This window comes from Pinus tabuliformis, chromosome X (genome assembly GCF_031772625.1).
Source record: "Pinus tabuliformis cultivar Carrire ecotype Pingquan chromosome X, CPIR1, whole genome shotgun sequence".
NCBI classification, from domain to species: domain Eukaryota; kingdom Viridiplantae; phylum Streptophyta; class Pinopsida; order Pinales; family Pinaceae; genus Pinus; species Pinus tabuliformis.
Window position 1 is genome coordinate 289,545,652 of NC_142308.1, and position 72,089 is coordinate 289,617,740.

General features: G+C 39.6%; 1 protein-coding gene and 1 non-coding gene across 3 annotated transcripts; one reads left to right on the top strand and one right to left on the bottom strand.

The window, feature by feature from the left end:
• The first annotated feature begins 24,475 nt into the window (after nt 1-24,475).
• On the top strand, nt 24,476-24,549 carry TRNAN-GUU (transfer RNA asparagine (anticodon GUU)). The gene has a single exon. It is a non-coding gene; the product is annotated as a tRNA-Asn (tRNA).
• A 2,424-nt stretch (nt 24,550-26,973) lies between these two features.
• On the bottom strand, nt 26,974-33,732 carry LOC149139541 (protein ENHANCER OF LHP1 1-like). Of its 2 annotated transcripts, none has more exons than XM_089447291.1 (12): nt 33,364-33,732; nt 32,073-33,121; nt 30,341-30,517; nt 30,135-30,251; nt 29,162-29,266; nt 28,894-29,028; nt 28,739-28,794; nt 28,504-28,609; nt 28,283-28,399; nt 28,044-28,170; nt 27,814-27,944; nt 26,974-27,606 (listed from the first exon to the last, which is right to left on the bottom strand). In XM_089447291.1, the coding sequence occupies exons 1-12, from the start codon at nt 33,641-33,643 to the stop codon at nt 27,112-27,114; spliced, it is 2,895 nt and encodes a 964-aa protein (XP_089303417.1). In that variant the 5' UTR covers nt 33,644-33,732; the 3' UTR covers nt 26,974-27,111. The 2 variants fall into 2 exon arrangements, with proteins under 2 accessions (XP_089303417.1, XP_089303416.1); XM_089447290.1 differs by having other exon boundaries at nt 29,156-29,266.
• Between the last annotated feature and the right edge of the window lie 38,357 nt (nt 33,733-72,089).

A 72,089-nucleotide genomic window follows, 5' to 3' on the forward strand; every position in this document is an offset into this window, starting at 1 on the left:
GAGGTATGATGGTGCCATTGATGTGGACATCTACTACAGGACTCCCAGGATCTAGATACTTTGGGCAGATGACTTGTCCCAACATAAGGTCAGACAGTTGTCCTATGACATTGATGGTTGAAGCATCCCTCTTTCGCCTGCCTGGGTGTCTGAAACACTTTTCCTTAACCAGTTTGTTGTATATTGGTACATCCTTGATGGCTTGGAGAAGTGGTATTTTCACACACAACTGTTTGAGCTCTCCCAGAAGCTCATCCTCCTCTGGGTTGGGTTTGTTGGCATTATGATTCAAGTGTTGTCCTTGATGGCAACTCACTCAGAGGTTGGTACAGTTGCTCAGAGGTTGGTATAGGTGATGGCAACTTAATCAGAAGACAGATCTTAGTACAGCAGGCCAAGAAAGTTCATACACGCAGGTTCATTAAGCCCAAGTCGCGTGTACACGCAGGTTGGCTTCAGTAAAAGAGCGTGTATGTGAAAACGTACCTTTGGTCCATGGCGGTTAGTCCTTGGAAGTTGTGCCTATGGTTTTGGACCATGGCGTCTCGACGGACGTGTTGATCCCTAGTTTTGAAGTTGATGGTATTGTGTTACTATGGTTTTGGACCGTGGTATTGTAAAGGGCCTAAGGCTATATAAGGAGAAGATCATTAGGCAAATGGAAGTAGGCAAGGTGCAAGAGTGTGTGTGAGTGATGAAGATCTGAGGAAGTGTGAGATCCAAGTGCTGGTTATGGGTTGGTGATCTGAACCAAGGTTTCACTCATGTGGAGGATGATGAATGATGGAACGAGATCTCAAGGCTTGGAATGATTATCTTCATATGGTTTGACTGTGGATAGATCAGATCTACTGACGCATGTTTATTATTATGATCTGGGTATGTTTTGATGTCTGATATAGCTGCAGAGTTATAAGTTAGAATTTGCAGATCTGTACGCGGGTTGGCTTTGGTAAAAGAGCGTATACACGCAGGTTGGGTTCATCCAAGTAGCGTATACAATGTGAAGTATGATATTTGAAGATGAAGTTGGATCTGGTTGTTGTTATGTTGTCTGGTTGTTGTTGACAGGGTTACAGTGATTCAGAATTGGGTGTTTCAGTGATTGATGATGCAGGTTGTTCTACAATGGTGATTGTTTCATGGATCCAGTATGAAAATGTATGAAACGTGGTCCCGGGAAGATCGTAGGCCGGCACCTACGTGCCGGTAAACATATCAGCCAGTACAAGAGCCAAGGGGGGTTGTAGCTCCCTTCCAGGAGCAGCTGGATAACGAGTGAAGGTTGTAGCCTTCTGTAGGGTTGGCACCTACGTACTAGTAAATGGATCGGCTAGTACAAGAGCTATGAGGGTTGTAGCCCTCTGCAGGTTGCAGCCTGCGTGCTGGTAAATGACTGCACCAGTGCATTGTAAAAGAAGTTTCTTATTAAAGAAGAAAGAGAGGAATTGCAGCAGGTGGTTTTCACCCACATTGGGTTTCCACCTTATATCATGGTGTTCATGTGTGTGGCTCTTGTGTGATGTTCTGTTCTGTTATTCTGCACCTGTTTACTGTTAATATGCTTAATAATGATCTGATGCATTTACTGAAGATTAAGATAACTGAATTATAAGATCTCTGGATATACGCGAGTTTCATTAGACACAGTAGCGTGTACACGCGGGTTCACTTAATTGAAGTAGCGTATATGTTTCTGAGTATGAAATAGAAAAAGTTTGATTGATCTGATAATACTGATTCACCCCCCCTCTCAGTATTATTTCCAACAGGGTTATGTGGTGGCTGTTAGTCTCTCAGGAAAGGGTGGAATAGCCTTTGGTTCACTTTCCTGTTTGTCTTCCTCGTCCTCTGGGGGAGGAGGTTGGTGATCCGGAAGAGTCTTTCCAGATCGCAGATTGATCTCCTGGATCTCCACAGCATAGGTAGGGCATGATGTTTCCCCAGTATATACCTGCTGGGCCTGTCTGTTGTTGGGGTTCGGGTTCGGTTGAACAGGCATTTGAGGTTGCCTTGGAGGAGCAGGAGGTAATGGTTGAGGTTGAACTGGTGGTGGAGGCAAAATGGCGGGAGTAGTGTTGTATTGGGGCCTCCACCCCGATTGAGGTGCATTCCACTAAGGCTGTGGCTGGGCATGTGAGTGATACGAATGAGTAGTGGGTTGAGTATGGTACTGAGGTGGGTAAGACCATGGAGGAGGCATAGACCAGGAAGGATGAGCAGGGGGACCCCAGAAAGGCATAGGAGTAGCTTGGTTGGGGCTGTAATAAGCTTGGGGTGCCCCTTGCATCCCCTGCTGGTAAGGTCTAGGTCCTTGTGGCCTCCTTTGGTTGAGGAAATAGAGAGGTTCGGTGGGGGCTTCTGTCCCTTGATACATGGCTTTAATCCCAGGTAAGGTTGGACATTGGTTTGTGGGATGGTCCTCCTCACAAACAAAACATACTTCAACCGAATGTAATGGGCATTCGTTCTTAGGGTGTTTCCTTGTACACCTAGGGCAGAAGATAGCCAAGGCCCTCTCAGCTTCTTCCTTCTTCTGCTGGATCCTGAATGTATCAAGTTGCATGGCAATGGTCTGTCTCACCTCACTCTTGAGATCCTCTAATTGATTTGCAAACTCATGTTTGGAGAAAGGAATACCAGCTGAGAGGAGGTTTCCTCTACCTCGTTTCCGGGCTGCCCTAGAGTGGTTTCTAAACACAGTCTTTATGTCCTCATAAGGCATTTGGTAAATATCTCCTCCAGCTAACATGTGAAGGGTATCTAAGAGGTCTTCAGGGACTCCTTGGAGCAGGACCAACTTGAGGGATTCAGGGTCAAGTGTGCACCTGGCCCGTTTATAGCTAAGTTGGAACCTTTCCTCGTAATCCTCTAAGGACTCATCATTTCCCATGGTCATCCGAAAGATTTCTCCCTTGGTTTCCTTGGACCTACAGTAGTCCCGGTACTTGGTATTGAAAGTTTGCTGCATCTGAGCCCAAGTGGTGATATTGTTCCCAGGTGAGCCCATGAACCAGCGTAATGCTGCATCCTTAAGGGTTGAGGGGAAGAGTTTCAGCTTCTGTTCATCTTCAGTATAGTCATAGGTTCGACAAAGGACAGCAAACTCAAACAGGAAGGTATCAGGATCTTCAGTAGTTAGTCCATGGAAGTGAGGTAAGGCGGAGGGGCTAATGTTCTTCATTTTCATGTCTCCATTGGTCTCTCGGATGGGGAAGGCACCTTCTATTCTCTCATCTTCTCCCCTATTGTCAGTCATAGCTTCAGATGGAATGGTCTCTAACTCTTCTTCTACTATAGGATCTTCGTATATCTCAGGAGGTTCAACTATAGGTTCTTCTGGATCACTGTCACCGAAGAAGAGAGAAGGGTGACTCAGTGATGTAGTGGGGGTGTTGGGTAAGAATTTGCCTGTTTTATCTCGATTCCTACGAGGCATGAAATGGAAAGACTTTTGATTGCTTTTTTTTTTCTCTGGTACCTGCAAAAACTGAACAGATTGATCTACAACTAACTATCTTGCTGAAATGAAAATGCAGAATTGAAATGAAAGCAGGAAAGAACTAATCTACTTTGCTCAAATGAAATTGCAGAATTGAAATGCTAATCTACGCTTGCAAAAATGAAATTGCGGAATTGAAATGTTAATCTATGAAAGCAGGAAATGTCTATGCTACTTTTGCAGAATGGAAATGAAATAAACTACTTGGCAGAAGGCGAGAGTAGGAAAATAGAAGAAAAACAACAATTACTAATACTCTGACGCTTCCCCGGCAACGGCGCCAAAAAGATGGTGGGCTCTAGTATTGTAGCAATAATGCTACAACTCCTGGAGCTTCCTTCTCTAATTTTATCAACCCGGTAGTTCGTAACAAACTTGGAAGCGACGGTGCTGTATGCACAAGTACTAGCTCTTGTCGCAGTTGTCACTTGGTCAGCTGGCACAAGTCCGCTAGGGCTCAAGCCAACTTCTATGAGTTCTCAGAAGAAGCTTTTTAACCGATGAACGAAAGCTATCTCAAAGGAAATTAACCTACTGTAGGAAGGAACTGAAAGCCAACAAGAAATGAAAACCCTAGCAAACCCTAATTCTACCAGCTAGTCCTACTGATGCAAAGGTGGGAATGCAAAATACTGAAAGAGGTGCCATTACTTCTAGGAAGGTGAGATGCATGTGTCTAGACTACTTTGATCTAAAGAAAGCATATTTTTGTATTTTTGTTCAAGTTGTTGGAATTATTATGTGTGTGCTTCTAACTGGGTCTTGACTGTGCAGGGATAGATCAAGGAGGGAAATGCTTGGAAAAGGTCAGGAAGGCTCAGAGAGGGTCTAAGGGATCCCTAGCATCCTTTCAGAGAAGTTCATAAAGTTCAGATGCTTGGCAACCGTGTTTACAAGCTTCTACAGGAAGTCTGCAGGGGTTCTACAGGATGTTCAGAATTTCTACAGGAAGTTCACTAATTCCTACAGGATGTTCTGCAATAGGATTTTTGGGTGATGGATGAGTGGAAGAGGCTATATGGATGGACAGGGAGGTAGGAGGGGAGCTTGTGATGGCTTATGGACAGAGAGATGAGATGAAGAGGGGGTGTGCAAAGCTGGTTGGTCTAGAGGAGGTTAGAGGAAATGGAAGGCCGAAAAGGTAGAGTCACGTGGGTGATAGAAGAGTTAGGAGGTAAGTGGTCTAACTGAGGGATGAGTGGATGGCCTAGGCACGGCTTAGAAGGATAGGGGAGTGAGGGAGTAGTACTGCACAGTGTAAATGAAACAAATCATCCGTGTCTTGCACAAAACCGAGATTTCATCAACCTATTCTAACTGTTTTTATAAAACCATAGAACAACAACGTGATTTTGTAAGGAAACTCTTGCATGGCATTGAAGCAACGATTCATTCCACAAGATCTGAACACATGGATGCTGCTACAACTGAGAACATTGCATCAAAGCTTGCATGAACATGTAAAACAGCGTTTTTGGTGGGTGGCACGGTTTGCAATTCCAGTCTCTAAACAGAGGTGGAAGTGAGCGTGCAGTCAACCCTTTTTGGGACTCTGATTAACTCTAATCTCCTTACTCTAATCTAAACTACTGAAAGCAACTTTGTTCATAAAACCAACCTACTTAACCACACCAAGAAATTCAACTCAGCAAACTGTGTTTCCAAATGCATGTAAAGGAAAAGAAATACAATGCTGAAAGAAAAGTAACAATACAAAGAAAGGAGGCCTATTGCTCTCAGGTTGGGCCCAACCCCGAGAGCTATGGCTCCTCTAAGAACTCAGAACTGAACTCAAATCTGCCTGCTTTTCATTAAAAGATAATAGTCATAAGTCAAATAACATGCCAAAAATGGCTTACAAAGAGCAAAACAGAGCTATCAGCTCGTAGTCCAGAATATTCAACAAAGTGTCAAAAGTCCCCATCGAAGGCTACAGCCTCATCATTTATACATTACAAGGGCCAAGCTGGCCTCCTAAATTAGTGGGGTTTGGCTGTCCAAACTAAGAGTAATCTGTTGTTTCCTCACAATCCGTTTGGCTGCCTTCTAGCTCGGTGGTGGTGGCTGTTGGAGCTCGGAGTTGGGGTGGAGATCACGAGGAAGGCCATTAAATGTTGTGGACAAGCTTCCTACAAAACCTCAATCCCATCTTGGCTGTCTCCTAGCCCTCATCTACGTGGTTTTGCTCCATTAAATGTCAAAAAACCTGAAATAAACATGTGTTAGCCACCTAGGAATAGTGACTGCCCTCCTTCGTACAAATGACATGAATATACAAAAAAATGATGCATAAGTTATGAAAAATGAAGGGTTGAGCAAGGGTAAGTAGGCCAAATGAGCCCAAAATGTTACCAAATTTGGGGCTCATCACCAGGTATCTACTGCATATAAGATGGCCATCATTTCCTTCTCATAGGTATATTGTCCCAAATTCTTTCCACTTAGTTGTTGGCTTGTGAATGCCAAGGGTCGACCTTCCTGCATTAAGACTGCCCCAATACCCGTACCTAAAGCATCACATTCAATGACAAAAGATTTGGTGAAGTCGGGTAGTGCTAAGACTGGAGTGGAACACATGGCATTTTTGAGAGCTGTAAATGCCTGTTGTGCTTCATCATTCCAAAAGAATGATTTTTTCTTGAGGAGTTGAGTGAGGGGCTTCGCAATGCGACCATAATTGCGGAAAAATTTGCGATAGTAGCCTGTGAGACCAAAAAATCCTCTCTGGCTCTTCAAGGTCTTAGGTTGAGGCCAATCCTGCATTGCCTGGATCTTTTTGGGGTCCACCTTGACACCTTCACGCCCCATAATGTGGCCCAAATACTCAACTTCTTCCATGCCAAAAGAACACTTGGACATCTTAACAAATAATTTATTCTTCCGAAGCAGTTGCAAGAGCAGATCTACATGTTGAAGATGTGCAGCCCAAGTGCAACTATAGATGAGGATGTCATCGAAGAAAACAAGGACAAATTTCCTGAGATATGGTTTGAGAAGGTGGTTCATAAGGCTCTGAAAAGTAGATGGGGCATTACAAAGACCGAATGGCATGACCAGGAACTCATAATGGCCTTCATGAGTTCTGAAAGCAGTCTTTGGAATGTCGACTTCCTTCATGCGAATTTGGTGGTAGCCTGAGCGAAGATCCAGCTTAGTGAAGAATTGAGCCCCATTGAGTTCATCCAACAAATCATCAACAACCGGGATGGGAAATTTATCTTTGACTGTCAACTTATTGAGGGCCCTGAAGTCTGGACACATACGCCATTCCCCATATTTCTTGAGCACCATGACCACCGGTGATGAATAAGGACTAATGCTGGGACGAATGATGCCTGCTTCCAAAAGTTCCTTGATTATTTTTTCTATTTCATTCTTTTGGGTGAACGGATATCTGTATGGGCGCACATTTGGTGGTTGGGCCCCTGGGACCAAGGTGATGCTATGATCATGTTCCCCTCTCGAGGGTGGAAGCTCATGAGGCTTGTCAAAGACTGGCAGATGGTTATTTAAAATCTGTTGCATCTTAGGATGAATCGGCAGAGAGTTGGGTTCGACGGCCTGGATGGCATTAAATTGAGCTATAACTCCATGATGGCCCTTTTTTAACAATTTTTCCATCCTATGTGAGCTGATGATAGAGGGAGCTCCCGCCTGGAGTCCGCGGAGGGTATGTGTGGAGTTGTTCTGCTTAAAGCTCATATATAACTCCTAGAAATCCATTGTGATTGGCCCAAGTGTGCGAAGCCATTCAGCACCGAGGACAATGTCGCACCCTCCCATGTGTATGGCAAACATGTGGGTCTTCAACTGATAATCCCCCATTTGAAGTTTGACATTTTCACAGCAGCCTTCACATTTCATTGTTCCCCCATCCGCAATTTGGACTTGGAAGTTAGAAACTGCTCATACAAAACAATGCACTGCTTCCGTGGTTTAAAGACGCCGGAACACGTCTCTAGCAAAAAAAAAATTGCTAAGAAATGGAGATCCCACCGGCCCTGGAAAGTGCTCTGATACCACTTGTTATGCTCTTAACCTGCAAGACACTACTAGAATACCGAATATGCGAAGAAATATACCCAGAACATAGAATAGTGAAAAACAACAGCAAGTATTTTATTATTCAGAAAGCAATGTTCACTTGCCTCTTCGAGGGGGCAACCTCCAATAGAGAAGAGCTCGATTACAAAATAAGACACGATGCTCCTCGCAGGGAGTCTCTATCCTTTATATATGACTCATACATGCAATACCATGGTGCAATACCATGGTTCTTATTAATACCATCTATCTAATACCATGGCCCATTTGCAACTAACTGTGGTCCCGTCATTAAATGCAGGTTAACCACTTACAATTATTAATATGGGCTTTATTGACTCTTTACTTAACTATAACTATGACTCGATCCTATTACATAAATAAGGGGGTTAGGGTGGGACCCTAACAGATTACCTCACTAAAATAAAAATAAAAGGGGGCATACCCTGGCTGGACATTGCATCGCACCTCTTTAAGGACACAATAAAAGGAATGCAAACCATGGACGTCCCAACAATCAATGGCCTCTAAACACGAAACAACTGCAGAGGAGGAAAGCAGCGGGTAGCTAGTAAATTAGACATATTTTTGGTCTCGTAAAATCTCTTAGCAAAGGATATTTTTCTAGAATATTCAACCTTTCCTAGTGTTGGAATGGATCACTAGCCCATTCAGCTCAAATCGATGTCAATTTTTCCTCAAATAACAAGCCTTTTCGATTCGAAAGCTTTTGGGTTTTGGATCCCAATTTCATGGGCAAAGCTAAGATTTGGTGGCAAAACATTGAAAATCCAAGCTCATCCCCAATGTACAATTTCCAACAAAAGCTCAAAATTATCAAAGCTCAAATAAAAAAGGTGGAACATGGAGGATTTTAGCAACATTGTGGAGGACAAAACTCAGTTAGAAGTAAAAATGAAAATGATTCAACAACAAATCAGCCTTGAAGGTCGTACTGGCAACTTATCTCAACAAGAAGGAGAAATCCTAACTCAACTAGAAGACAGAAGGAAGAAAGAATATATCCTTTCGAAGCAAAAATCAAGGATCAATTAGCTTGGATAAGGAGAGAAAAATACTAGCTTCTTCCACAAGTCAATGCTAAAACATAGGCACTGCAACTACATCTTCTCGCTAAAGAACTCAGTAGGTCAATGACTAACTAATCACAATGATTTGGAAAAGGAGCTCACACATTTCTTCAACAATCTCTTTTGTGAGACCCTCCCCAATTGCCTTCCAGCCATTAGAAGAATCCCAACTTACATTCCCAAGTTGGTCTCAAAGGAATAGAATGAAGCCTTATTGTGAGAAATCACCTTCACTGAAGTCGAAGAGGCAATCATGATCCTTCTGAAGAAAAAATACCCGATCAATGATGGAATCACCTATAATTTCATCCAAACTTATTGGTCCTTCTTAGTAAATGAAATTCATGAGCTGGTGGAGGAATCCCAAAAATCCCATTCTATCCTCCTTGCCTTGAATGCCACCTTTGTTGCCCTTGTTCCTAAATGTGAATAGGCTTCAAATCCTAGTAGCTCCCACCCCATTTCACTTTGCAACGTGATCTACAAGTTCATATTGAAAATCATTGCTAACCAACTTAAAACCCTTCTCTCCCCCCCCCCCCCCCCCCCCCCGTCTCTACAAAAACAATTGTCTATGTAGAAGGAAGACAGGTCCTGGATGGCATTGTGGTTGCACAAGTTGATACCTTCCATGAAGAAACACAAAAAAAGAGAATGGTTATCAAATTGGACATCTCAAAGGATTTTGACAAATTAAATTGAGCCTATCTCTATCACATTTTAAGGGATTTTGGCTTCTTTGAAGATTGGACCAAGTGGATCTCCTACTCTTCACCTCTCCTTTCTTCTCTATCATCCTTAATGGCTCCCCTTCCACTACCTTTAACTTCTCTAGAGAAATTTAGCAGATAGACCCCCTCTTGCCTTTTCTCTTTATGCTAATAGTTGAAGGGTTGGGTAGATCACTCCAAGCAACAAGGAAGCAGGGTGCACTTAGAGGTATTTGTATAAATGGTGCTATAGACCCCATTGCCCATGTTGAGTCTTGAAAATGTCATTCATTTCCATTACACTTTCACTATTATGTCCATTATATCACCTCCATTTCACTACTATGTCACCAACATTCATCCCACTTTCATTATCATTGGGCCACCTTTATGTTTTTCCAATATTTATTATTTCTAAGCCTTTTAAGTGAATTTGTGGTTAAACATTAGAAAATAATGTGCATATGCTTATACCTAACAAATGGGTTGAGATTGTTGACATGTGTAGGTTGAAAGGAGACTTCTAGAAGATCCTTATGTGGCACCCCAAGGCCAAATTCGAATTTGGTTGGAAAGAATCATGGGATCATGAGGATATGTGTCACATCTCCTAATTGTATTGTAACTCTAAAAAGACATGTGTCTTATCAGTTCCTATTTTGATTAGGACTCTAGAGGTAGAGGGAGAGATTCATGGATTATCATTAATGAGATGGCTCTCATCTTTTTGTATAAATAGGAGATCTCTCTCCTTCATTTGTTAGTCTTTTTAGTCTTTAGTTCCTAGTTCTTAAGTTTGTAGTTCTTCCTTGATGGCTTTTGGAAGCTTTGGAGAACTTTGTTGTACTTTGCACTTTTGAAGAATTTGAATAAAGCTTTGATGTTCTCAACATGGAAGGAGATGTGAAGTAGATGTCATGGAGCATATTAGAATGTAAGGTAGAGTAGATTTCATTTTGTAAATATTGCTTTGTAGAATGTAAGGTAGATTAGATTTTTCATTCATGCAATTTTAATTCATGCAAGTGTGTTCAATTTTGCTTTGATTTCATGACTAGTGGCATGTGTGATCATCTTGTCTATGTTGCTGATCTTTATTTTTCTGCAGTTTGATTTTCATTAGTATCATTTCTTTAACCTGCACTTTACTTTCTGCTCTTAGATATCAAGTTGTTCATCTATTGATGGTTCTTTTTCCATAATCAAATAACTTTATTGGAGCCAAAATATCACTTAGTACAGCTTGGTTTAGTTTGCTTTAAGACTCGCATTACTGACTTGTTCATAACTGTTCTCACATGATAAATCTAGCTGAAAGGCAAAAAGGTTAAGAAAAAGTTAAAGTAGTGTGATTTGTCTCCTTTATGTAGTGTCACTTAGATTTCACATTGCTTAGATTAAGTTGAAGAGTTAAAATAGTGTGAGATAGTTGTTCTCACTTTTAATTGAATTTAATATAGATTTCATTTTCATTTTAAATCAGCAGCAGAGATATTGGGCCGATGTCATTAGTCCTTTATTTGATGTCTTTATTTTCCTTTAAGCATTTGATTTCATAGGTGGTAGAGGGCCCCTGCCTTGTATAGTTGTCATTTTATTTTTGCATTTTATTTCACCATGTATATTAGCTGTACATAAATTGCTTTCAAGTTGATTGTAGATTAGTGATGCACATAGCCTTTTAATGAACTAATGACGTGATAGAATCATCTTGTCCTTTTGTTGAAGCAGCGAGGATACTGGGTCTCATAGTCATTCTCTCATTATTTGATTATTGCATTTTATTTCGATTGAACTAGTTGTATATTTACACTTTTGTTTAAATACTAACTCCATCAATAACATGTTTTAAGTTGCATTAAACACTTTAGAAAAGCAACAAGAACAAAACCCCAAAAACAACATAAACTATAAAACGACGAAGTAAGAGAAAGGTTAACTAAGCACATATAGTGCACCACACTTCATCAGTTTACGATACCCGAATTGATAATTTATGTAGAGCAATTTAAGACGTTAAATTGACTAGACAGCCCACAAGCAATTCGTATATGATACGATGATGGTGGGTCACCCATCTATAAAGAAAGCAAGGGTCCTTAAGAAAATTGTAGATGATTTCATGCATGCCTTTGGAACATCTATCAACCCTTCGAAATCTCAGGTATTCTTCTTCAATACACATGCCAATATCCAAGTTCATTTAGTAAGAATATTAGGTTTTTAATGCTCTTCCTTATCTATCATCTACCTTGGGGCACCTCTGGTTGACAAATCTCTCAAGTACATTCATTGGCAAGACTTATTGGATAAAATCACTAAAAAAAATCGATAAATGGACCTTTAGAGCTTTAAATGTCGTTGGAAGGTTCTTTCTCTTAAAATCGATTATTAAATTCCTACCAATCTCATAATATTGATCCTTGCAGCACCCAAAGGAGTTCTCCATTCAATCTACAAACTATGTCACTCCTTCCTTTGGGAAGTGGCCAAAAGGGAGTGCAAGTGGGCTTTAGTGGCATGGGATAAGTTATGTTTTCCCAAGTCGATAGGATGCATAGGCCTCTAAGATTTGGAAACGCTAAGATAAATCATGGGTGCTAAGCTCTAGTGGAGATGGATGCAAGGCAACAATGATCCCTAGAAAGTCATATGGAATGGGGAGTATTGTCCATGACAAAATCTAAATTCCAAAATAAAATTGCAACAAATAATCTTGGGTTCCTCCATTTGGAATCTCGTTGATCAAGATAAATCTCTCATCCAACAACATTTCTTTTGGGAGGTTAAAAATGGCGAAACAACTAGGTTCTAGGAAGACTCTTAGCAACAATTATCAAAACTCATCACTCATGACAAATATAAGAAATTGGAGGCTCTGTTAAAGGATAAAGGCTACACATGTTGATTTTTGGTAGCATCGGATGTGCTCTAGCCACGAAATTTGGTGGAGAGGATGGGGCACATGAGATCTCCAATACCCAGAAAGGGTTTGGGCACATCTAAACAGTTTAGGAGATATTAAAATAATTAATATTTTTAATGGAGTCCCTAAGTCTAAACTTAGGGAAATTAAAATATTCATGTGGATTAATATAAAACTATGTTAGAATGGTCCAAAAGACATGGATCAAGCCAGATCTAATCTTAGTCCTTGATTAGGGACTTAATCTTGACCGTTGATATGTCAACGAGAAAAGTAAGAGGAGGCTTGAGGGCCACTTGGAGAATACACAAGATGATCAATCATTTTATTCTCTAGAGTGGGGTTTGCTAAGTGTTGAAAAGTGTGCAACAAGAAATGCTTGTTGAGAGTGCAACAAGATGATGGAGCTTAGTGAAAAGAGTCTCCTTCACTAAGTGGGCCCGCAGGCTATTTTTGGCGCAAGTCTATTTTTAGACTATGTCTATTTTTAGACATATGGATCATGTCTATGGATGATTGATCAAGTTGGGAAAAATAGATGGACTTCTATTTTTGATGAAAGTGTGAGTGATCACAGTGTGAGTGATCACAGTGTGAGTGATCAAAGTCAAAAATAGAAAAGTCAAATATTATTATCTCACAATAATATTTGGACTATAAACTTAATCTTATTCTCTTGGAGCACTTCAGTTTGAGCTACGGAAGTGGCACATGCAGCTGTCAGAAGGAAATTCGTTTTTCTTATGAGTCAGTTGAGTTGTTGCATGCATGACTTCAGTTAGAACTCAAGTGAGTTGAGTTTAGTGGACTGGAGGTACAGTTGATGGAGTTGTGTTCAGTTTAGCTTTGTTAAACTGGTTGTATTTAGTCTAACTGATCAATAGACTAAAGATGAGTTGGGTGAATTAGTTATTAATTAATTCACAAGTTATTAACTCATAATGCAACTATAGAATACATCAGTTAACTCAGTTGCATGTCAGTGCATGTTCAGTTCAGCAGGGACAGGTGTTAGAGGATCAGATTGCTATCAGTTGTGACTATAGCTGTGCATGATGATTTGCACAATCAAAGGATTGAGTATGCCAATGAGTTTGCTCACGTATCTTCATGATATTATAGCTGTTGCTCACGTCCAACAGAGTGTGGGTGACTATTTTGCAGTGTAAAATCGAGTTTGGGAAGCAATTCTCATCAGTTCTCGAGCAGGTTTGAGCAGTGGAGGCAGGCAAGCAGCGGGAGAGATTTGGAGATCAAATCTGAGCTGTATTGTGTGTAACAGGTGGAGATACTTGTGAGAAGTATTATGCTTTGTATTGTTACATGATTCAATCAATATAATATACAGATAGTGTGGGGTTTTTAGCGAGATGCTTTCCCCGGGATACATACTGTGTTTATGAGTTTGATTGATGCTTCTATGTGTGCCTGTGGATGTTTCTGCTTCTGTAATTTGATGATCAACGTAGAGGAGATTATGTATTATACATGTTCCGCTTAAATTGTATGATCAGGATAATCTCTGTTGAATATGTGTCATATTATTCAAAATTTCTACACTAAGAGAGATAGAAACAGTGATCAGAATTGCAGTTGAGGGGCAGTGAGTACAGAGATACAGAGATAGTGTTGGGAGATCAGCACAGGAGCCAGAGAGAGTGACGCAGTAGCAGCCAGGGCTCACGCAAAGCCACGCAGAGGCAACCAAGAGCTGCGCAGTGCTTTAGAGAGGCCAGCGTTGCTGACGCAGAGGGCCAGAAGGCTGACGTAGGGCCTCCTGAGGCTGACGCAGACCCATTCAGGGTGATGCAATGCTAGCGCTAGGGAAAGAGAGGTTGACACAGTCTAGAAAGGCTGACGCTAGGGTTTCTGGGGTAGATTAGAGCTGAGGAGCTGCTAGAGGGTTTATCCAGGGTTTCAGCTAGGGAATGAGAGGTACTACTACCAAGGGAATTCTCTGTTGGATAAGATGGATTTGGCACCCAGATTGTACTTTGAAATTTCTTAATAAGAAAACCCTCAGATAGCTGCACCGGTTTTCTCGCATTGGGTTTTTCCGGGGACATTGGTCCAAAAATAATAGTGTCATTTTGTGTGCTTGTTTCAGTTTCCTGCATTTGATGATCTGTAATATGTTGAGCATGCACTAGTGTTTATTTTTAGTATTTACATTGTAAATAACTTGTTAAGTAACGAAACAAGTAGGTAGGAATAAATCAGTAAAGTGCATGGAGGATTTCTAACTGGTAGACTTAGAAACTTCAACAACACACAGGTAGGATAATATTGGAGATAGCAAGAAGATGGATCTATTTGGAAAGCTTGGAAAGAAAAGGAGTATTGGGACCTTGAAATTTCTCAAAATGAAAGGGTGTTCCTTGAGAATATAATAGACCAATGGAAAATACCCATCATAACTGGTGAAGACAAACTCTGGTGGGGTTATAAACCATCCGGGAACTTCACTGTGAAGGAATCTTATCACCTAGCATCAAATTTCCATCTTCTACCCAAAGATAGAATCTTCTTTTGCATATGGAACTCTAAGCTCTAGCCAAAAGTGGCTTACTTTTTTTGGCTAGGATCGCATCCTTCATACTGTCCTCTCTGAAAGAACAACCAAGAGACAACATAAACCTACTCAATTCTTGCCCCTATGATGAAACTCTATGGATCAAAATCTCTCTAACTTTCGAGCAATCCCATAGGCATAACTTAGATGTTTTAGAGACAATTATCTCATGGAGATCCTGAACATTTAAAAATCCTGCCATTAACAAAACTTGGTCTTTGGCTCCAATATTTACCCTCTGGGCCACTTGGAAGGAGCACAATAATAGAATCTTCAAAGGACTTGCAACAGAAGCAAAATCACTTTGGCTTTCCATCCTGCATAACATCAGAGAAACCACACTCCTTGACACCTAGTCGACAGATGATTGGAAAGCCTCTTCTTTTGAAACTAACATCCTAAGGAATCTCCCTCTTGTCCCCCCATCTTCCCCATATTCCCCCTCTTCCCCCTCCGACTTTTCTCCCCATCCCTCTTCTCCCTCATCATGGTATCACCCCCCCCCCAGGCAGGTTTCTTGAAATTCAATTTTGACATGGCTTCAAAGGGAAATCCTGGAGCTTTAGGATTTGGTGGCATCTTTTGCAACCACACTAGGCTCTCCCTTTATGTCCTAGATGATTCAATGTGTGTTAATAGCAACAATGCAATAGAGTTCCATGCTCTGCAAGAAGGACTTCACACGGTTAATCACAGATGTTACCATAAGCTCATGGTGAAAGGTGACTCACACCTCGACATCGTGCTCTTAAAAAAATTGTTGAGTGGAACTCACATAGAAAAATTCTCTTTAAGTTGGCGTTTGGAAAACATCATCACTCACATTCCCACTCTTCTTTCCTTCTTCCTATTCATTATTCCCCTAGATATCAAGTGCTCTAACAGTAAGGTCGCTAATTGTTTAGCTAATTTTTTTTGCTCATAACACTCCATGAACCTCTCCTCTCATTGGGATCAAATCTTCCCTCCCCCTTCCTCCTGGATTGCCAACAACTTCTTCATAAAGACATGGATCGAGGGGATTCTAGCTATGAAACTAATCTCACACTCACCCCTTCCTGGAGTGTTATTACAAGGTGTCAAAACGTAATATAGGTCAGGGTGGGGGGCATGTCATTGTCGCCAACCCAAGCCATAGCAAGGGGAGGTGTAGAAGCCCTGCTTCGCACCTACGCAAAACTTATAACCAAGATTATGCCTCACCGCCCAGCTCAAGTGAGAGAATATTAATCGGATGGGCACCATATCATGCAATCAATAATGATCCAAACTGTGATGGGAATCAAGAAATGCAAGATTAAGCAGGGTGTGAAAATTCTATTATAGTCATTGGTGATTATTCTTCCATATTTTTCAGATTATTTGTATTTTGTAAATTACTTATGACAAATACTGAATAAAAGCACAACTGCAATTTCACCAAAAATTAATCACATGAACTAAGAAAATAACACACACTTAAATATTGGACGTCCATATTTTTGGACAAAATTGTCCCTGGAAAAACCTTAGTGCGGGGGAAAACCAATTCTGCAAATGCGGGTTTATATTATTTCTTAAGCAAATTGTGAATTGCAATAATTGGTTGCTTAGTGACTAGCAAAGCTCCAGCAAATTTATTTTCTTTGTTTCCACTAACCAAATCAAACTAGGAAATCAAGAATCTCCCTTTGCAAACCAACTCATCCTCTCTTAGGTAATTCGCAATTCCTCCTGCAACATGCACTGGAAAAGTGGAAATTCAAACTAGCCTTCCCAACAACTCATAGTGTCTCTGGAAAATTATTTTGTGAGTAATACTACCCCCAGAAACTCAATTGACCAACTCCCACTACCTCCAAAATATCTTTTTGGAAGCTGGAAACCAAAAACGAGTCTTCAACAACTCGCACTGGATAAACTGGCTACTCGTATTGCTTGTCTCGACCTTCCTCTTGCAGAATAATTCAACCTCTTCCTTGCTCTTGAAAAATTTTCTCTATAAATTCTCACCCCAATTTCTCATACTGAAAACCCCATTGTTGGTGTCTCCCATGCTCACTGCGCCCTTGCTATCATTGCAAATCTGAACTTTTGAACTATTAGAATGATCTCAAAAAGGTACCATCAATATCCTCTTATAATCTCTTGTTGACAAATCAGCGGTCGTGATCTACCTCCAATTGATGGCTAAGATCAATTTGACTTCTTCCAATCACTTTTCTAGAAGTCACTAGAGAAAAATCAGTTTGTCTCAATAATCTTGATTAATTAGCCCATTTCATTAATTTAGACTTAAGAAAATAATTAAAATTGGTTAATTAAATCTAATTAAGACATTTCACTCGGAGAATTTTTCTAAGTATTGGAGATAATTAATCCACTTGTTCTCCTAGTCTCATAGACACCATCTGAGACTAGAACACCTGTCTGAGCTACAAAAACTAGCACTCTCTCTTAGTGAGGATGATGCTCTCCATAAATCCCAACTTATCCCTTAAGAAAACAAAATTTTCTTTACCCAAGGCCTTCATCAGAATATTTGCAACCTGTTGATCTTTGGAAACATATTGTAGTCGAACTGATCTGTGTTGTACATTATCCTTGATGAAGTGGTATCTAATGTCGATGTGCTTTGACCTATCATGAAAAACTAGATTCTCAGAGAGTTTGATGCAACTTTGATTATCATAGTAGATATTGGTTTACTCCAACCATTGACCAAATACTGCCACTAGCAGCTTCTAAAGCCATATGGCCTCACATGTAGCCATGCTCGTTGCCATGTATTTTGCTTCTATGGAACTCAGTGCCACATACTTTTGCTTCCTATTGTACCAAGATACAACCCCTAATCCAATACTAAAGTAACACTCTAAGGTGCTTTTCTAGTATACTACACTACCTGCCTAGATTGCATTTGTATACCCCAACAACCTGACACCATCACCTTGAGTAAATCACAGCCCATACTCGATTGTACCTCGTAGATATCACAACACATGCTTCGCTACTATCCAATGTGCCCTCTTCAGTCCAACCATGAACTAATTGAGAGTGTTTATAACAAAGCAAATGTGTGGCTTGCATTGACCAGATACATAAGAGAGTCAATAAGTTGTCTATACAAGGTGGGGTTCATTGCTTCCTTCTCTGATGCATCTATCTTCCTCCAATTGGTAATCATAGGAGTAGACATGGGTCTACAGTCCAACATCCTGAATTTCTTCAAGATCTCCATAGCATATCTCCCTTGACCAAGGAAGATCTCCCCATCTGTCTTTCATACCTCCAAACCTAGAAAATAATGCATCAGCCCCAAATCCTTCATCTTGAACTCTGCTGCCAAGTCCCTCTTGCAATCCTCTATGAGCCCTAGTGACCTTGTCAAAAATAGATCATCCACATATAATATGAGAATGAAAGGTAACCACCTACCATTAAATAGTAGAGATTTGAGTATGCCTCACTCTTCACAAAGCCCATTTGCTACAAATAATTGTCAACCCAACCATACCATGCTTTGGGAGCTTACTTGAGTCTATATAGCACTCTCTTTAACCTACATACATGAGTGTCCCTCCCATGTGTCTCAAATCCCTCTGGTTGTTTGATGTACACCTCCTCTTCTATCACTTCATTCAAAAAAGTCATCTTAACATCCATTTGGTGAATCTTCCATCCCGTATGTGCTGCTAGAGAGATCACGGCCCTAATGGAAATGTATCTGGCCACTAGAGCGAATGTCTCCTCATAGTGTATGCCCTCCTTCTGAGCAAATCCCTTGGCCACAAACCTAGCCTTGTACTTCTCCACACTACCATCTGTAGTGTGTTTGATCTTGTAGATCCAATGGGAACCAACCACTACCTTATTTAACAATCTAGGTACAACCTCCCACACATTATTCAACATCATAGAGTTGTACTCCTCCACCATTGCATCCTGGAACACCTAATGTTGTGAAGCCTCCTAATAACTGGAAGGCTCGTTATCAATGAGTTCGTTCATCAACGCCTTATACCCTAAATATGTTTTTGACAGTCTTTTGTCCCTAGTGCTCAATCTAGGATCTCCCACAAACTCTGACGCATCTCTCAACGTTTGAAGCACCTTTATGTTCCTTCTCCCATTAGTGGTGCGTGGAGGTTCATGCTCTTCATCTAGCTGTCATTACTCCACCTATTGTGAACTCTCCTCTATATCTGTACCTACACCTGTAATAGTCATTGTACTCGTACTAGTTCCTTGAGCCTGAGATCCATGTTCATCCTTTGGAGATTTTGTTAGCTCACTCTAATCAACTACTAGCAACTCATGAGATCTCCTAAAGGCTTTCTTCTCCTGGAAGTTTACATCTTGTCTCACGATAATCTTCTTGTTGCTTGGAATATAAATCCTATATGCCTTGGATGTTTTATTGTAGCCAACGAAATATCCCTTCTCTATAGTCGAATCTAACTTGGTTTGTTTTTCATCTAGAACTTGACAATAAGTTATATTGCCAAAAATTTTGAAATGTCTAGCTTCTAACTTCTTTCCTGTAAACACCTCCTTAGGTGTCATCTTCCCCAATGCCTTATGTGGGACCCTGTTTTACATATATATTGTTGTATTATATGCCTTTGCCTAGAGATATCTAAGCATGTCTTGGTCATATAGCATCACCCTCACTATTCCAATTAATGTTATATTCTTCCTCTCAATTAGCCCCTTTTGTTGTGAGTTGTATGGAGTTGTCCACTCTCTCTTGATTCCCTCCTTCACACAAAACTCCTTAAATACTTTCTCAACATATTCACCTCCATTATCCGTTCAAAGAACCCTTATCTTCTTTCCTGTTGAGTACTCCACAAGAGCCTCAAAATCTTGGAAGCGATTGAAGACTTCATCCCTTGTCTTCTAGGTCCTCCTGGAGAAGTCATCGATGAAGGTCACGAAATACTCATAACCCCTGAGAGATTTCATAGACAATGGGCCACATATATCAAAATGTATCAACTCCAGCACACCCTTGGATCTACTATCACTCCTTGGAATGTTGCTTTCGCAAACTTCCCAAGCACGCACCATCTACACACATCATCGTGTTCCGTGCTTATTTATGGAACTCCTATCACGGTCTCCTTGAGCAATTTGAGTGCTCCATGATGGATATGTCCCATCCTCCTATGCCATAATTCTGATCATGTCTTTGCTATTATTGTTTCTTACTAGTGTCTTTGGAGTGTCCAATTGCAACCGATATAACTTGTTGCTCCTCACCCCAATATGTTTCACTAACTTCCAATCGTGATGCTTTATATACACCTTTGTCCCTTGAAAGTATACATCATATCCCTTATTCTCAAGAGTTGAAACTAAAATCAAGTTCATTCCTAAACTTGGCATGTGCAACACTCCAGTAACATGAGTACTCTTGCTTGACTCCCTCTGAAAGGTAATTGTCCCTCTCCCAATTGGAGTGCACTTGGACTTATTTCCCATCTGAATCTAGAAGCCTATCTCCTCTTCCTTGTAACACAAAAAGTATTCTCTAACCCTCATCATGTGACATAACACCCCACTATCAATATACCAGAACCCTGTGGAGGTAGAGCTAGAGAGGCAAGCTATGAGAGCGAACTCATCCTCTAGTCTCGAAGATAACTCGTCAATATCCATTGAAGTTGTTGTCTACTATTTCTTCTCTTGTCGACCTTCTTCCTGTTCGGACATTGACTGAAATAGTCGCCTTGTTGACTGCAACCAAAACATTTGATTTTACTCAAGTTCTTTTTCCTCTTCTCTCCCTTGGACCTTTTGTTAGAGCCCTTCTTTCCCTTTCCTGTTAGGGCCACGTTCTCGTCATCCTCACGTTTTTGGGTTTTACTGCTACTATTGCCACTAACAAGACTCAATCTAAGCTCCTCCTAAGTGAAATCACTCCACAAACTATCCTAACTCGATAGTGTATCTCATCCATTGATCACTTGAACAAACACATCCCATTGCTTTGAGAACTCATTCAAGGTTGTTCCCACGATTTCATCATTAGTTAATTGATCTCCAATAGCTTCTAAATCATCCTTGACAAGTTGAGGTAACTAACAACATTTCCACCTTTATTCATTTGGTTATTTCTCAACTTCTCTATGAGAATCAACTTCTTGTTTACGGTAGCATCCTAAAACAACTTCATAATGGCATCCCAAATCTTCTTCGCTATATCCAAATCTGTGATATGTGGAATGATGTGATCCTTAACCCCGTCAAGGATTATTCTCCTTTCCTTGGCATCTTCCTTCTTATATGCAATGAGTTGTGTTGGATCTATTGATGCGGCTACAACACTGGTCACATTATTTGAGATCATTCTCTCCCAGCAACAACAAAATTTTGGCTTTTCAGACACCAAGGTTAAAAGCTCCATCCAATATGTCATGATCTCTCAATCTAGCTAAATCCATTGTTGAAAACCCTCAGAAAATAGACCAATCCAAATAAATTTGAAGAAGCTAAATTGGGTTTTATAAACCCTCGATTTCTCTTTTTGTGCCCTGTGTTAAGCCCCTTCTGCGCTTAGATATGCGCTTGACTGACTCGCTCTATTACCATGTGAAAAATCCATTGCAATTACTATTAATTGTTTTTCCATCTTTTTCAGATTATTTGTCTTCTGTAAATTACTTACGGCAAAAATTGAATAAAAGCACAATTGCGATTTCATCAAAAAATCAATCTCGGGAACTGAGAAAATAACACACATAAAAATTGGACAGTGATATTTTTGGACAAAATAGTCCTTGGAAAAACCCTAGTGTGGGGAAAACCAGTTCTGAAGATAAGGGTTTATATTATCTCTTTGACAAGTTGAGAATTACATAAATTCCTTGCATGACACTCGCAAAGCTCCGTCAAATTTATTTTCTTCACTTCCACTAACGAAATCGAACTGGAAAATCAAGAATCTCCCTCTGCAAACTAACTTGGCCTCTCCTAGGCAATTTGTACTTCCTCCTGCAAAACGCACTGGAAATTTGAACTGGCCTTCCCGACAACTCACACTGCCTCTGGAAAATCAATTTCATGAGTAATACTTCCTCCAACAACTCAATTGACCAACTCACACTGCCTCTAGATTATCTTTATGACAACTGACAACCAAAAATAAGTCTCCGACAACTCGCACTAGATAAATTGGCTACTTGCACTGCGTGTCTCAGCCTTCCTCTTGCAAAATGATTCAGCCTCTTCCTTACTCTCGAAAAACTAGAATCACTATGAAGAATTTCTCCAAAAATTCTCTCCTCAATTTCTCATGTTGAAAACCCTGCTACTTGTGTCTTCCACACTATCATTATGCCCTTGCTATCACTACAAATTTGAACATCTAAACTGTTTGAATGATCTCCAAAGGCCCCATCAATCTCCTCTTATAATCTCTCATTGAAAATCAATGGTCGTGATCTAACCCCAATCAATCACTAAGATCAATTTGACTTCTTACAGTCACTTTTCTAGAAGTCACCACCACAAAATCAATTTGTCTCAATTAATCTTGATTAATTAACCCACTTCCCTAAATTAGACTTAAGAAAATTAAAATTGGTTAACTAAATCTAATTAATCCATTTCACTTGGAAACTTTTTTAGGTTATTGGAGATAATTAATCCACCTGTGCTCCTAGCCTCATAGACACCATTTGAGACTAGAACACATATCTGAGCTACAAAAACTCATAGGGCAATTCACCTAAGCTTTCAAGCCATTTGCGTTATCGAAGAAAAGGAAACCTACTAATTTGGTCTTATTGTTGCTTTTTTATTGTTTCCAGCGAAAGGTCAAGGGCTCCCTGACATGGCCTCCCCCTTGAATCATCCTCTAGAATTTCTCTACCACGCCTGATCTCAACACACAACCTTGGGTTGATCGCAGGAAAGGATCACACTAATTGAAGCTCATCGACCATGCCAAAACCAAGTGAAAGGAAGCTCTAGGGGTGCAGCGCAGTGGGTTGCCTCTCACCTTCATATTTCTTAAATAGTTGTAAGGTTCACGGTAGCTCAATCCGACTCTGTGCTCAACTCTCAATTCAATTTCTCACTGCATGTTGTTGAGAGCATTGGTTTGGATCGGAACTAGGCCTCTGTCTACCTCATAAAACACTCTCCCTCACCCTAGCACCCTAGATATATCTCTGGTGGCCACATCTTTACTCATAGCCTCTGGTCCACTTATAGTACACAATCCTCGTTCATCTCCAATGAGTGTGTCCCTACCTTGTTGTGGGGTTGTTCTCAGCCACTCAGTGCATATCTTACCTCTACACCTACATTGTCTGACTGTTTTAGCTTTTAACAACACTACTCACTTAGTCTAACCTACGTCCCTTTGTTGCATATTGTTTCTATGCTTCTGAACACAATGTCACTGTAGCGAGCAAGGCGTCGACGTCGCTCCTCCTCTCGAGGGGAAGGTAACTCACATGGTAATCAACCAACTCATAACACTACCCAACAATATCGTGACTCCACTTGAATCTTAATCCAATTGGAAATTCACCAAGCCTCTTCAGAAGCCCAAGCAAAAAAGGAGGAACACTCTAATTCAAAAGTTTTGGAATCTGCATCTAATTGGCTTCTTAATCCAAGGCATACCCGTGTGAAGCAGAACCTTTACATATGCACAATAGAGCTCTACTGGCATATGAAGACCTTAATTGTTAAAGCTCTTTTAGAAAGGAATGAAGCCAAGCAAGATCTATCTCACTAGATGGACCACTTATAAGAGGAGCACAAAGCCATGTTTCTAGAACACCGAGACATGGCACTCAAACTCGCCATAATTGAAGTGTTGCTGATGGGAAAGCGACAAGCATCTCCTTGCACTCCTATTGCACCCATAGATGTCTCAACCTCGGACTGATATTTTGCATAATTTTAATTTTTTATCAAAATCGTTTAGCTCTATGTATTTGTATGTTATATGTTATGTTGTATGTCTCTTTGTTTAAACAAGAGTGTAAAGAATGACATAAAATTGTAAAATATTAGACAGAAACTTTATTCTTTCACCATTGATGTAATTTCCTCAGTAACGAAACACAGCAAAAGAATTGATATTACTATACATGATGTAATTTCTTAATTTAATAATAAAATATAAAACTTCAAAAAAACCACAACATATTATCATATAAAACTTTAACACTGGAAATTTCAGTTTATCCTAAATACTGTCTTTAAAATAAAATGAAATACCAAAAAAAATTAATTTAATTTATCTTAATTACGGTTCATTCTTACCATGATAGAAGTGCAAGGTAGTTTTTCCAAATTATATATTTCGGCAAAAAAGGGCAATTGAACGGTGGATAATCATCCTTTACCATTAATAAAATGACACTATTTTATTTGGCATTATTGAATTCTTAAATTAAAGAAGTCAATGGGTTGAATGGAGTTTGGAGAAAAAAACAATCACAGCAAAGTTTTCATCGACTTACTGACCTTTTCGATTTACTGACCTTTTTGAGAGATCCAAGATTTAGGTTTAATTTAACTTGGAATTGTAGAAAATCCTTTAGTATATTTATTTGCGGAAGTTCGAAATTTACCCAAAATGGAGGTATGAATGAAATTTGATAACGTGCAGTTCAACTGTCAGCAGCTGGAGTAGCTCAGTTGGTTAGAGCGTGTGGCTGTTAACCACAAGGTCGGAGGTTCGACCCCTCCCTCTAGCGCTTTTGAGTTTTGCAAGAGTTCGATTCCTATTTCAAAACCGGTTTTCTCGCAAAGATAATTGTTCTCATGTAATGAAACTTTGTACTAGAGCGTTTAAACCCAATCGGTCTCAGTTTAAGGGAACCTTATATTGGGGTATTAACAAAGCACTGGTTCTAAACTTTTCGTGAGGATACCCATAAACATTCGATGTTAGCCGTTCATCAAATTTCCATTTATGAATACCAGTAGGGATTTGAATGGTTGGTCCTGAAAGAGTCGTAACATTTATTGCCAGGGTTCACTTCCCCAAAAAAGTGTGACAGTTCAGCCCGCTGAAAAAACAGGATAGCAAGACGTTCATCAAATTTGCAATAAACAAGACTTTTTTTGAATTAATAAAGATGTTATTAATACCAGTAGGGATTTTAATGGTTGGTCCTGAAAGAGTCATAACATTTGTTACCAGGGTTCACTTCCCACAAAAAGTGTGACAGTTTAGCCCGCTGAAAAACCAGGATAGCAATAAGGCAACGTGAACTTCCACCTTGGTGTTAAATTTCTTGGGCTTGTTGGGCCGAACATTTCTTACCAGGGTTCTTTTCCCCAAAAAGGTGTGACAATTTAGTCCGCTGAAAAAGAAGGATAGCATTAAGGCAACGTGAACTTCCACCTTGGTGTTAGTTATTTATTGGGTTTGTTGGGCCGATCGAAGCTGGAATTAACAGAAATATCATTCTTGGGGCATGTCATTTCAGGGATTTTTAGGAAGAGCCCAACCAACGTGCGCTGAGAATTAACCCTGGGCTAATTGAAGTAAACTTTCACCAGCATATGGCAAAATCACAATATAATAAACAAAAATATTACTGTAATGATAATTGTCCCTCTTAAGATGATAAGAGGGTCGGCTTTGATTCCTAATATTATTACAGTGATGATTACTGTTAATCTAAATGTTGAGAAGACAGTGAGTTTGTGCTTTATGTGTGCACAGGGAGTGCAACACAAACCTTGAAACAATATATATTGAATATCATTATAATAATTCTTCAGGTTCTGTCGCATTGTTCTAAGTGGAAATCACCAAAAAACGAACAAATTAAATTAATGCCATTGAAATTCAAGAGCCCAAAGATTTTCAGGTTCTGTAAACATCCTACCTCTGGTCAAGTCTTGGTGCTATGAACATCACAACTTCGTATTGACCCTTTTAACTGGCAAACAGTTTCAAGCCCTTCCTGTTAGATCCTTACTCCTTCCATTGTTAAATGAGAGATGCGGTCAGATGCATTGAAGCTAATTAGCTTAACACGTTAGAAAGGGTTTACTCGGTCAAATCTCCATATAAAATTGACGACTCTTGGATGGTAATTCACCAAAGTATCCAAGTGAAAGAAAGGCTTGCAAAGTCTATTTTCATGAATTCCGTGGTCCACACTGTCAAGCTAAAGAATCAGTCAAAGACCTGCTTGGAATTGCAGGAAGGCAAAGAGTGTTTGGAATTGGTTGTATTTCTGGACTTTGGATTATATTTCCTGGTTTGATTCACTAGAAAATGGCCATGTGAGACGACCATATTTTGTAATCAAAAGTCACCCCGTTGGAATTTGGCAATGCATCATGTGGCGACTTTATTTGCCTCCTGGAAAACCAGATGTATTTGTCCCTTTTAATTTTCATGCCTTCTAAGAGAATTGGACTTTTTAGATTTATTGATTAAAGGCTTATTTATTACAAAGAGTGCAAGAGTCAATTGGGATTATCTCAGTGGTTGGGAAAAAGATTATTATTCTCCCTGCTCAGATTTGAATCCCTCTTAGTGACATGATAAGCTTTGATGTCATTGTGATGGCTTGAGTATAATTGTGGGCTCAACCTCACTATTGAATCCTTCTTAGTGACATGATAAGCTTTGATGTCATTGTGATGGCTTGAGTATAATTGTGGACTCAACCTCACTATTGCCTTTGGAGTGAGAGGGAGAGCTGGCCTAGTACCAGCGACCTCACTCCTGCCTTAGGGCTGAGAGGAAAGCCAATTTCTTTCGTTCGCAAAAAAACTAAAAAATTATAAAGAGCGAAAGAGGTCTCGTAATGTTAGCCATTTTATTGTTTTGCCCCACTAATGGGTTGGAAAAACTCTCTTGCAACATGCACTTCTATGTGTAATAAAATAAAATTAAAATACAAACATTCCGCCGAGATTGTTGGTGTTGATCACTAGTTGACGAAAAGATTGAAAATAAATATATGATAGCTATTACAAAATCCTTTGAATTTTCAGTGATTGATGATATTTGAATATTACATTTTGCTGAGTTTGTTGCTGTTGATCTTTAGTTGAAAGAAAAATGAAAATCAATATTTGAGAGATTCTACTACAAAATCCTATGAATTTTCAGTAATAGATGGATACTTGAATGTTACAAAAGGCCAACTGAATCCGTTGTAATTGAATAAATGAGGCACTTAGTCATCATTATCAGACATCCATGTCACCTACATGGCATAGAGCATTTACTTGTCAGGGTTTTCAGCCTGACTGTATCTTATGTTTCCACTATTGAGCACATGCTTTTATCATGAAATCTTACTTTGTTTTGCTGGTTTTTGTGGCAAGGAACCTGACCTTGCCCTTTCTTTTCGCTTCCCTTCATTTTCTGTGGCAGTCTTCATTTGTTTGATGGAACTCAGTAAAGATGCATTGCGCTGTACAGCTTGGTTTGCAGAAGTATTGGATGCCTTAGCAAAGGGGTTACTTGGCTTCTGAATAGAGTCATTGTGGCTTGCAGGCTGGACCTCTGCATCACCACTCTTTATATTTCCATTTTGTGCATCACAGCCCTTTGCTATAGCTTCTGAGGTATCTACTTCAATTTTTGTATCAGGCTTTGAAAACACTGGAGTGGAATGCTTTGGTTCGACTTGACGATTTGGAAGAGCGGGGCTATCACCAAGGTTTTCCTTGTATGAAACTTGTTTGACACTAATGGAAATTGGAGTGTCCATGTCTTGTGCCTCCGAAGTTAATCTCCTACAAGAGATCGTCTCCATATTTTCTTGAAGTATCTTCTCCTGCAAAAATCAGGTAAGTATTAACATAATGAGAACAGCTTAGACAGAATGCCCAACTGTAACTGGATCATGATCCAAAGGTGTTAAAAAACATTATACAATATTTTTTTTCCCTTTTGGGCTGGGGAAGCTTAGTGCTCAAACATAACTCCATGCTTGTTAGACTTTCATATTCTTACTGTAACTTAGAGATCAATTCCAACTCACCTCCAGTATAGTATTAAACCGTTCTGCAAGCATTGGGAGCTTCATAGCACTGACAAGTTTTATGGCACCCTGTAAAGACTTTTCCAATGATAATAGTCTTGCCAGCTCTGTTGCTCTAACCAATTTATCTCCTGAATAACAGAAGTTACATTTTTCTAGTCAGGCCAAAACATGCGCCAAAAGTCTATCATACCATCTTCAGTACTCTATGGTATCAAATGGCAACTCACCCTTGCAACAATTTGCTATAAGACGTAAAAGGCATCGATCAAGTGCAGCTTCCATTTTAAAAATGCTATCCTCTTCCATGTTACTTTCACGACCACATGCCACTGCATCTTCAGCTTTCTTTTGCATCTGCAGAGTTCATTTATATTGTGTTATACTAAACCACATTATTATTTTCAATCAAGATTTTTTGTTTTAACTCTAAACATTATGTATATAGCATTTCAGATATGCAACTTACCTGTGAAAGAAGTAAGCTGCCTCTAAGGTATTCATTTTCTAGGTCATCTGCTCCAAGATCAGAACATGCTAGAGGTAGTGACAAGTTCAGGACACTCAAGACTGGCTTTGGGGCTACCTGAGATGCAACCACATAATATCAATAGAGAAATTAACAGTGTCAAAGTTTACATGCATTTTCAAAGCAGCTCAAAGTTTTGAAAAGATGGGTTGCTTTTTTACCTGTGGATAGGTATCGGGCAATTTGCACACAACACAAAAAACCTGTGTACTGTTTAGCCCCACCATCCAGATACTTTCAGTCTCTGACTTTCTCTCTCTTGCAGCACTGGTTACAACATAAAAAAATTTCAAAAGCATAGCATGAATGTCAATTGTATTCTGGAAATTAAAAAAAATGTCTAACAGATCAAGCTCTCTCTCAATCTCCCATATTACACCGAAAATAATTTTGTACCTGAAAATTGGCACCCAGCAGCCATTGTAGTCATTGGTGAACACTCTTAAACTTCCCTGCATGTCCTGCCCAGTTAGGCTCCAAAAGTGGGACTTATGAAATTTGACTTACAGAACATGATGCCCCTAAGATCAGGGTATTTAGTAGTTCAATACCTCAGAATCATATGAACTCAATAAGCCTTCTTCACTGAATCCAAGCCATGTGAGATGAGAACGAGGGCTTAAAGGAAGCCGACCAGAGAGAGGGCAAGTTTTTTGAGAAATGTCATACACAGTGAAGCTGAGCACCTGCATACAAAGCCAGAGTGCTCAAGAATTTAAGATGCAAAATGGTGTTGAACATGAATTTATACATAGATGCTATTAAGTAAAAACACACACCAAACAAATTAATTTTACAATTTCTAGATAATACCTCTACCTGATCTCCAGATAAAAGAGGATTTGAAGCATGTGATACAACAACAAGGAGGTTCTCATGTCCTGCTGCAGTGACTACTGGCCCATCCATAGAAAGAACAAATTTCTGTGATAGGACACAATATATAAATTATATAGACAATAGCCTACCAATTATCAAAGTAATAAGCATCTCAGTTACAAGAAAAAAAGCACAACAAAATCTAGGTCAAACTGAGTTGTAGTGTGATCCTGCTTGAGGAACGACGATATAATCTGTCATTTAGAACATGTGTTGTAATCAACCAAAGGTTTGAATTTGGTTCAATTGATGTCTTATCTCAATCCAAATTCAATGGCAGGATTTGTCTTGTATAGGCAACACTTAATTAGAAAATCTGGATGTGATCCAGCCACAGAAACCTAGGATTCAAGCACCTTGAGGAGTTTGAGCATACCCTCCTTTTGACCATCAACCATGCCTTGTTGCTCAACTGCACATGCATTGATCATCAACCTACATCTCTTAGTGTAAGCCATGCTCCTGGAGTTCTTGAACCAGGGCTTGTTGGACTGATGATCATCATTTAGATCAAATATAATTATTAGCAGATGATTAGGGAGATGATATCACTTCAATGGAGCAATGGCGTCGAGGATAAGATTAATTTCTGGCAGTTAACGCCCTATTGTTGCAATTCAAGCTGGCTAGGAAAGAAGAAAGCCTTTGTCACAGGATGATAAATCCTTTTGTTGTTTAACAGATTTGTAAAGCAAGAATGAAAAAAAAAATGTATGTTCACACCAATGATTAAATGGGATTATCTGGACTAGACAGTGGGTACTAGGATTATCTGTTCGATAGAGATCTAAGGTACAGATTTGTGAATGTCTCTTCTCAATAATACAAACGTAATCTCAAATAACAAAATAGAAGTGAACATCTGCATCATATCCCTATATAACACAACAATTTAATCAATATCTGCCCAAACCTGCAAGCCGCCCTCTGAAAAAACCCGAAGGAAATTAAGACTTGTCACTGCTGCAACCCAACCTGAACCAAGAGCAACAGCTTTCACCTCCTCTCCCATTGGAAATCGCATGGACCACTGGATTAACAAAGAAAACATATTAAGTGACTTACTGGTGACAAGCTACCTAGCCACTTTCATGACTGTAGTAAAGAGAAGCCACACACCTCACTATTGTTCGCCCAACTACTGAAAGGTCGATACATGAGTGTACTAGGATTCTTCTCGCCCTTCTGTGGACTCCCAAAAACGCTCCCACTTTCACTGAGGGAGGCCATGGTGAAACCAAAATAGTCAGTCATGGAGGGCACACGACAACCTCTCCCAATATCATGGAAGTCAACCTGCATTAAAAACGTTGAGTGAGCAAACATCTACTATACTCTAAAATATCAACACCGCTATGGGGCACAAATATCTAAATAAATAAATATTACAAGCATTTGTGCAATGTGGACTCAGCTTTCTTAGACATAGAACTATGCTATGAAACAAAGAATATCTGATATATGGCTTACCTCTATTAGGCTTTTGCCCCACTTTGGTCACTAAGTAAACAATGAGTCCCTATTGCATAACCATATAATTGCAACTATGCTATGAGAAATCTCTTCTGTTTTTCCCAGCTATCATGATGATAGGTGTTTTAGGTGCAAATAAGAGATCTGGTCAATATCATCATCATGCATGGTGGCTCTCTGTTGTCCCTCTCCTTCCAAATGTGAATGTGTTCATCGGTGTGTGGCAGACCAGCAACAGCAACATAGAAGCCTATTCCTTTGAATTATTTGTTTTATATATTTTCATCAAGGATTCTACATCACTTTGACATACCCTAGTTCTCATAGGCAAGTTTTCAGAGTAGATTGTCATGAGATTTCAGTACAAGCTGCCCAAGACCCCAATTTTATAAATCAATCTAAATCTTCAGTTAGCCCACCCTATCGAAAGATTTTTATCATGGAATCAGTCACTCACATAGACAATAATAGAGAGTGATTTTGCAAGAAGATACCCCATGCATGCAACTGGTACACTTCTCACTCCTGAGAAAATCATAGAGTGATAGAGGGACTGATTTTGCAAGATGGGACACTTCTCACTCCTGAGAAAATCAGAGTGATAGAGGGACTGAATTTGCAAGATGGTACATTTCTCACTCCTGAGAAAATCATTTGCAATGATGTCACTAGAACAAGTACATATATACAAATAGTAGATCAGGCATGAGAAAGCATGGGATAACCTAACAATTTGCACAAGTAGAAGACAAGCAAATACTTCCCAGATCAATGGATAACCTGTTTTTTTTTCTTTCGATAATCACCCACTCTATCTAGCTAGGAATTAAGAGCAGAGCTTTCAACCCAACTTCAATCTGGCAAGGTAAGAAGCTTCATTTTTGAAAGAAGCTTCTTACCCTGCCAGATTGAAGTTGGGTTGAAAGCCCTGCTCCCAATTCCTAGCTAGGGTAAGAGATTCATTTACCGGAAATGAACCGCGCAAAGGAAAGGCACTTACATTCATTATGGTGATGAAAGGTCTCACCCTAGCTAGAAGTGTTGGTCCTTCACCTAACTTCATTAAAATGATCACTCTTGATTTCAGGTTACCTAACTCCAGACCATGAACTAGATCTATGTATTTTATATTGAAAACTATTTTTTTCTTACTTCGTTAGAGAACACGCTTTGAAAATTGTACTCGACGTAAGAAGGACCAGGTAGAAAACATGCTCCAACTATTGGAGAATATAACGTGGTTTGGTATAATCCTAGCGCATATCTTTCTTTTTTTTAAACTGATTTTGTTGCAAAATGCTCCATTTTTTCCACATGTTACTTTGTTCTTAAATCTCCTTATACAAGTGACTAGAAATTGGAGAAACTGTGACTTTACCTCAATATGAGAAAAGCCATCAGTATCAAAGGTGATAACACTTCCAAGCATGTTATAAGCAAGAAAATTCCGCTTTCCAGATTGCCGCTGCGTTGCACCAGGCTGAAACGCCTCTTGCATTGCTGATTTTAATTTGAAGGACTCGTGACCACTCTTCAAAGCCTTAGCGTTGCTCTCTTCTTTGCCTTTTTCAACTTTAACAGAAGGCTTCTTCTGTAAGATCTTCCTTGGAATCTTACCCATTTCATCATCGTCATCGTCGTCATTTATTATCTCATTCAGGCTTCCAGATACACTATCTTCCAATTCCTCTTCATATCTAGCCATCAAGGGCTCTTCATCTTCCATGTTATCGTAGCGCTCTGCACCGTCTGCAGGGGACTTCATATGAGATGCAATAGGTGATTCCCATACCCCAAATCTGCCCAATACATCAATCACCGCCAAGGCATTGTCACTGGGCTTCCAGGCAACTGAACAAATTGGGTTGTCAAAACGTTGCTTATCAATATCCTGCCTCCTATCGGCATCCCAAACCATGACCTGCCGATCAGTCCCAGCTGTGGCAATATACTTCCCATTAGGCGACCAGGCCAGAGAACAAATAGTATCTGAATGCCCACCTTTAAGGCTGAAAAGCTTCTCTGCAGTATCCCTGTCATACATTGAAACCTCACTCTTCCTGCCTGGGACAGCCAGCATCTCACCATCAGGACGCCAGCTGATTTGATTTAAACTCGTCGGATTGGAGGTCGTATTGGGTGCAATCTTTTTCAATGTATGTACAGGTTTCCCAGTTGAAAGCTCCCAATATATGACAGTGCCATCACTGTCTGAAGATGCCAAGAACTCGTTTTTCGGATCGAAAGAAATACTAGTAACGGGGCCATTGTGGCCCTTCAGCACCCTTGCAATGGAATTATCTATGGTGCTAATTAGCTTAATGCCTTCATCGTCACCTGCAGCAGCTAGTAACTCACCAGACTTGTTGAAGGCCAGAGATCGTATTGGCAGAGTAAACCGTGTTACATTGCTCTGAAACTCACCCCCTGAAACAGAGAGAAGCTAATTTAGAATCAAAATGCAAGCCATAGAAAACACACAAATATAAAAAAACTTTTTCCTAAATGGCCAGTCTGCAAACACAACATATTTATAATTTTCTTAGGGCTACGCATAACTGAATTGCTCAATCCTAGAAACAAAGCCTTAAAAAGACAAAATATCAGTCAATTTTTCGTTACTTCCCTATCTTGATTCAAAAAGGTCTTATAGGCCAGGTAGATCTAACCTGGATAAGAGTAGAGCTTAACAGAGTGATCGACGGATCCAGAGGCAAGACTTCTCACATTGGAATTTATGGCGAGGGCAGTGACTGCATTCTTGTGATGGCGAAGAGTGATGGGTTTAGAGGATGAGGATGAAGGATAAGAATGGATGAGAATGGTATTATCGGCTCCTGCAGTGATGAGATGCTTGGCATGCCAATCCCATAGAACGCAAGCTACTGATGTTTCGCCATCATGATTTTGATGGGCAGCTTGCATCTGGATTGTTTTGCCCTTCATCATTGATCTTGCTCTCCTGCTGCTGCTGCTTCTTTTCTTCGATCAGTGACAGTTGCTTTGTATCATCTTTCAGGGTTTTGAACTTTCGACCTGGCTGGTATTGTATTGTATTTGGCTAAGAAATGGCGGGAGCCACTTTTTGGGCGGGGAATTTTGGATTTTGCCTCGCGGGAGTGGGTGATATTAATTTTGAATAAAAGGTCAAGGACATTTAAAAACTGCACGGGATGAAGAATGCATAGCTTAATTAAGTATCCAACCGATAAAATTAAGATTATCTATCACCGTGGAGAACCCTGGTTTATAAGATAAACTAAATTTCGCGGGATTTATACGAAGCATTATGTTATAAGCTGATTGAGTTTGACAATATAATATTAAATTAATAATTACAATTATATAAAGACGTTTGCCAACTATGCAGTAAGTTGGTAAGAGGATAAATTTATTAACATTATATATATATACATATATGTATATATATATGGGATGTGTTCTGTGTTCTGATTATAATTAATCAGATTAATAAAATTTAGATTAAGGGTGGTAGATGCGGGGTCTTAATGAATAAGTTGAGAAAGTGTACCCATGGAGCATGGACATTGCCTCAAATAATTAAGCAAAATGGCATTCTTTATGTTAAAAAATAAAGTTATTTAAAAGTTTTTCAATTTATAAATTAATAATCATCGGGAACTTTAACAATGTTATTCACATTTGAATCTTAGCACCAATACAATAGATCTAAGGCTACTCCTTATGCATAAAAGGATAAGTCTCTGTTTAAATTAATTTTCAGAGCTCAAAGCCTTTCATGTCTTTCAAGAGATAAAGATCTCGGCATATGCTTTGGCTAACCAAGCAACAAGGAGGCCACCCAAAACCCTATGGATAAATGGAACTACTCTCCCCATTTGATCCCATGGAGGCCCCCCAAAATCCTATGGATAAACAGAAACACATTAATCTATCTAATACCATGGAAAAAGGTTGGAGAACACATGATGATCAGTAGTCATGTAGGAAATCATATTCAAAGTCAAGTGGATCGAGGTTTATGTCACATGAGTGACCACACATCCTCCCAATTGCAAAAAGCTAACAATTATGCCACCACCCTCATTTTGTGTGAGCAATATGGGATAGTACACTCTAAGCATCAACACAATAGGGTAATTAATGTGTTCATGGGAATTGTGAAGTTGTAGGCTCTACGAGATCTTGAATTGACAGTGTGCAATCATGAATGGTGTTAGGATGACTTGATTCATTTGTGTAAGATCAGAGCCTTCGTTCACTAATTCGCATGGTTCGATAGATAAATTAATATGGTCCTTGCCTGGGAATCTAAGCCTTGCCCTCGTCTTAATTTATTTTTGGATATTGTTTTCTGGTGATGCGACTTGGGTTCATAGTAGAATTTGGTTACTACAACTCCAATCCTTTGGTCGAAGTTGGTAGAGGACTGCGATCAAAGGAATGTCTATGTGGATTGTGGAAAAAGATGGTGGCTCATGAGGGGACGGGAAAGGACAAGTAGCAAAGCAGAATGAAAAGTTTTAGGAGCTTTCAAGAAATAGTGTATGGCACTTAGCTTGCGTACGAACCAACTGACCACAACTCTTTCAACCACCATGGAGATCATGGAAGAGCATAGGACACTAATCCAAAGACAAAGTGATGAGATAAAAAAACCAACTGAAAACAACTCTTTCAACCACCATGGAGATCATGGCAGAGCATAGGACACTAATCCGTAGATAAAGTAATGAGATAAAAAGCCCGCAAAGACAGTTGGAAGAATTGCAACTAAAAGAAGCTTGGCCCTCCATGTCAACAACACCTCTGACATCATATGTTAACTTGGCATATTGATAACTTGTGGCTTAACTCGACCTGAATATCCTAGCCCTGGTAATTTTGGAGATAAGGGAAGTTATGGCTAGTAGCGATGTAGGTTATATTTGATATGATGGTGAAATTTTGTAAAATTGGAGAAGCCTTTTATAGGATATATACATATAGACTCCATGGATTTTTGGTTTTCTCAATTGGTTGAGGAAAAATGCCAATAGCAAGCCACTTGTAGGGAAGCATATGAAAAATTTGGCCATGCAAGCACTACTTTGTACTCTTTCTATGTGTTTACACAACGTTTGCTAATATAATTCATTAATCATTATTAAAGAAATAAATATATGGATCGTGGATTATTGGTTTTAACGATATTGTTAATTGATAATTTTAAGATGACTTGTTTCAATTTTACTTAGATACCTTTAAATAACTTAATTTTGTGTTTAAAAAGCATTAAGAAAAGTGTTCCAAGATTACCATAATTTTGATGACTAGTGGAATGTTAGGAAGGTCATTATTGTGACTAATATTTTGAAGTTGCGATTTAAAGTGAATATATTTAAGGCACTTTAAAAGAAAGTGTTTTTTGCCTTCAACCCTTAGTATCGCAAAGATGACACATCCTCATGGAGTTTTAGGAATCTGTTTCTAATACTTCATTTTTAATAAATTATAAAGATGTGAATGTTATAAATATTTTGAAATGGTTCAATCTATCTAGTATCACAAAGATGACACATTCTCAAGGAATTTTAGGAATTTGTTTTTATTACTTCATTTTTAATCAATTATAAAGATGTGAATGTTATAAATGTTTTGAAATGGTGTAGTCTATCTATTAGACATTTTGGATTTTTTTCGTTGGAATCTAGTTATACAATTTTTTGTGAGATTGTGATTTTTCATTATTTAAATTGCGTTTTTGAATGCATAAAGGGATTAGTGTCTTAAAAACCCCTGGGGCACTCGGATTTGAACAAATTTTTGTCGGCTTTCGAGCAACCAAAAAATCTGCACCAAAAATGCCCAAAATGTCTAATAGTTAGACTATACTTTTGAAATCAAGGCTTAATAAATGCAATTATTCTCCACTTTCTTAGTATCATGATACTATGTATTTTTTCCATCATGTTTTAAGTTTTGTCAATAATCTAATACTACAAATATTTATAGAGCTCATTTTTTTCGTTGAACTAGTTCCAATAAAAATATATTTTTTTATATTTTATGTTGAGGTTAATAATCTCTTTATAAAACTTTAATATATTTTATTTCTTGTTTTGTAATTATATCACAATTTCTCTTTGAATTTAATTGTAACGATGTTTTTAATGATATCGATAGTTTGTGGGATCAATAGCAATAATGTTTGTAGAGATTTTTGCATTTGAATATTCCTTCTTCGTGGCGATCAGAGAGGCTTCTCTAAAATTATTGGGGAAGGGGATCCATAGCCCCTCTGCACACGATTGCAGGCAACTAGCATTTGAAGGGAGGCTTGGAACAAATTCAAAATATTTTCCCTCTCCTTCCATTCATTATCCCTTCACATCTTTGTCATTATGGTAATAAACTAGTTGGTTGATTAACCAACAAAGGCCTCAATCATACTAGCAATCCCCTAGATGTTGATTGGATTTCATTTTATTCTCATCCCCTCGAAGATCAGTGTCTAAATTTATCCCTTGATGATTGCCCCTCCCTAGATGGAGTGTCATCCACAAGCCACCCATGTGAAACCGATAGAGATAACATGCCATCTCACTTTGCAACTCCTGAGGATAACACACTTGGCTGCCTCCTATCTAATCTACTGTGTGCAAGGTTTTAATGGCACGAAGGGGGGGCTTTGGGAAAGGATGGATGTTGAAGTAATGTTTCCCTTCAAATCGTTTGTTGATTGTAGAGTGCCCTTGTACCATGCCTCCAACATGATAGGATGTTCGATGGATAGCCTCAAGGATCATATCACTAAGCTAAACAAAAGATTAGCTATCTTGGCAAAAAAATGGTTGGTTAATACTTTTTTGAGGCAAAGAATGAGAATAAAGATTTGGATTCTTAGGTTCATGTCTATTTCTTATTTTGGTTTTAATAAAACATTGCCTCATACTTGGGCTAGTTGTAGTTAATGATTTTTATATTAATTTACTTGATACAACAAGAATTTCCTTGCTCTTACATAACTTTGTTTAGAAAAGCACTAACAAATGAACAAAATCTCTATTATTGTGTTACTAGTCGGATTTTCCAAGTGAGTGGTCAATAGTTTTTGCCATATTATTTTTTGATATGATTTAAAAAAAAAAAAAATTGCCAAGGTTACAATAATAATAATGATATCAATATTTTCTAAAATCTGTCCTCCTTTAGTTTCTAATAATTCAATTGATAATGAGCCTTTTTATGCCTTGCTCTATTAAATCTAAGTTACTTAAAGAAACTTACTATTCTTCGTGTAACCTCCTTATTAGGACAACCCTCAGGAAATCCTTAATTGAGAAAAAATACATTCACAAAACCTCAATCGACATAGAACACTTAATTATAGCTTCATCAAATTTGATTAATTCATATAAATAATTTAAATGAAAAAAAATGTAAAGGGGAAAGGAGAAAATATTTTATAATCATATAATATATTTCAAAACTTTTCAAAAGAAGTCAAATCTTGTTGGTACAACTAACTTGTGAGGGATTGAGAAGACACCAAAAAATCTAGGCATGCTAAATGTTGGTGTGGTCCAAGCCAAGTGTAATCCCTAGGTGATTTTGACACCGTAAATGCCCCTAAGTAACACTTTATTAAACCATAGGATAATCATGAAAGCCATAGACAAATGAGCCAATATATACACTCAAATAAACATACAAAAAAAACAAATTACACACAAAGCAACAAACAATTGCCAGTTAGTCATCACAATGTATACATGACAAGCAACATTAAATCCTCGACCTAAACCAATGCCATACCATCAATATAATCTAGATTGACAATTGAAATCATACGTCATCACCTTATGAAAATATAACCAGATCATCAATGTCTGATGTCAATGTCTGATGTCCTCAAAAGTCAAGGTAAGACCTAAAGTGTGTATCTCACAGTCAAGGTAAAATAGGAAACTACATACACACCGCTTTAAATTAAGCTTCATCCCAAAGTTTCAAAACAAGAAGGAAATTGATGACATCTCGCATTATATTCTCCCTGGAAATGGCACCAAGAGTATATTCTTCTTCTTTAATCATAAATCATCTAACTAGATGATAATGAGTTATAAGTTACAATTAATTAATATAATTTACTTGTAATTTTTTTCCCTTATGATATCCACAATTACTCAATTATTACCAATAAAAGGATCTAATATCATTTAGCTAAATAAATGTATGAAAATCATTAGGAAATCGCCCTCACCCTTCTAGCAATATATATATATATGATCCAACGTCTTTAGAGTATAGCTTAGCTAAATGTTGTCATATATTCAGATTTCATAGCATAATGCTTCTATGGCCTCTACACAACATCTAGAGTACTTGATGTACTGACTTCAAGTTCTATAGCCTTCTCTTTTAAGGCATTGTTGTTATCAAAGAGAATGTAATATTCCCTAATGACAATTCTCATAGTCATGTCTTCTTGACAAAAAAATTGATTTATTATTGATAGGAAAGAACAATATTTGTCAATTTAGGAATCGTTAAAAATATGAACTAAGTTACAAGGTAATGATCATACTAAATTTCCAATTTGGTATATAAACTTTTCCTGATAACAGTAGACTAGTTGTCCTCTGTGGAATAAAATTTAAACATGAATTAAATGTGTTATACAGTCTTAAAATTCAAGGATAACAATATTCACTTAAGACCTACGAATAGTTCATTAATTTAGTAGAGGTAAGGAAGGTGGATTAATAATTCAAGTACCATTAACAACATATACTTTATAAATTCTAATGTAAGACCTAAACAAAATATACCCTAACAATAATAAGTGTCCATATTACTACCTTGATGACTTGCTCCCCTCAGAATAATGTAAATATTATTATATTTTAAAGCAAGGAATCCCCGTGATTATGACAATGAAACCCCCAATTTCCAAGGATGAAGTTTTTCTTCAAATTATAATTTTTTTGATTCACTAATACCAATATGTAATTAAATTTTGAAAGCTAGCCTTAACATTTAATATTTCCTCTTATGGTCTAGCATAATGTTGTTGGTTCTGTTTGACCTTGATTCACCATTTAACAAGAACTTTTCTTTTTTTGTTAATAGGAAAGAGTATTTGTATTGTATAATTTTGCGCCTCATTCGCAACAAATACATCAGGGCTTACAAGGCTAATTCATCAAAAATTTCCAATTGTTTTCTCATTTTCAATAGGAATACATGATTTTCCTGAGGAGAATATATATGAGCAACAAAAAGAGGGGTTTTGTAGGTGAATACCTTACAAAACTACTCCAATAAAACACAAAATTTACAACACATAACGCTACTAATTGATTATGAAATATTTCATGACAACTTTTTTGCATGCATGTGTTTCCTCGAGGTTACCACAAAGTCACTTGGGCCCCCCAATTTTCTACTTTTATATTTTCTCGTAATTACTAATTTAACTAAAAATAATAATAGACTTCATCCGCCATTAGGGAATTATAACAATCATGATTTGGTCATTAATATTTAACTCGCCTATCTTCAATTTACACCTGTCATTAGCATACTTGTTTGCTTCTCAGTTAAAGTCTATTAGGACATGGAAATATGCTTTGGATGGGATATCTTCCGCAATTTTTTTGATTTTTTTCATGATTTTTCCCATGGATTTCTCTTTTGCGAGGTATCCTTTGACCAAATGATGCAGGGTTAAGAGAAAATGTCTCATAACCATCAATGTGTCCACCTAATGTGCTTTGGATAACAAAAACCCTTGGTAGAGACCATATATCTCTTCTTGATTATTTATCACATGACCAAAACCCCATGGTTACCTGAACACTTTGTCCTCCTCAGAGCCTCATAGTACCCTTCCCCCTCCTACCACCCTTACCATTTAACAAGAACTTATGGAGCCACATTTCCCTAAATTTATCATATTGCTTTAATTATTTTATCTACTAAAGACCTCCTTATTTTTATTTTAAGTATTCCTCCCACATCTTAACTTTTAAGTATTCCTCGCATATCTTAACTCATTTAATGTTTTTCACCAATAAAGAAAGTTTGACATATGCCATATATTTAATGTTCATAAAGAGTTCCTTTACATTTAGATATGTAAAAAAATTGTGTATAGATCATGGTGAATTCTATGAGCTTACGTTTAAAAATTGTAATTTCTACTACATTATACTTGACAGTGTTATAAGTAGGCATGAGTCATCAAGAAAGAGAGAGTTTTAATTCCATAATTGAGTGGATGAGTATTAAAAAATGATTAATATAAATGTTCAATCATACTATATATAAAAATGATATTTTCTTATATCCATTATTAGGATGAAATTTAAATATTTTATCATTTATTAATAATAGAATAATATGTAAAATCTAAATATTTTATCATTTATTAATGATAGAATAATACCAATACCATAGACTTGCTCTCAATAATATCAATACCATAGAATTTTGCAAACCCTCAATAATAACAATACCATAGAAATGTTGCAACCTATGTAAAGTGATACATTATGAAATATAGCCACAACTAATTTTATATTTTCTATTCTTATAACATACCATTTTATTATTTATTATTTTTATTTTTTGTGGTTCGCGGACTTTGGAGATCAGTGAATGCTACGTCTATGAAATATTTGTACAAGGAAAATCCACCAAAGGGATCACTTCATGTTGGCTCAACCACAAAACTTGACCCCAATGGCATCAAGAGAATTGAACACATGATCGTTCTATAGCAAATGTGCTTTAACGATGGTGACCCGACCAATTGAACTAACCCTCAAAAGCTAACATACCAATTATTATGATTATGATAACATTTATTATTTATTTATATAGGCAAGTTATAATTCCTTAAAACATAAAATGTAAAACTAGTTTTATAAAAAATATACTAATTTATAGAACCATTTATGAAGTTCTTCCAATTATATTTAACTTTAATATTAAATTAGCCCTTTTTAATTGTATCCAAAACATATGAAAACATTATATATATATATATATATATATATATATATATATATATATATATATATATATATATATATTGTAAGCTTGGTAGGTCCCTTTTTTCATTAATATATAAAAAGAAAGTTACATCCACATATATATTGTTAGGTGGCCTCAACTTGCCTAGAGGGAAACCAAGTCTGTCGGCCACCTAACAACGTGATATGCCATCCAGTAACAAAAAATACCAAGTCTTTCTAACCAAGCTAAATAATTCAGATTGTCTTTGCATTGCCTGAATTCTATATACCTAAAAACATAACTATCAGCATATTGAAAACTAAATGCTTCCCGCATATAGAAAAGAAAAGAAAACTGAGAGACCAACTATCAAACTACTCTGCACCATCAGCAGACGCAGAATCCACCAGAGCCAAGTCCTTAGCATTGGATTCTGGGAGATATGTCTGTGGGAGAATACAAGGAAGATGTTCTTCAATACGTTGAAGTCGGCCATCCTACTTTTGCATCTGAAACTAGAGCTTCTGAAATTCCTGTTTGTAGTCAGGAAAATCCTGTACTGCTGCTGCCATACCCACAAAAATATGTTCCAAATATTTTTCCAAGATACTCTTCATAGACCAATACAAGAATAGAGTTTGTTTAAATTGAGTGATGCAGCCTCAGGTGTTCCCTGGGTCTGACACCATAGCACTCAAGTCTTCCACATCGATTTTTATCGTATCGGCTTGCCTGTTCAAATATGCTTCCCATTCTTCCATTAACTGCCAAATTTCTTCCAACGTGCCTTCATGATAGGTTGTAGCCGCATCATTTATGATGCTAAAAACTGGCTTTCAACCCCGCATTCTACCCCTAGAGGACCTGGGATTTCCTACCGCTGAGGCCCCCCTGGTTCTTCTACCGCAACCCCTCAAGGATGGGCTTCTTGCCTTTGTTGTCACCGACCGAACCATTACCTTACGCCTACACTTTTTGTGGAGGTTGTGACTAATCTAGTTACTTGCATAGGTGGTAGCCCGAGCCCAGAAGCTCCCAGATTCTAGAAGACACTACCGCCCTGCACACATGCCATAGAAGAAACATGAACCAATAATTTCCAGTATAGAACCTGAGGGATTTCCCCCCTCCTCTTCCATTGCAAACATACCTTACTAACCGACCCAAACAAAGATGCGACCCCCATTTCCAAGAGCCAACTAACATAATAATCGATAATTGGTATGGACAAAACACAAAATCTTAATCCACAGAAACAAACCATGTTCCCAAACCAAAGGTGAGGCACAAACATATGCTAGAGACAATGCCCATAAGGGCAGAGACCATAGAGCCTGTAGAGATAGAACCCATAGAGATTAACTCTGCTCCAATACATCCAGAGGAAAAACCCCAACCTTCCCCAAGGAAATTCAAAAATACATAACCCATAAACAAAGTTGAGACCTACCATTTCCAAAGCCCTTTCGATGTTGGGTCGAGACAACAAGTGATCCCAGAGACGGACCCTAGAGAGAAGCTCCCAATATAACCCCATCCTGGACAGAAAAATCCCAAAAACAACAAAAACAAAAACAATATCAGGCGATTGGACTTGCTTCAGATGCCATACAAATGCATGAAAATGCATGGATCCCCTCTTCCTTTGAAACCTTGCCGGTTCAAAACCATACAATCCCAATTCCATCAAACAGTTCAACCGATGCATGGAGGAGAGAAAAAGATGGTAGACCACATACCCGTTAACCAGTGGGGAGAACCCAATATTGCCACCTCGCCTACTCCTGCGTCGATCCATAGAGCCCAACACCACCACCCTTCAACAATCCTTTACCATACACTACATGAGTACTGACTTCCCTCGTAGAGCAACTTACTAATTTCCAAAACGCAATGGCGTTGTCACCTTCAGCAGGAACCTTAATCCTCACATGCATGTAACCACCACACCATATGCCTCAAGCATTTGGAGGGTGGTGGGTTTGTACCTCGAGGAGACCCCATTAATTCACCATGATGGCAATGCCCTCCAACTCACACCCTAATCGGGGGTGGAAACTGTTGGACACCTAATCCTCAATGGATTAGTGTGGAAGCTGAATGGACAAAAGAAGTCCAAGAGACCTTGGGATGTGAAACCCAACGGTCATATAATGTACTATAAATGTATATCATTTTTCAATAAAAATTGTACTTGCATGTTTTATCTTTCATATCTCTCTTGCTGTCCATGTGTGTTTAACATGGTATCAGAGCGGGCGATTGCTGGTCCTGCTCCAATTTGAGCCACTTGTTTTGTGGTCTCTATATATATGTCAGTTCTGCCTTTTTCCTAATCAAAATTGAGCAGAATTGTCACCTTGTAAAGCGTTTTACTGTGTGCAGACCTGCCAGTTCTGCCCATTACCTGTGACGCTCCATTAATTTTGTCTGCCATACTTGCACTCTGTCTGCCACACCTGCGCTGCCCTGACATATTCTATTTATAATTCCTGCGCCCTGTTCAGTTGAATACGCTCAGACTTCAAAACCGTTTCATATTCTCTGCAAACTGGGCTCTGTCCATAATTAACACATCTGTCCTGAAATAGTTTGCCACTGCCTTTGTCCTGAGCGCTGCTCTGCCTCTGTCCATTGCCTGACCAGATATAGCGCTGCTCTGCCTCTGTCCATGGCCTGACATGCCCAGATATGCGTTGGTGCCTCTATGCAGACCTGTCCAAGCACATTTTGCTCTCTGCGCTTCTATGAATATCAGTTTCACTCTCTGTCTCTCTTACATCCATCGTAACAGTATTTTCAAGTGCGTTTTGCTGTCCAATCCCTTTATTCCTGCTTCCTTCAAACGATCCCAGGTGCCTACAACGGTAAGAGGGCTGTGAGCTTGAACAGGATAGTGATCGAATTCCGCCTGATCGAATTTCTTATCTGTATACTGCATGAAATCGCAGAGTCGCCTTCTTCATCGAGTGTCATTTCCTTGTGCTGCAAAGAATAGGCTTCGGCTCCTCTTTAATTAATACAATCCTCACTCGCCAAAGAAGCCTTGATATCCGCCTCTGCAGCCTGGCTGGTGCACGATCCAATGAATCAATTCTTTCGTCGAGAATGAGAATAAGAAGCTCACGCTGGCCATTCTCTTCTGGTTGTATAGTATCAAGGCAAATCGCACAGATGCAAGAGTCATCCGCATTTTGAAAAGCTGCAACATTGGGAGTATCAGACTGTTTTCCCTCATCCTGCACCGTTTTTCCTGCAGCCGCGTTGGATGAGCAAGCATAAGAGTTATCCAGGGAGGTGATAAAGCACTTATCCATGTCCAGAACGCCTTCCATTAATGCGATTCTAGAAAGATTTGTTCTGGAAAAGGACGACCTCGCACGGCCTGGTGAAAGAAATCCGATCTTTTGATGATGTATTTGACCTGGAACGGATATCAAGAGCTCCTCCCCCAGAAAAGAGAAGCCTCGGCTCGTCCAGGTAACCCAATGAGATAGGGTGAAATGACGCGGCTCTCATGGCAGTCCAGATTTATGCAGATCCGCCTTCAAATCTCAATTCCATCACTCTTACGATAGGTCAATCAAGTCAGGCTGAAAATGAAACCCTATGCCTTATTTCAGAAACCCACAACGACAGGATTGAACTAAAACAAGAAGGTAGCAGTCGAGATTCTATCTGTGAATAAGTTGTTGAAATGAAAAGGCCGCGATTGGATCAGCTGCTTGTAGCGGTCCAACGTAGATGGTGAAGTTAACACATGAATTGTGCATTATGTAAGTGAGCTGAACTCATTCTTCACTAGCGTGCTGGTTCTACCTTCAGAAGTGCTCGAACTGTTTGTACTTCAACTGTAGATTGTGGAAGAAATTCATTTTTTCTTGCAAAGGAGTGTTGTTTATGCATGGAGGAAATCAACCAGAGATGTGGCTTCATCCGTAATCTGCTCAACAACGAATAATACCATTTTTATGGGTATTCTCGGCTATATATTTATATAGAGGTCAGTTCGTTCTGTGCATCCAAAGTTTTCTCTGTTTGAGAAATCCACCCACAAGGCTCTCTTTTTCTCAAGAAATCCACCCATTCATGCAAAGAACTATAGAATATGTTTTGTGTTAAAGTTCTGCGGAGAGACTCTTCCAACAATTGTGTGGCTGTGGGGTCGACGTATGCCAGTGTCATCTACAGCAACCAAGGGCAAAGTTTTGTGTGAACTTGTCTATGAATTGATGTAATTTATTAATTTGATGCAAGGAGTGTTGTTGACTGTTTGCATTAAACAGAGATTCGATTTAGAGATTTGATATGACAATATTGACACATTATTCTTTGTAAATGCCTATGATAAAGCAACTATTGAGTTGGTACTGTTGACATTGTTGATTTATAGACATGTATTGATGAAGTGGAGTATGATTTCACATTCTAAGGTTTCAGAGATAAGTCTTGCATTACCAAGTATTATTGACTGAATATGCTGATGGATAGACTCTGATGATGATGTTGAATTGACGGGCTAAGTGTTATGTCAGAGAGCTTGACAAGCCTTGATACACTGCTATATTTTTACCACTGTTGGTTTGATCATTGCTATGGCAATGTTGCAATGGACAGAACATGGTTGAGATTGCTCTACTAAGACTGTCGACAAATTTCATTTGCAAAGAAAGTCAAAGATTGACTCTTTTTTTTTCACAGTGTGAGTAGTTTGAATAATTTGAGAAGTACATTAAAGCAGTGAGTCATTTGCTACATTGAAATTGGTACTGTGTTGTCTGCTACAGTGACTTTGAGATATTGGCATCCTACTATTCATCTAATAGTTGCAAGTATTTATAGACCAATTTGTAGCTGAAGATAACATCAGTTCTCTGATTATATTGGTCTGAAATGGATAGAATAGATGATGTATTGAAACTACTGAATAATTTAATACTTTCCACTGTTGATGAGATGGTTAAGATCAACAAAACCTCTCTTTCCAATATTAAAATTTGTCTCCAAAATGCACATGAGAATATTGAGTTTTTGCAGCTTGAGACAAAGTTGCAGCAAGAAGAACTACAGCAATGGAGTCATCATTCTGAACCTGTTTCTGTTCAGAAGATTGAAACAGACTCCCATAAACAGCGAGACAATAATGTTACAGTGCATTTAGATAAAGCAGCAGTTGTACACGCAGATGCAGAAACTCAGTCTGCACTTCCCAAGCCCATCATCAGACCTTGGGAACAGCTTGTCCACAACAAGCACAAAACTGGTCTTGGATATGACAAGGACTTGTCCTTTCATATTCCAGACTACTCAAAGCCCATTCAGTTTCAGAGTGTTGGATTCATTCATGATAGTTCACCTGCTCCTCATGACAGTTCACCTCCAGCTGTTCCAGATTCTACTCCTCTTCCACAACAACAACAACAACCACAGATTGTAAAATGCCAACACTGTGACCGAGTTGGCCATCTGAAAGATCACTGTTTTGATCTTCATCCATGTAAGCACTGTCATAAAACCAGTCATTCTTCACACAGATGCTTCAGAAACAAACGTCCTGCAAGAACAAAGATTCATCTTGGATGGATCACTTCTTGGCAATGGGCATCAACAGCCAAGAAGATATTCCAATCACATGTCAGAACTTGTTCTAGAGTATTGAACAGTCTTGTAGTTGAGTTTTCTCCATCATCTCACCTTGTATCTGACAGGGGGGGAAATGATGGTCATCTACAAGCTTCAAAGTCACATCAAGCGAGCCTGAGCCACAACCTGCCACACCAGTTTCAGAGTTGTAGCCAGAGATAAAGATGCCCTTGAACATGCCTTCAGTTGGCAATCTGGGACACTTCCTCTAGCAGAAGACTTCAGCTTCTTGCCAGTTTTGGAAGAATTCCAGGAACAAAATTGAGAACACTTCCTCTAGCAGAAGACTCCAGCTTCTTGGCAATTTTGGAAGAGTTCCAGGAATTGCATTAAGCATTCCAGAGTTGTTGGTCATCCTTAAACCATCACAGGTTGAGACTTCCCTTTTCAGGTTGAAGTTTTACCTTTTATGCGGGGTGAGACCTCCCTTTTATGGTTGGAGGTTTCCCTCTTTAAAACAATAGGATCACTTCCTCTAGCAGAAAACTTCAGTTTCTTGCCAGTTTTGGAAGAGTTCCGGGAACTGCACTAAGCGTTCCAGTGTTGGTGGTCATCCTTAAACCACCGCCCTTTATACCAACATTTCATAGAGCACATTCAGCCTAGTGCTGCCATGCATTTTTTGCACATTTTGTATTACAATTCTCTTCTTGGACTCATAAATAACCCTTCGGATTAAGGGGGGGAATGTTGGACACCTAATCCTCAATGGATTAGTGTGGAAGCTGAATGGACAAAAGAAGTCCAAGAGACCTTGGGATGTGAAACCCAACGGTCACATAATGTACTATAAATGTATATCATTTGTCAATAAAAATTGTACTTGCATGTTTTATCTTTCATATCTCTCTTGTTGTCCATGTGTGTTTAACAGAAACATTATATATATATATATATATATATATATATATATATATATATATATATCCCGTGATAATACATATATGGTTAATTGAAAATTTGACATGATTAAAGTTTACGTTATAAATCATTGTTATAATAAATTTTCAAAATTTGAACCAAAATTGTAATAGTACACACTTAGTATTTATATTGTTAAAAAATTCTAATTCAATAATTTAGAATAGAAAGGTATCCTTAACAAACTAGTTTAACCGCTTTAGAAAGATGGTAAAATAAAAATGACCATGAATAGAATAATGGACAAGAACACAAACTACCCTTCTTTATGGTTGAGCAATCATATTAGTTCCAATAAAAATTTGGTTGAAAAATAATTTCAAATGCTGACATAAATATTCTTGATTAAGTTTTAATTAATATAGTAAAAGCATGTGTCCCTAGACGGGGTGGTGTGCGTGGAACAAAGCGGGGGTGGGGGTGTGATGTCACTGCCCCACCTAGTGAATGGGCTAGGGGAGTGGCATCTCACCCCTGGTGAGGCTTAAGTGCACATGAACTAGCAGCCAACATCCAGGAGGTAGTACAAAGGAAACATTGTTGGGAGGAGACAAGCATGCTAGCCAAGGAGTTTAAGTGTGCGATGAAGTTATGGAAAGCACTTTAAGCATGCTGTGTGTACAGGGAATGTTGTACAGGTTTAATTTGAGGGAATTGAGGGATAGACTCCAATGATAGGAGGTCAATTTGGTAAGGAAAACATGTGCGTGTGGTGGTTGGAGGTTGGAGGAGTGAGTAGTTCGATTACCAAAGACACTGCAACAACCCAACTATGAGTGTGTTTGATGGAAAAGAGGTAGAAACTACAAGCCTTAAGGGGCATCAACAATAGGAGTGAGACAAGCCTATGTCAATTAATAGCCATTATCGAAGCATAAGCCAGTCTGACTCTCTGGTGGATTCTGAAATTGTTTAAGACAAAAGGAAGGTCCTTTAGCTTTCCTTTGCCAAATTGGGCAACTTTCGGGTTTTTAAAGGTTGTCACTAAGTGTGACAATCTCTGACGACATCTTTATCAGCCTCCGCTAGTTCCTTACCCTCCTCACTAGATTTTACATTGGATTTGGCCTTATTTTGTGATGCATTTGGCATGGTGTCATCCTCTATTTCTATTTTTTGTTAATCATGGTAGTAGTTGTTTCCTTTTGAATATTGGGGAATTTTTTATGTTCGTAGTGCTTTTATCTAGGGTATTATATTGGCTGTGGATTATGTTTTTCAATGGTTTGGCCTGACATTGTGATATAGGTTAGATTCATGAAGGTTTAATTAGTTACTTGAAAGGGCTATTGTAGCCTCAGCCTTAGTGTTCCTACACATATCATGTTTCTGTGGTGAAGTGGTGTTTCTAAGGTGGCTTTCTGGTGGGTTGAATACACCTGAGGTTGATTGTATTTTGTAGTAGTGGAAGGGTGTAGGTTGCATTGGCTTTGAGGTCGTAACATTTCATGAGGGTTGATTGTATGGTTTGGCGGACTAGCAAGGGTTGTTGTGGATATTCATTTGGAGTTGGGTAAGACTAGTATGCAGGTGTAAGGGGATTGTGGGGAGGAAGCTGAATTCGGGTGGCCATATCCCCTATATCTAATAGATACCATTATCTTATGGGGTTGCAGGCATTGGGGTCTAGTTCTTCGTAGTGAAGGGTGTGGTCAATAACTGACCTTCGATCTTCACTAGGAGGAAGTGTGATTCATCGCTAGACTAGTTGTAGGTTAAACAACCATGCCATGTTAAAGGGAATGTGTCATACATGGGGCCACTTATTATCAAGAGGAGACCAACGAGGTAACTCTTGGTTACCTCACCATATAGTAGGGTTTGCTTCACTCTATCAAGAACTTACATCAGATCATATACAAACAAAAAAAACCTAGGTGGAACGAGAGGCATCACCCCACAAAACCTCCCTCTCTGATACTGAGGTGTTAATGGAATGGACAAAATGGATTCCAAACTTGAGGCATACAAGAGGTAGATCTAACCAGTACATGTAGATAGTGGATTCGTACCAACAAATGATCTTTTTTCTTGGAAGAATGTTTCAGGACCTCCATGAATCTTGGCTAGTCATTATCCATTCATTAAAAAAAGTTACCATTCAAACGGGAACTGTAACCTCAAAATAAGAACTCTAGCCAAAAAAAATGAAAAAACAGTCCGAAAACAAAAAGTGTGTATGTTAGAACAAATTTTTTTTTTTCGAGGTAAATTTTCAACATTTTTTAAAAATGGCAGTGAAGACCAATTTTTTTTGCGCAAAAAACCTTGAAAACAGAAAGTGTTGATGCTGGAACAATGAATTTTTTTGGGGTAATTTTTCAACTTTTTTTAGCAATGACATTAAAGATAAAATATCAAGACTCCGAAAAACCTTAAAATTCCAACAATTTTCAAGCATGGCATTAAAGATAAAAATCATGTCTCTGAATAACTTTAAAATTCCAACAATTTTCAACCATGGCGTTAAATATAAAATACTTATAACTATTTTCAACGAGAGCATTAAAGATACAATATCATGACTCAAAAACTTTAAAATTTTGACAACTTTTCAACCATGGAATCAAAACCAAATATCATGACTACAGAAAACATTTAGTTTTCAACATATTTCAACCATGGCATTATGGAAAAAGTATATGACTAAAAAAAACTTTAAAAATGAACACATATAGAAAAGAGTCATTATACTAAGAGTAATTTCTTTTTTAACTGCTAAAATTATAGTTATTTTAAAATCTTAGCCTAAGATAACTTGACATTAAAAATCAACCATCAAATTAACATGCAGTGTAGGCAAACTTAAGCCATTGCAATGAAAACTTAAAAATTAACCTTGAAATTGACATATTGTGCCCCGGATGTGGGTGTCATTAAGTTAGTTAATGGCGAGCCACATGCCCAGCATGGGCTGCCACGTGAGGATTAGGGGCCTTCAATGCCTCTCGCCGCCGAGACTGCAGGCCGAGTGAAGCATAAGGGCAGTCTTAATGAGGGCGCTGGTGGCGATGGCAAACCTGCAGAGCGCATTCAATGCGGGCAAGTTCCGATGGAATGATAATGGGTTTAAGAATGATGGAATGTTGGGGAGCGGAGTTCAGTGTGACGAGAAGGATACTCAGAACTCTGAGCGTAGATGCTGTGATTTGGTTGCTGAGAGCTCGGACGCGGTCCGCTCCATGCTTGTTTTTACTGGTCTTTGTCTATGCTCAATTGAGCTCAGCTTCGACCCAATTTGGGGACAGCAAGTTTCAGGAAGGGAACGCAACAACAGCAGGCCCTCCTCTGCTCTGGAACAGGATAAGGAATTTGAGGATTCCATGGTGCGGCTGCGAGAAAGGATGCCTTGCAGAAGAGGCTCAGGGCATGGAGAATCCTCTCGTCCCCCTGCAGCGGATGTCCACCATCACTGCTGCTGCTGCTATTGTTACAGAAGGGCAGGAGCCACCCCAATTCCAACTAGTCAGTTTCTGGAAGCTGGTAGCTCTAATGATGGAGCACCCATGCTCCCAGCGTTTAGCTCAGTCATTTTTACACTGGGTAGCTCCAGGGACAATGCTGGAATCAATGCACACATCTCAGTGCTTTTCACCAAAATTCCTGAGGAGAATGAGGAAGGACCGCCACTGGTACCTGCTGAGGATCGTTCAGAGAGCAACAAGGGGAAGCGCCCAATGGGGGAGCCATCGAATGCACAGGATAATTCAGAGAGGGAGCCTCAGCAAGCCCCCTTCCGAGCTCGAGAACAAGAGTTGCCAGCCCCCGCGCAGGATCCCATGGCTGTGTGGGATGGCATCCCAGAGGGACAAGGATGGTGTAGAATTCTGGAAGAAAAACCAGAGGACTAACGCACAGCGGCACACCCTCGCATTGGCTTCCTTCGCTCAGGTCGGGTACGGGGTCTTGGTTGATATCAGGTTTTCGCCTTATGTTTTGGTTTGTTTCCTTCCTGTTCTGAGTCATGGTATGGGTTTGGCGTCTTATGTCTGGTATACGTCTTATGTCTATGCTTGTTTCTTGTCTGTTCTGTGTTATGTTCTCGGCGTCTACAGTCTTTCTGGGTTGTGTGTTTTGTGGGATGCCCCTGCGTGGGCCGTTTTGATGCAACATTGAAATATCACCGAGTCATGAATATTGATCTAGTCTGGATATATCGCCCTGCGAGGCAGAAGTCTGAGAATGATAGAGTCACCCAAGAAGCCACAGTTGGCCCTGGGCAGACAGTCTTTTTTGGATGTAAAGTTCACCTGTATATAATAATATAAATTAGTTAGTGTTGTTGAGAAAAAAAAAGAAATTGACATATTGTGGGGGCGGACTTGATCCATTATAACGAAAAAATTAAAATTAACTATCAAATTAACACATAATGGGGTTGGGTTGCTAGTTGAGAATCGACACGGACCACAAGAAAAATAAAATAAAACGAAATAATAAATATGAAAAATACAAAACAGAACAAAAACTAAAACTAAAACAAATAATAACAAGTAAGTAAAAAAATATGTTAAAACATAAAATTAAAATTATGTTTTCTTTTGTTTTTCATATATATATATATTACATTTTTTTTTTTTAATTTTTAATTTTAATTTTATGTTTTAATATATCTTTTTTTATTTACTTGTTATTATTTTTTTTAGTTTTAATTTTTGTTTTGTTTTATATTTTACATCTTTATTATTTTGTTTTATTTTATTTTTTCTTGCAGTTTGTGTTGATTCCCAACTAGCAACCCTATATCTATATATATATATATATATATATATATATATATATATTCGAAAAAAATAAAAATAAAAAATCAATCCCCCTTCGTCGGCCCTTCGAACCTCAGCTAGCGAAGGGCCAATTCCGGGAATTAGCCCTTCGCTAGTCGAGGGCCAAATGATTGTCGCAAGGACGCTGATTTGTCGGCCCTGTGGTGACCATTCGGCCCCTAGCTTGCGGAGGGCCGAATTGGCCCTCCGCTAGCCAGCGTGGCTTCGTCTACCCTGTGTCACTCATTCGACCCACCGCTATTCGGGGACCAAAAGACAGTAGTGATTTTTTTGTTTGTTTGTTGTAAGTCAGCAAAGATTCATTATATTATTAAGAAAGAGTTGCTTACATTTAGGTGGCCTTCGACTCTCCCCACCTCATTGCGACCAGATTTCTTTGCAATGAGAGTCATAAAAAAGCATAAGAGGTATGGCCAGTCATTACATGTATTCCATGGACAAATTGGCCATATGTTCCAAATAACATACAAAATAAAACACAACCTGTGAATTTCATCTTAAGGAGGGGATTTCGAGCTTGATTACCCAGATCAGCTAGAGGGCCACAATATTCATGCATATGATAATCAATATGGGTCAAGCATGCTTCAATTTCTTTCATTCTTTCATTGTTGCGGCATTGATTGTGCCTCATGGAAGCCAACTATTCTAGGATCTCATTATGACCATATTGCACATCATCGATGTATGCCACGATCACATTCATATCCTCATACCTATGCTCACAAAGTATGTCTAGGTTGGACTCGATGTCTTGAAGTTATTTTGTAATTGTGTCTAGAGAAGGTGGTTGTTCCACATGGCCCGGTGAATGCGTTGGGGCATGGGTAACCTCCCCTCCCACGTCAACACCTCCTGCCTCTTCCTTGTTGAGGACTTCCCCCCTGTCAGCCCGTGCACTAGGTTGTCCACGACGTCTGCCACCACAACAGGGATGCTCTCGTTGACATATCATTGCAGTTGACCACACCAAGTGCTTTCCCTACCCAGATCACACCCCATTAGCTATACCTTGCCTGTCGACCACCTGAAGTTGCGACCGACAAGACCAACCACACCTCAACCTCCACACCACAGCAACATTGTGGCTACTAACCACCTCAACAATACCTCTGCTAGATCCAGGAAATAACTCACAAAGACTCCCCGATTCCAAGCAAAGAACTTGTTGTAGCTCGTCTTTCACTATGTACAAAATGCAAAAGAAAAAAAACCATATATCTCAAAAACACCAAAAATCCCATAAAAGAAAAATTAAAATTATTTGGATGGTGGCTTATTTTCAATAAATGGGATTAATGTCGCGTTGAAGCTTCTGTAGGATTAAATAAACTTTTATGTTGCTAGTGGGACTCGACGAAGAAAAGCAAGTGTTAATTATTGGGCAAGTTTAAAGCGCGATATCATCAATTCCACGGGCTTCCCCCACTGAAGAAACCTGACAACACAAACAATGCAGAGGTTATCGATGTTGGTTCCCCCATAAACGGTTTGGCGGTAAAAAAAATTTTATGTGATCAACGATCATGATCATCTACGTCACCACTAGCCAATGGGACTGCTTACCATCATGGGCGCTCCAGTGGGTGGTAAGTGGATTTCACTGGATTCTACAGAAAGCGAGCATGTTTTAACAAGTGAGCGGGATTAATACCATGTCACCTGACACCCCACGTCATCATCCCTATGTCACAAATATGATACCATGTCGTACATTTGTCCCTTCCACATTAAATTTCATTTTTTTTCCCTTAGATGTTTTCCTCGTTTACCCATAAAATCCCATTTTTACATTCATAATCTATTTATTTGTTGTTGGTGTTGGAGCGTACCAAAGTACACTTGCATCAGCCGGCTTGTCAATTTCAAAGTCCAACGTTAGCTAAAGTTTACCATGTATTTATCCACAGTGTACACTTGTTCAATTATTCAAAAATGTCAAAGAAAGTCTCTATGACGGGTTTTGCAACCCACATTCCTCTTATGGACACTGAAAGCAACATTCATGACCCTATCTACACACTAAACTTGATGGAACTGCATCAGAACATCCTCGTTGGTCAAATAGAGTCCCCTGTATATTCTAGAGTTGTAAAGTCAAGATTATTCTTTGTAATTGTCCCTTAGACCTTTTTCTTCCCATAATTTATCACTTGGATGACTTCTTCTCTTTATCCCCAGAAATGTTTTGTGATGAATTCACCAAGGGAGAATATTTTCCAAGTTTATGCCTTGTTGATTCACGAGGCCCTTGATTTTCCACACTTTGAGAATTATACTTATTTTTCTAAAGAAACCCTGGTATCTGGTTTCCAAAACTTGTCCAGAAGAGATTATGCCAAATTGTATTTCCATCTTATGCCAGTTGGACACATTTTATCTCTAGAACAAATTGTGTTTCCCCTAGATAGTTTTGTTGAAGATGTTCAACCAATTTTGCAATTAATCACCAAGGTTTTGGTGAAATAAAATACTTCTACTATTGATTGTGCAATTATAGGAATGTTTAGTTTGGTCATGCAACCTGAAGTGACTCTTGATATACCAAATTTTTGGGAGGGTTTAGTGAATTCTCAATTGTCAAACCTGAATCTTACTGGTTGCTTCAGATTCCCATCTTTGTTGGTTTACTTATTCCTCTATGTTCATGTAGAAAGATTCATGCATTTGGGCTTGAACATAATGGATTCTCATAAAAGAAAACAATCAATGGTGAATTGGACCAAAATTGTACGAAGTCACCCTAACTATGAGGGTTTCCCATATTTCATTGCCTCTTTTATGTCAGTTGTCTATTCTATCATAAACAACTTTGTTCCACCATGTCTCTTGTCAAAATCCCAATCCTTTTTATAGCTCAGCAAAGATGTCAAAGTAGGAGACTGGTTTCAGTTTGAAGATTATGTTGAAATTAGATTGTATGGAGCAGAGGTTGCCCCTTATAGACTCCCATATTTTGTACCAATGAGACTATTTGCATTGGAATTCATTAGACAAAGTTTAAATGTAGATAAAACTATTTTTGTACCAACAAAGAAGGGGTATTTATTCAAGTTGCCCAAAATTGTTGGGCCTTTTATTGTAAACAATAGATAGGCTATGGAGGAAGTAGATAAAATGCTTCAAGACATGTACTTTCAGCAAGGAGACAAATGGTCCTATGATCCTCATCAAATTATTTCAAGAAGAAGGGTGGAGAATTCCTATGCTCCATACATTCATGAATCAAGGCCTGAGATAGAAAAATTGGCTAATGGTGGTCAATTTGAAGCACAAAATGGGATGGAGGTTGAAACTCCCCACCCTGCAGAGAAAGGATTTAAGAGAGGAATTGAAGAGGTCATTGATCTAGATGAAGAAACCAGCCACAGTTCCAAGAAATAAAAACTACATGGCAAGGGAAAGGAATTTGAGCTCGTGGTAGAAAATTCATCTTCTTCAATTGGTTTTCAATTACAATTAGGAGAAGTGAGATGCACACCTTCTTCTCCTATTCTTGAAGGAGCTGAACAAACCTCTATTACTGCCTTGAAGGAGTCATATGAATAGGTTGAAGAGAAGAATAAAAAGATTAGGGAGAATGTGGCTTCTCAGCTTGAAGCCCAATCAGTATCATAGTATCATACCAAATTACTGTCAGCCATGGATTTAGAAATAAATCAACTCAAACTTTCTTTTTCTCATCCTTCTGCTTTGATAGTTTCTTCTGTAGCAGGATTCAAAACTATAAACTTAACTGTGGATGCAAAGGATATTCCATTGCCTGACAAAATCAATCTGCATAGGAAAACTGGGGAACTTATTTACAGTGATTTAAGCAAGGCATCATTGGCAACAAATAAAGAAGAAGCTTTATTGGGGAAGGTAATAAATCAATTAAAATTAGAAAAATCCAATTCTAGAGCTTTACATACCCAGAATGAGGAACTCAAGAAGTTAATTGTTAAGCTTGGGGTAAACTCGAAAGATAAATATGATGTTCAAAAGCTTTTACAGGGGGGGAATCAAAGATTCAAGCATTGAGGAAGAAGTTGAAGTTGCCTGTAGTTGAGCATAAGGCTCCAGAAGTGGCTCAAGTTGAAAATGATCCAAGTGGATATTGGTGGCCACCCGCTAATTCCACTTGGATCCCCTCTAGTGCTTCTTTCAGTTTTTTTTTCAGTTTCCTTAATTATGGCACAATTTACTATTTTTAGCAGTTTTTCGGGTCCTAAACTTCCGGAGCCGTTTTGAGGCCCTAAACGATGTTTTTTGGGAAATCTACCGCTAGCGATTTTTCTATCAAAAAAATTGCCTTTTATGTTGTTGTCCTCGGAGAAATATTTCCAACCGGCTATCATGCGCTTCAAACGGAGATAATATGACCAATTCACGACCCCGGGAAGTTGATGTACCAACTTACCAAAAAATGCACAATTTGGCGTTTCATCTTCTAGGGTTAGGTTTTGGAATGTGAAGGGTTTTCCATTGTTTCTCAACAATAAATAGGCCTTCGAGCCTCATTGTAACACAGTTCAGAGGCATGTAGCCACATATCTCTTCTCAGAGATAAGCTACCATCGCACTAGCTGGTTTATTTTCCATTTATGGTTGTAAGCATATTTCAGTATTTTCCATTAATGAAATGAAGTATTATTTCCGCTGCATCTTTGTGTATATGGTTATCTCTGTAATTTGTTGCGTTCCTGTTTAAGTCCGGATCTGTGGTATCAGAGTGGTCTGCTTTTTCTCTATTTTTCTTTGCATGTCCCCAACGAGGTTGGGATATAAGGAGTTAGGGCTTGAACTGGTCGAACCTTTGTAAGACTAGCCTCGTAAATCCCGACGGCCTCCCATGGCGGATAAGAAGAAAGACGAGGGAGCAGGAGATCCTATCAAAATATTGATCGAAGAAGCCCTCGAGTGACAACGGAACGCGATGATGGACAACTTTGCCCAAATCCTTCAGCGGCTACCCAAAAATGACGCATCGGCTTCCAGCAGCTACTCTGGAAATGCCACGCCCTTTAAGGTACAAGTTAATTTTGAAATCCCCATATTCGAGGGTCAGATAGACGCAGATGCCATAGATAAATGGTTAAATCTGCCAGAGGGTTATTTTTCTGTTCATGAATTTTCGAGTCGGGAAAAGATTGTTCTCGCTCTTCTCAAAGCAGCCCCACACGTTAAGGACTGGTGGGAAACCTACTGCGAGTAGAAGGATGAAAGTACAGGCTCACTATTTTCAGCCGCACCCACCTGGAATTCATTCCGGGATGCCATTAAGGAGCAATACTACCATGTTGGAAGCTATGAGGATGAATACATAAAGTGGACCACGCTGCGGCAGGGAAGGGATCAAGATGTGCTGGAGTTCACCAATATTTTCCATACCCTTCGCACGAAGTTGGGTATCAAGGATTCAGAGCAGTATTTGATACTCAAATACCACGGCTACCTGCACAAGTACATCCAGGAAGAAATAGAATTCCTGAACATCTCCTCGCTCGACATAGCATACCAATATGCCGTCAAGATCGAGCAGAAATTTAAACAAAAGAAGCGAGACTTTGGATCTGCGAATCCAAAGCAAGGGAAAGGTGCCCCTAAACCACAGAACAAAGGACAAAGCCAAGGCGGGGCAGCCCAAGACAACCCGCAAAAGCTACAAGCAAAGAATAGTGCCGCAAAGCCAAAAAAGGACACGAGAAAATGGTGTGAGTTCCATAAGAGCTCCACTCACAACACAAGTGAGTGTTGGGCCAAGCAGTCACTGGTGGCTGAGCTAAAGGTTTCAGAATCAGATGCATGTTCCAACTCTGAGTCAGAACCTGACAAGGGGAATGACAAAGGGAAGCAGATCATTGATGCGGATCCCAACGCCACTATTGCTACTGCCAAGATCCAGAAAAATGAACCCGAAGATCCAGAGGAGGAGGAGCGTCTCTTCCACTCCCAGATGTGGGTAAAGGGCTCCCCGCTACAGTTCATTGTCGATAGTGGGAGCCAAAAGAACCTCATTTCGGTAGAGGTTGTGAAGCGGTTGGGCTTACCGACCACAACACATCCACAACCGTACACCATCGGGTGGCTGCACCAAGGACGGGATCTTCGCGTGAGCCAACAGTGTCGCCTTCCATACAACATCAAGCCCTTCATAGATGAGGTATTGTGTGACATTGATCCCCTTGAAGTTTGTGATGTATTATTAGGACAACCATACTTGTGGAAGCGACATGTTGTGTATGAATCAAGGCCCCGCGCTGTTATTATTACATTGGAAAATCAGTTGTATAGGATACCAGAGGTAGCACCGCCTACTGCCATCTCTTTGATTACTGCAAAACAATGCAGTAAGCTCATTTCCAAAACTGGAAAATTTGTTTTCTTGATGATATGCCCTCAAGGAAAGAAGAAGATGGTGGCCACAACCTCTAGACAGGGCCCCTCTGCATGACAACTACAGATGGACAAGGTCATGGAGGAGTATGCGGACATCTTCACCTCCCCCGTAGGGATTCCTCTGCACTGTCAGGTCAAGCACTCCATCGATCTGACCCCAGGTGCGCCGCTATCCAATGGACCAATTTATCAGCGCTCCGTTCGAGAGAACGATGAAATCAAGAAGCAGATTCAGGAGCTGCTGTAGAAAGGCCACATCCGTCCGAGTTCATCACCTTGCGGGAGCCCAATTGCGTTGGTACAGAAGAAGGATGGGACTTGGAGACTCTGTATTGATTATCAGGCGCTGAAAAAGATCACTGTCCGTAATAGGTACCCGATCCCGCGGATTGATGACCTCCTGGACCAACTAAAGGGGGCAAAATATTTCAGCAAGATCGATCTGAAGTCAGGATATCACCAGGTACCAATCAAACGCTTTGATGTGTGGAAGACTGCCTTCAAAGCCAAGGAGGGCCTTTTCGAATGGTTGGTTATGCCTTTCGGGTTGACGAATGCTCCTGCAACCTTCATGAGGCTAATGGATGACATATTGCGGCCATTCGCCAACTCATTTGTAGTGGTATACTTGGATGACATTCTAATCTTCAGCCAGAGTTGGGAAGAGCACCTCCACCACATCCAGCAGGTTCTCCAAACACTGCGGCAACACAAGCTATGTGCCAATTTGGAGAAATGCACTTTTGGCATGACCCAGGTTCAGTATCTAGGATACATTATTGATGAACAGGGGGTGCATGTGGATCCAACCAAGATCCAAGTCATTCAGGATTGGCCATCTCCAAGCACTTTGACAAAGCTCCGCAGGTTTCTAGGTCTTGCCAACTTCTACCGCAGGTTCGTGTTGGGGTTTTCTCATATCACTTGGCCTTTGAGTCAAGTCACCAAGGGAGGAGCGGAAGCAAAATTCTTTTGGTCTGAATCTCAACAGAAGGCATTCATAGAGTTGAAAGATCACTTTACACGACACCAGTGCTCGCGTTACCAGATTTACAACAACCATTTGAGGTCGAGACAGATGCCTCTGACTATGCTATTGGGGTAGTCCTTACTCAACACGGGCATCCAGTGGCATATCACAGTGAAACACTTTCAGACATAGTCCGGAAGTATCCCACTTATGATAAAGAGATGTATTCCATTGTGCAGGCCTGCCGACAATGGAAGCATTACATTTTGGGGAAGGAAATAGTCATCCACACAGACCACCGACCCCTGCAGTTCATACAGACCCAAGGGAAATTGTAGAATGATCGCCATCAGAAGTGGTCCACATACCTGCAACAGTTCCATTTGAATATCAAGTATAAGAAGGGTAGCACTAATAATGTTACAGATTGCCTCAGTTGACCACCGATCATGGCGTTAACCACCATGCTCAACTCTTGTGGCCACGAGACTTTTGATTGGCCACTGGTCTACAAAAGTGACCCAGAATTCGGCCACACATACTAGACCCTCTTGGAGGGTCAACATGTTCGAGATTTTCACCTTCAGGACGGCCTGTTATGCCACCTGGGTCACCTTTGTGTTCCTTCAAGCGAGCGTGCCAAGATGATTTGGGAAGCACACTACAGTCGGGCTGTTGGGCATTTTGGGGTCGAAAAAACGGTGGCAGTACTGCAGAAGTATTTCTATTGGCCGAATCTTCGACAGGATGTCGAGAAGTACATCAGATCATGCACTGCCTGCGCCATTGCCAAACCGACCATCAAGAAGCAAGGCCTCTATACCCCGCTGCCTACCCCTAGTCGGCCTTGGGAATCCATCTCCATGGATTACATGTCAGGCCTTCCTTCCACTAAGCAAGGAAATGACTGTGTTTTTGTGTTCGTCGACAGGTTCTCAAAGATGGCCATTATGGCGGCCTACAAGAAGAATATCACAGCAGAAGCCACTACTAAAATCTTCTTTGAATGAGTGTGGGTACACTTTGGGATCCCACAGTCTATCATCTCAGATCGGGACAATAGGTTCCTCAGTACATTTTGGTCTAGTCTCTGGTCGATGCTGAACACCAAACTCACTAAGTCCACAACCTTCCATCCTCAAACTAATGGCCAGACAGAGGTTGTCAACAGGATGATCGTACACATTTTGCGCATGTACAACTCAAAGCATCCACGCACATGGGACGAGAGCCTCCCCTATGTTCAACACAGCTACAACCGGGCTCTCCACAGCTCGACTGACCACAACCCCTTTCAAGTGGGCTTGGGATTCCAGCCATTATGTCCCATCGATGTGGCCATGCCATTTGTAGCTACTCACGTAGATTCTGCTCATGTCCAGTCCGAAACAGATAAGGAAAACAACTTCATTGAGCACATCCAACATATTTTCCAGCAGGTCCATGACATTCTGGAGAAATCAAATGCTAAGTACAAGCAACGACATGATCAACATCGGGTGCCACACAAGTTTCAAGTGGGTGACAAAGTCTGGTTGCATTTGCAAAAGGAACGCCTTACCGGAGCCTATCGAAAACTCAGACCACTCCGATATGGTCCTTACACCATTACCAAGGTCGTGGGAGACAATGCATTTGAGCTCAACATTCCTCCATTCCTTGGCCTGCACCCGGTGTTCAATGTCGACCGCCTTCGGCCATACTTTCCACCATTACTGGACACGTCCGACATTGTAGAACAACTCACACCCACAGAGTTAAATCCAGCTTGCATGTAACAAGCTGCAACTGATCGGATCATGGACACACAGATCAAGCACACTCGCCAGCAGAATATCCAACTGTATCGAGTTGTCAAAGCAGGACAACTCCTTCACCAGGGCAAGTGGCTCACAAGGGACCAAGTGCAGCAGAAGTTCCCTCATCTCATGGAGGAACTCAACACAATGGGGACCTTTGCTTCCTAAGGGGGGAGGAATGATCCAGGTAGATATTGGTGGCCACTCGCTAATTCCACTTGGATCCCCTCTAGTGCTTCTTTTAGGTTTATTTATTTATTTATTTATTTTTAGCACAGTTTACTATTTTTAGCGGTTTTTCGGGTCCTAAACTTCCAGAGCCGTTTTGAGGCCCTAAACGACGTTTTTTGGGAAATCTGCCGCTAGCGATTTTTCTGTCCAAAAAATCACCTTTTCCGTGGTAGTCCTCAGAGAAATCTTTCCAACGGGCTATCATGCACGTCAAACGGAGATAATATGACCAATTCGCGACCCCGGGAAGTTGATGTACCAACTTACCAAAAAACGTGGCCCACAATTTGGCGTTTCATCTTCTAGGGTTAGGTTTTGGAATGTGAAGGGTTTTCCATTGCAATAAATAGGCCTTCGAGCCTCATTGTAACACAGTTCAGAGGCATGTAGCCACACATCTCTTCTCAGAGATAAGCTACCATCGCCCTAGCTAGTTTATTTTCCATTTCTGGTTGTAAGCATATTTCAGTATTTTCCATTAATGAAATGAAGTATTATTTCCGCTGCATCTTTGTGTATATGGTTATCTCTGTAATTTGTTGCGTTCCTGTTTAAGTCCGGATCAGAAAAAGAGAAGGATCTCACAACTCAGGAATTACTTGAAAGGAATAAGGAAGTGGCCACTTTGAGAGAATTGAATGCAAACTTGCAACAGAAAATAAATACTCATGTATGCACAATTGTTGTGCAACCAGATTCTGAAGACCCTGCTGATAAAATTACTAGGGTCATAATATAATTAAATATTTCAAAGGATGAAATGAAGAAAATCCATAAGAGTCTGGATGACACTAAAGAGCATTTGAAGATTAAAGAGAGATAGTTGAATATGGAAAAGGAAAGTGCATCACAACATCAGAAAAACTATCAGACAACATGTGATGAGATCAAAGAACTAAAGGAGAAGCTGAAAGGAAATATGTCTCTGATACAGGCTAGGGAGATAATTTGGAATGACATCATTCAACAGGTGAAAGTAATCTGGGATTATATGTTGATTATGGCAGAAGAGAAAACCATTGTCAGAGATTTAGAAGTGATCATTGCTTCTAGTAAAGAAAAATCCCAACAAAGTGCCCAGTTAGCAAAGAAAATGATTGATTTTCTTAATTCTAAATCATCTCAAGAATTAAGAACTATGGAGATTGAAGACAAAACAACTCTTGTTCTGGAAATAAATAAAATGGTACAGAAGAATATTTATAGAAAAAATACAGAGGCAAAGTTGGGAGAGATCAAGCAATCTGTTTTGAAATTCAATACATACTTTGACAAAAGGATCAGGGCAGGATTGCCCTCATGTTGGGATCAACAAGGTAATCTGCTCCCCTGGGAGACATATGAGACACTGTTGATCAAGGAAAAAAGGAAGATTGATTCTTCACATGAGAAAACAACAATATTGAAGGGTTCTACCATTGTGAATTATTTGTAGAGAGATTTCCAATTTCTATCGTTATTCAAAACCCTCTTCATAGAGAAACCTACCTACAACCGAATTACTAATTTCATGATGGCTTATGTAAGGTTTATCAAGTGCCCAAGTTCAGACTTATCAATATGGAAAAAGTGCAGAGCATTGATGTCACCAAGTGAAGCAGCTGAACCTGGACCTTCTACAAGCGAGCTTGCTCAAAAATCACAAGTCATCCAATGAAAATCAACCACATAGTTTCTTTCATGAAATATTCCAAAAGATATTATATATTGTAATTTTGAGTCAATATATTTTAATTTTTGAAGTTTTAAGTCCTTAGGAAGACTGAATAGGGCTTAGAGTAATTTTTAAAATAGTTTAAACAGTTTATGGCAGTTAACAATTTTTATAACTGTCATCTTTGTAATGTCACTACAAAAATACTTTGGAGAACCATTTTTGGGGTTCCAAATTTTGACTTTAGAGAGAGAAAAAGTTGTTGTGTAATGTGTTATATTTTCTTGAGTTTAATAAAAGCTTCCTGGATGATTCCAAACTGATTTTTGGATATGATATGTGTTTCCCGCTATTGTAAGTCATTTATTGTTTCCTCTTCTTTTGGAAAAATGTTATGAAGCTGTTGGTTATTTTTATAATACAAATTTACTTTGCTCACAATACCTGTAAATTTTAATCAAATAACCTTAAAATTGCGCTCCATTTTTCCACACATACATACATTCTCTAAGTCTCTCATGCATTCTACTAAGGTTTAAATAAAAGATTCTGTAGTTGCAACCTTTTGTTCTGAACCTTCCATTTTTCTATTTCTCACCCTGCTACAACTTTTAATTCATTTTCATAGTCAGTGAGGCCACCCTAAGAAGTATTTCTATTTCAAGAAGTTTTCCTCTGCATTACCAGTGAAAATCATCTCTGAATAATCATAATGGGACAACAAGCAATATTTATTATCTTTTTGTATAGATGTCCTAGGCACTAACCTCTTCTCAGCCAGAGGTTGTCTCTAGGGTTACAACACCTTTTGGCATCATTGCCAGGGAGTGAAGAGCAAAGTTAATTTTCCTTGGGCTTCTTTTGAAAACGATTCTTTGTTTGGCGAGAAAAGAAAGTGTGCTGGCTTAGTTTTCTCACCAAGTGAGAATAAAAGTAGCAGTTCTGGCTCCAAAAGGCCTCACACGATGTTAGACACCTCACAACGAAAAGCCCCAATTTTATATGATCCTGAGAAAAGGGTTTGGAGACAAAAGACCCCAAGCACTCCAAGTCATACTTTTTCTGCTCTTGGTACTATTTCTCTGTCTCAATATTCCAAAATTCTTCATCCAAAATAAATCACAAAAAATTGGATTTTTTTGAAAGTAGTTCTATTTCTCCTCAATTCTTGTTTCCTGAACCTACTCTTGAAGAAATACCATTTGAATCTGTTTTTTTCTCTTTTGCAACAATTTCAGAGGTTGAAGAAATTAAAATTGTTGATTTTTCTGCTTCACACCAAGTTGTTCCTGAAATTTCTCATCTAGTTCCTATATCTGTGGTTTCACCATCTCCCTTTGTGTTTCAAGCAAGAAATCCTCCTCTTCCCTTCCAAAATAAGAATATGGTGATTCTGGGTTTTCTTTTAAATCACTATGCTCCTCTCAATCTCCCCCAACCTATGAATTCCATGCCTCAAGATTATTTGAAGTTGCTGCCAAGGTTTACAGGAGAAGATGAGGTTATAGCAGAAAAAACATATAGCGACTTTCTGTGCTTTTGCAAAAAACCTAAATGTGGAGTATCTTGACGTTATAATGACATTATTTGTACAATCATTGGATGGAGAAGAAATAAAGTGGTTCAAAACCCTCCTTGAGAATTCAATCAATATATGGGAGGAATTGGAGAATTATTTTATACAAATATGGGGAGAAAAGAAGGATCATGTATATTTCTTGACTAAATTCAACACAATAAAGAGAAAACTAGATGAAGAAGTTGCCAAAATTATCAAAATATTTAAAAAACTCTCTAATAGTCTCCCTTTAGAGATAAAACCACCTCCTGTTGGTGCAAAAGTAGTTTTTCCGGGAGCATTTTGTTGGAAATTATACTAGGGGGGGGGGGGGGTGAATCAGTATTATCAATTTACTAACTTTTTCTTTTCATAATCAAATTTATATATGCTACTTCAGTGAATGGAACTCGCGTGTGCACACATCTATTCTTAAGGCAATCAATGTATATCTAGTGAACTTATGATTCAGTTAATTCATCATATGTTGATCTTTAATCAGTGCATCAGTACTTAATTAACCATTTAAATAGTAACCATGTGCAGTAATAACAAAATAAGCAATCACACATAGACAACACACATGAACACCAAGATTTAAGGTGGAAACCCAATGCGGGAGAAAAACCACCTACTGTTGTTGTCTCCGTCTTCTTTTAATATAAGAAAAACATGTTTACAATCTTGTACTGGTGCAGACTCATACCAGTACGCAGGCACCCACCTGCAGAAGACTCTAGCTTCTACTAGAAGGGAGATCCAACCCCCTGGCTATTGTACTGGCCGATATGTTTACTAGTACGTAGGCGCTAGCCTACAGAAGGCTATGACCTTCTCTCTTCCTCTAGGGACCACGTTTCATTAATTTTCAGAATCGATACTCTTGGTACACAACAACATGGTATGAAAGCCACGTTTCATCAAATTTTCATACTGGACCCATAAAAAAATTTCAAACTGCACCAACCAACAATCAATTAATTTGAACAGTCAGATCACTATCACCAAAACACTATGCTAAACCTAGAAACCTGCATCATCATTTAGAACCAGCTGCAACCTCAAAAATCATACATCAGAATGTATATGCTACTTTACTGAACCCAACTTGCGTGTATACGCTACTTCCTTTAACAAAACCTGCGTATACCTTCAAAACTACTGAATCATAAAAACTTTTGAATCAGATTTGTACCAACCAGTAATATTCTGAACATTTATTGACAATTTACAGAGATTTGGACAGTCAGTAGCAGAGACAACCCTTCGCACTTAATCAATTAATCAACCAGACATAAACTCCTTATACATTCAGTTTTACTTTCATATCTAAGAAGACTTGTTGGGAGCAAGACCCCCCTAGGGTAGTTTTGGGGCTAAAAGCCCATATATTTAAGTCAATTTTTGTAATATAATTGTAAAGACTCCACATTTTGTGGTCTCGTAGCGTGAAGGTGTTATGTGTCAAAAAGGGTATTTCACCTTTAGTTTTGTAAAGTAAAGTCAGTTGTAAGAGACCTACCCATGGCCCACGGACCATGGGATTGTATAAAAAGAGCTAAGCTCTAAGTAGTTAGGGCAATCGATGAATAGAATGGCAGATCATGTAATAGAGTGATAACTCTGAAGAAGACGTCTAAGTCTTGGGTCGTAGCATAGGTAGAGGCTCTGCAGCTGAATGCGCAGAGGCCTAGGGTAGAAGTCCAAAACTAAGTGCGCAAACCCTTGCAGTTGTGTGCGCAGGGTGAATAGAGTCTATAAACACTTGGAAGATATTAATAAAAGCATTTATTCTGCAATTTCTGTGTCTTTGTTCTGTTGATGCGTTTGGATATTGTATGTATGAATTTCCTTTATTATGCTTATATGATGTGCGAATGAATGAAATTACATTGAATAATTGAACGCAATTACAAATATCTGCTTACACGTTGTTAACTTTAAGTATTTGACGAGATAAGCCAATCACTTAGGATAATTGGGGAATCTGCACGACACACTGCCATAGCAACGCGAAAGCACCTAAGCCACGAGTTAGGCCTGCGGGAAGGTCGATCGTATACTTTTGCGAAGATATTGAAGGCCGGAATAGAGGGTTTGTCTTGCAAGCCCTAAAGCGAAGCCACTTGCGCGAGGGCAGGGATAGAAGAAATCAAACGACATCACAACCATCTCAGGGTGCAGAAAATTGGTTCCAACATCCCCCCATATTGCTTTAGGTGAGACTTCGGTCCGCGCTCCACGGGCTGATGCCAAAAGGGCCAGTAGTGTAGGGATTTATTTGGCTAATTAACGCTGAACCTGGGTTAGGCCCCCTCAAGCCAACAAATGGTTCTGTTGCCGAGACCAGAATCTACATAAGAGATATGTGATGTCGTATCACTAGAATCCAACTAAGAAGGAGATTGGAGACTGGTTGGATATAAAGATCCACGAATTCGCGACACAGGAGAATAAAAACCCGCGATTGACAAAGAACAGTGGTTGGACAGATACCTGTATACAGAGATCCACGAGATATTTTTCTGCTCCTTCCCTATTGAGATATACAAGTGGATTGCGAAGCTAGCAAATAACCAAGGAAGGTGGAAACTTGACGGTCCTATTGTGTGGACCCCGTAGCTAGTGCGAATGTTGGAAGCATCGGAGGATAAGATTTCCCACGCTGTCGATCATTGGCTCGATAATGTCATAGGAGTATTTGTGACTAAATTCATGGTTGACACCTCAGTTAGCTACAACGAGGTGGAGTGACACTTCTTCAAAGGACTGCGAGGTAAGTATGTAAAATATCTGAATACCTGGATTAAAATGCTATTGTGCGAAAAATGGGTCATGCAACTACCTTGATGTTTGGGACTACGCAGAGTGGAAAAAATTACAGGAATGACAGAAAAAGGGTCCGGAGTATAGTCCCTTGAATTCACCTCCACGAGGTGACGAAGAAGGTATAGCAAAGGTTTCTCCGCGAAGTGCTATTCAGTTAATAAGACAAGGATTCCTGCAAATACCACCTCTGCCCACACCGCCTCCAACTTCACCCGTACCACCTCCACCTCCACCTCCACCGTGGTTCAGTATGGAAAATACAGTGAAGTTTCCTTTGTTCAAAGGCTTGGGAAATGAGGACCCGGATCAATTCTGGTTCGTTGTGAGGGCTGTATGGGAAGCTCAAGGTGTTACAGATGATCATATAAATAAGGCGACACTGGTTAGTGCTCTGCAAGACCGCATGCTAACCTGGTATATTAAGTACTCTAACGATAACCTGAATGCTGGAGTGGCAGACATCCAGGCAACACTGAATAGGGAATTTAGTAGGCCTAAATCTGAGGCACAGTCGATTGTGGGATTCAAAGAAATCACGATGCAACCAGGCGAGACGCCTTGGGAACTAGATCAAAGGCTGAAATGTACAATCCGTGAAGCCAACATGAATTTGACAGATGGACAACATCGCGAGTGGTTTGTGGCTTCACTACTACAACACTTAAGGAGTGCGATGTTGCAGCAGAAGATAACCACTCAAGCGGAGGCCTTGGAGATTGCCATGAGACTACATGAAACTCTGATGCAAGATCCAAATCTAGGAGTTTAGGAGATCCATGCGCAGCTAAAGAATCTGTGCCTTGAGATGTAAAGTATGAAGCAGGACAAGACGATTTGACTTGAGGTACACAAGGAGGTATGGTGCTTGAAATGAAAGAGTCAGGGTCATGACAAAGACCATTGCCCAGTCTTTGCAAACTATATTGTAGGAGGACTGATGCCTTTAAGGCCCGAAGCTTAGGCATGACCTAGCGCGAGGCCTGCATTATGGTGCGCTATCTGTCAGGTAGCTGGAAAACATGTCATGGAGAACTGTCACTTGCTATAGAAGTTTGTACAGACACCGTAACAGCTGTTCTACAACTTTTGTAGGTCAGTAGGGCATGATGAGCGTACTTATAGGAGCTATGAACTGATGATGGATAGAACTCCCGCCTATAGAGTTCAGGCTGAAACGCGGCCCCTTAACCTGAGCATGGGGATGGCGCGGATAGGATTTCATTGGCGTGGAAGAGGTCGAGGAGGAGGAGGACCTAGCAGAGGTTGAGGACAATTGATTTGCTACAGTTACGGAGGACCAATACATTATTCCCGCGATTGCACTAATCCAACGCATCCGTCGTGCAAGTATTGCAAGATGTTTGATCATGAAACGGAATACTGTCCTACGCTAATAGCTAGGATATGTGACAAGGGGCACTACCAACTCTGCCAACTCAGAACCTGTAAATGATGAGGTCTAAGCCACGTGAGGAAGATCCGAACGTAAATATAGTGCTCAGAAGTGGAATCACGACAGGAGATGACAAGGGGAAACAACTAAAAGACAGTACATGGGTTCGCAAAGCTCCTGTAAAGGAGGCTGAGTTCGATTTGGAGTGCGCACACAAAGCCTTCAGGGAAGCTAAGAAGAGCTTCGCTCAGGCCTCCACCTCAGGAAGCAAGGATAAACCTAAGCAAGAGATGGACCCCTCTATTCTCACAACTTTCCTGGAGACCTGTATGAAGTTACTGTGCGATATTAAGGCTGTGAAAGGGTTACAAGAGATCATCAATAGATGCCCTGGAACTGCGCCGGGTGAGCCACACGTAGTACGAAATATTGGCAAGCATAAAACAAGGACGGGATGGGAGATGAGACTGACCGCATAGATAAGAGAGTATGAAATGGATTAGGTCATTTTGGACCTCGGGTCAGATGCGAATGTCTTACCAAAGCAGACTTGGGAGCGAATAGGGAGACCTGCGTTGCAATGGTCTCCGATTCAGCTAAGGATGGCAAATAAGCAGAAGATCATCCCCATGGGGCGGTTGTAGGGGGTGACCATGGATATTGAGGGAGTGAGCACACTGGCTGATTTTGAAGTAATAGAGATAGTGGATGACAACAATCCCTATCCTGTGCTCCTGGGAATTGACTGGCCAGTGATATAAATGGGGTAATCAATCTGAAGAAGCGAAAGATGATCTTTGAGAAAAAATCATTGCAGTTAATAGTACCCCTCAATCCTGCTGAAGGATTGTGCTATACTGAACCAGTCCGCGATTAAGAGAGTGAAGACGACCTAGACTGTATCTATAAGATAACAGCGCGAGACCAAGATTGGGTGAATCCCTCCGCGGATGGATGAATTACTTGGGATCATGAGAGTTCCTACACTTCGGACTCCGATGAAGAAATAGAATGCTGACAGAAACGGTTACATGAAGTAACTACGCTGAATTGCAACATGATGACCCGATCATTATGTTGTGTGTGGTAAGAGGTAAGAAATCTGCCTACTTATGATGGCCTGAATGAAGTAGATATCTTTTTGGATTCATTTGAAAGGGAGGTACCTGAAAAGTAACGCTTCCAAGCGTTCGACTGGGCACTACGCGCTATGCCCGCAAGATGGTGGGATATGCATAAAGGAAGCTTTGATGATTGGCACGAATGCAGGAGAATGATGAGAACACGATTTGGGAAGCATAAGATGTAACTAACAGATAAGTATGATGGGCAGAATGATCCACGCGCGCATTTGGCCAAATGGACCCAGGCTTATGGAGAAAAGCCCCAACGTGAGTGGGTGCACTTGTTCTGTCATACCCCAGATGTTGTCCCAATGAATTGGTATATAGAAACAAAGCTCTGCCATGGGACAGGTGAATGGGATATCCTGTGCGAAGGATTCATGATGAAATTCAGTTTTGAGTATGGGTTTGACAATATTGATGAAGCTCTACAAGAGGTGAAAGCAGTAATCTTTAGGATAGCGCAGGATCCTTTAGACCTGACTCAGCCTGAATGGGCTACTAAGCTGAGTCGCACACTAGAATGTTATAATGTAACTGTTGAAGAAGAGGACGAGGATCCGTGAAAGATTAACATTCTAGAAACAGATGATCACTGCGAGGTTCAGGGACCGCAGATTGAGAACCCTGATATAACCGCACTGTTGAAAACGAAACAAGTGAACATTGGTGTTGAGCCTCAAACCTGCACCTTCCTATACACCCTCTCAGCCTTATTTTTCCACTTACTTCATCCACCAAGCTGTTAAATCATTGCATTATAGTCTAAAAAGAGCTTCTGACATGGTTTTCTAACTATGCTTATGACTGTTGTTTGGTTTAGATTTTTGTTCAGGCAGCTGCGGAAACCTGTCATTTTCCGCAGCTAGCACAGGTTTCCGCAGCCATCACAAGTTTCCGCAGCCATTTTATTAAAGGCTATGCTACAGGTGTCCTATGAAGAAATGAGCCACACGGGCAAGCTACAGGTGATGGGTACATGGAACATGTCCCTTCAGATCAGCCAAATCATCCATAAAAGGTCACGGTCAACAAGGGTCAAAGGCAAAGCCAACCAAGGAATTTAGCAGTGGCACGTCTCTGTTTTGAGCACGTGAAAGTTTACGTGGCACAGTCCTCAGC

Excerpts from the sequence above, each read along its gene's own strand:
- LOC149139541 (XM_089447290.1), bottom strand. The coding sequence starts at position 33,643 with ATGATGAAGGGCAAAACAATCCAGATGCAAGCTGCCCATCAAAATCAT. Across the intron at positions 29,029-29,155 it reads TATCTGGAGATCAGGTAGAG|GTGCTCAGCTTCACTGTGTA; the intron begins GTATTATCTAGA and ends CTTTGTATGCAG. Across the intron at positions 27,607-27,813 it reads GGTTTAATACTATACTGGAG|GAGAAGATACTTCAAGAAAA; the intron begins GTGAGTTGGAAT and ends TGATTTTTGCAG.